The 72,089-nt window shown below is 41.8% G+C and overlaps 6 long non-coding RNA genes across 6 annotated transcripts in view; all 6 read left to right on the forward strand.

Annotated features, from left to right (window-relative positions):
- Window positions 1–6,689: 6,689 nt before the first annotated feature.
- Window positions 6,690–9,219, forward strand: LOC133136466 (uncharacterized). Its single transcript, XR_009709532.1, has 3 exons — window positions 6,690–6,940; window positions 8,828–8,911; window positions 9,068–9,219. It is a non-coding gene; the product is annotated as an uncharacterized LOC133136466 (long non-coding RNA).
- A 2,277-nt stretch (window positions 9,220–11,496) lies between these two features.
- On the forward strand, window positions 11,497–17,102 carry LOC133137352 (uncharacterized). The gene is made up of 5 exons (XR_009709596.1): window positions 11,497–11,821; window positions 12,524–12,625; window positions 14,397–14,480; window positions 14,633–15,535; window positions 16,591–17,102. It is a non-coding gene; the product is annotated as an uncharacterized LOC133137352 (long non-coding RNA).
- Window positions 17,103–17,584: 482 nt separating this feature from the next.
- Window positions 17,585–21,504, forward strand: LOC133137353 (uncharacterized). Its single transcript, XR_009709597.1, has 3 exons — window positions 17,585–17,688; window positions 19,560–19,643; window positions 19,796–21,504. It is a non-coding gene; the product is annotated as an uncharacterized LOC133137353 (long non-coding RNA).
- A 15,876-nt stretch (window positions 21,505–37,380) lies between these two features.
- On the forward strand, window positions 37,381–37,812 carry LOC133136533 (uncharacterized). Its single transcript, XR_009709538.1, has 2 exons — window positions 37,381–37,460; window positions 37,547–37,812. It is a non-coding gene; the product is annotated as an uncharacterized LOC133136533 (long non-coding RNA).
- Window positions 37,813–64,345: 26,533 nt separating this feature from the next.
- Window positions 64,346–69,349, forward strand: LOC133137805 (uncharacterized). The gene is made up of 4 exons (XR_009709627.1): window positions 64,346–64,647; window positions 65,365–65,466; window positions 67,059–67,142; window positions 67,294–69,349. It is a non-coding gene; the product is annotated as an uncharacterized LOC133137805 (long non-coding RNA).
- An 833-nt stretch (window positions 69,350–70,182) lies between these two features.
- Window positions 70,183–72,089, forward strand: part of LOC133136520 (uncharacterized) — a 2,787-nt gene continuing 880 nt past the window's right edge. The window contains exons 1-2 of the long non-coding RNA XR_009709537.1: window positions 70,183–70,428; window positions 71,132–71,233. This is a non-coding gene — a long non-coding RNA (uncharacterized LOC133136520). The remainder of the gene's footprint in view (window positions 70,429–71,131; window positions 71,234–72,089) is intronic.

A 72,089-nucleotide genomic window follows, 5' to 3' on the forward strand; every position in this document is an offset into this window, starting at 1 on the left:
TGTAGGAAAAACAAAGGAACGGACCTTGCTGTTCCAATACTTTTGGAGGGGTCCGTATTTCAAACGAATTTACTTAATTGAACTGCAGTGCTTGATAAAAGAACATCAATGAGCGATAAGAACGCAATACCGCCATCTAGTGGTGGGGCTGGGCCCCACCGACCCCTAATGTGGAGACGTCACTGGTTCAGCATCTTTAAGAGAAAAGCTGCCATAACAGCAAACTAAGGTAAACGGTATGTATTATCCACAGTACGCTTAAACTGACACTTCCTCCTTCCTCGTTAGGTTCTGAGAGCACTGTTTTCTGTTTTGATTTCACCGCTACCGGTACTTTAACGAATCATCTTTTTATCTAAACAAACTTCAACCACTACATTTCAAATTTGACAGGCGACTTACAGGAAGCTTGAAATCGTAATCACGATCATTATTCGATTCCAAAAATAGCTTGAACGCACAATTGACTAAAAAATAAGAACATAAATGATCATCCATAGCCTTGACCAAGCTGCTTGTACATTAACAGGATCCTGGTATTCTTTGTTTCAGCATCGACTGCAACCCATGGTCTACTAAACACGCAGAAGAATTAAAAACAACTTGGAATCCAAGCAGAAAACACACACTGGAACCACGCTCTGTTATCACCTGCCGTTTGGAGAATGATGTGGTGATTTCATGTGAACAGCAGAGGGCGCCAACACTTTTTCAGAGCAGTAACATTGCAATCTATGGCACCGAATGTGTATGGCTCTTCGTCTCACTTCATCGCCACTGAACTATCAGATACAGTGAGCTCTAAAAATAGATAAAAGTTTTAAGGCTGCATATTATAAACAACACAGAGAATAATCTATATGTTATGTTCAAACATATGGGAAAATTATATACTTTTATTTCAATAGATTTACTCTCAAAACATGGAAATGTTTTTTTACATAAAGTTATCTTTTTCATCTTCAAAAAACCGTAGGTGTCAAAATTATTGGCACCCCTACAAATTATTGTAAATAAAATCAAACGAAGTGAAATTGGTAATACAATTGCCTTCATTTTGTTAATCATCGTCTAAAGCAGGGGTCACCAACACGGTGCCTGCGGGCACCAGGTCGCCCCCAAGGACCACATGAGTCGCCCGCAGGCCTGTTCTAAAAATAGCACAACTCACTAGTGAGCTGCATCTAAAATTTTATGTTATTCTGTTGCTATTTTTTATTAATCACGCTTGCATTTATCTAGATTTAAAAATTTCTTAAAAATATGTTTATTATACATGAAGTTTAGATAAGTTAAGGTGATCTACTCTAGTTCAAAGGTCAGTATTGTGCGCGTGACAAAACAAACTGGTAGCCCTTAGTATGACTCAGTACCCATGAAGTAGCTCTCAGTTTCAAAAAGGTTGGTGACCCCTGGTCTAAAGGAACTATATTGTGTCATTCCATTACTGTTTCACTGTAAGTATAAAAATGACAACGACATGAGAGAGGTTTACTACCCATCATCAGCAGGAAAAAAGTGCTGTCGAAGTCAGCTAATGGGTACGAAAGAATACATGAACGGTTAAATATACCACTTAGCACTGTCGGCGGCAATAATATAAAATGTAAAACGTATGGAATGGTTGCAAACTTGCCAGGGAGAGGACTCATTGTCAATGTACGTTGTCCAAAAGGATGGTGAGGCAGACAGTGAGGAAGGCCACGAAGCACCCAAGGAATGGCAGAGATTGGTTGCATCTTGGGTTCACCACGTCTAAAAAAGAACCGCAAAATGCCACCTCCATACCGGCAAACTCTTTGGAACGGAGGCACGAAGACAGCCCTTACTCAGCACAATAAACAATGCCAAGTTTGCCAAACCTCTTTGGAATTAAGACTGGAAAAGAGTACTATGGTCCGATTAAGACAACGGATGGATGGATGGCACAGTGAAGTGAAATTCTATTTCTCGTTGACAGTTTTTTAGACGGTATGTGTTTTTTTTTTTTCTTCCATGCATGGTCTAGAGACCTGATCCATTTTACATCGGGCTTCACTTGAAAAAAAAACCCAAACATTGAGATGACTGCCAGTTCATGGAGCGAAGGGTAAGTTGGAATGAAAAACCAACAGAAGGTACGCAGCAAGAATCCACATGGTCTAATGCCAACAATCAAACACTTTTGAATATTGCCTACATCACAGGTGTCAAACATCCAGTCCTGGAGGGCAGCAGTGTTCTCTGGCTTTTGGGGAGTTCTCAGCACTCAGCATGTTGCATGTACAGCGTTAATTGGCGAATTAACCCACACCTTGCACCTCAAAGCCTTAATTATAGGAGGATTGAAAGGAAGCCACAGACCATTACAGATACTGTTGCCCCATGGGAATGTAGCTGCACACTCCCACTTCACTTGACTCTAGACCAGACAGAATTCATCAACATCCATACCCAGTGGCCATTTCAAGGGCTACGCTCGTAACGCTTTACAGGTAGTGAGCGTGGTATTGAGAGCAACAGGCACCTGGCAGTGCCCAAGCATACCTCTAAGGTAGGGGTGTCAAACTCCAGTCCTGGGGTGCTGCAGCACGAGAGATGCAAATCTTTAGTCTTTCATTGGCTAAAGAGTCCACACACCTTGTTCTCAAGGCCTTAATTGGCTGCTGATTGAAAGGAAATCACAAATACCAGCAGACACTATGGCCCTCCAGTTGGACTGGAGTTTGACACCCCTGCTCTTAGGCCTTGTGAATATGGAACCAAACACAGAAGTATTTACATATAGTATCTGTGATGTTGTAGAATGTTTGGATGCTGAAAGCAGAGTAAAACACTGAAGTGGATTCACCCTAAACAACTCGCCGAGTCACTGAATGGGTAGCCAACCATTTCATCCAAACAGACCAGGATAGGAAAAGAATTGGACACTGATAGTGAGGTCATTCTCATAATTAAGGTTGATTATACACAAAGTCATATTTCTTACATTGCATGTGTTTATCCTACACCTGTCACTTATACACATTACTCTGAAGTTATGTGTACAAAATTACATTACATTATTGGCATTTGGCAGACGCTCTTATCAAGAGCGACGTACAGTTGATTAGACTAAGCAGGAGACAATCCTCCCCTGGAGCAGTGCAGGGTTAAGGGCCTTGCTCAAGGGCCCAATGGCTGTGCGGCTGTGCGGATCTTATTGTGGCTACACCGGGATAAGAACCACCGACCTTGCGTGTCCCAGTCATTTACCTTAACCACTACGCTACAGGCCACCCCTTAAATAAAGTGTTACTCTGGAGTTAAGTGTTTCATTTAACACTGACATTGATGAAGCGATATTTCATAAACTGATGAGTGTTGGTGGGTTTTGTGCAACTGCAGTCTGCAAGAGAGTTTAGATTGCATCATGCTTCACCAGAGGATTTGTACAAATTGTGACTCCAACATTGAAGACAAACGGGCAAGCAGAGCTAAAGCATGTCCACCCTCAAAAAGCTGTAATGAAGTTACTGTCCCAAATCTCCTGTCCCAGCTCATCAGCGACTTCCACTACCCCTTCCACTAATTGGGTGTTTCTTTCGTTTTCCTAAAGCCACGTATCAACTGCGCTGTTTGCAACAACCAACGGATCGGCCTCTTCATCCACTGCGCTCCGCAACAGAAAGTAAAGCAGAATTTCGGAAAAATGAGTGCATTGGACACAAAGTACTAGCTGCTGAACCGACAGCACCCAGACCAGAAATTTCAGTTCTTCCACCAGAAATAACCCCTCAAGGACCACCCACAGGACCTCCAGGACCTCCTGAACCTCTAGAACCATGATGGTTCTGTGGTGGTTTAATGTCATATGAAATACTGTGCTACCTTCCCTTTGCCTGAATGTACTCTACTAGGGCTGCTTGTTTTCAGTCATTAAATGCTTTTCACAATGATTGGTGGAAGCTGGTCAAACCAGCAAAAAGTTTCGGATACACCTTAAACCAGCTTGACCGGCATAGGCTGGTTTAAGCTAGAATACAATTAGCTTAACCCAGCATACAACTTGCTTAGAAATACACTCACTGAGCACTTTATTAGGAACACCTGCACAGAGACATATTCATGTGCTTCTCTAATCAGCCAATCGTGTGGCAGCGGTGCAATGCATAAAATCATGCAGATATGGGTCAGGAGCTTCAGCTAATGTTCACATCAATCATAAAAACGGGGGAAGAATGTGACCTAAGAGACTTTGATTGTGGAATGATTGTTGGTGCCAGACAGGGTGGTTTGAGTATCTCAGAAACTGCTGATCTCCTGGAATTTTCATGCACGGCAGTCTGTATAGTTTGCCGGGGAATGGTGCAAACATCCAGTGAGCAGCAGTTCTGTGGGCAGAAACACACTTAATGTTGTTAATAAGAGAGGTCCGAGGAGAATGGCCAGACAGGAAGGTGACAGTACCAGAAATAACCACAAATTACAACAGTGTTATGCAGAAGAGCATCTCTGAACACACAACATGTCGACCACTAGGTGGACAGGCTACAGGAGCAGAAGACTTAAGTCTAAAAAATAAGCCTAATAAATACATAAAGTGCTTACTGAGTGGAAATAAAAACAAGAAAATATGGCACACTAGCATAGCCTTACATCAACAAAAATGTTCATACCTTGACCAGGAACAGAAAGCTGATCACACAACCAGGTTGTAAATTCACACAATCAATATACTATTGATGTATCTTAGAAAAAAAGGGCTATTTGGCTGTTAGAACTTCTTCATGGAGCCCTCTATCAAGGGTATGAAGTGTGAAAACAACCAGACAAAGAACAATTTTACCTGCTAAAGAACCCTTCAACTAGATAGGAGATAGGGTTCTTGTATGAAACACCAGACAGATTCGGACCCCTCATGGTACAGGCAACTCTGAGAGACACCACAGTCAGTGTCAGGAGGTGGATTAATGTTTACCCTTTAGGAAAGATACTGCAGGGCCCCACACCAGAGTGACTAGTCCAACATTGAGAGGAAGATGTGTCGCTCATTGCTCTTCCTGCTGCTCATCGCTGGAGCTCTGCTGATCTCTACTGAGGGTCAGCAGGATTATCACACGCTCACTGGTATATACAAGGACGCTGTTGACAAGGCAATTCAATATTGCAATGAAAGATCCTCAAAGCATCTCAATTTCCTTGGCTTCCTTCGTAATACCGAGGTATGGACAGAATAAGCTTTGCGTGTTAATCTTTCTACTAAAGTGCTGTAACTACCTTGCCAATTCCAAGAGTAGGTTTAGTCCAGACTTCTATTTTGGTATTTTTCAAATATTGTTTTCCTTTAATGTCCTGTTCATTTATATGACCGTTATTCAGGTCCTGATTGACAATAACGTCAGCCAATAGGTCAGAGTTCACTTGTGTTTTGAAAAAGAAAGGGAGTTAAACTGTCAAACCAAGTCAAGCCTTCATGCACTGCTAAATGTATAGAATACTTCTGCAGAAATGTAAAGGAAGACTGGTTATTCAGAGTGAACAGTACAAATTCTTTTTTTCAGCTTCTTAAAAGGTAATAGGTAAGATTTGTCTCAACTTCCTATTGTTGAAAAAGGCTCACTCACATGTTGACTCACCATCAGCCTGTGTTTAGTCCTTTAATTTGGGTTTCAAAATATACAATTGATGGCCTGACACTCCGTACCAAAACATTGTATAACTGTACTATAATTGAAGCTCATTGGTTGAAAATTGGTTCTAATTGTCACAGGCAACATCAGCACCTTTGCAGAGAAGGGAGAGGGATAAACAGTGATGTGGTTTGAAGGGGTTTGTTGCTGCTATTCCTCTCTTGACCATTAGAAGTCCGAAATTACCTATTGTACCTTTAATCTGAAAGATTCTTCTAAAACAATTGAGACGGGTGTGTGGGGGTAGGACCCAAAATGCACGATTCAGACACAGATGTGATGAAGTCCCGTCAGGACTTTATTAAGGGATTGTCCAATGAGCGTAGTCGAAAACAAGCAAAGTTCATACAGAAAATCCAGCCAGTACAGTACCATGGCAGAAGGCAGTCTCGAAATCGTTACACCATGCAAAAAGTCCAGTCACCAGGAAAGCTGTCAGCGGGGTACTAGTGCAGACGGACAGTAGGCAGGCTCGGGGTCGAAGGCGGTGCAAGAGTTAAGACCGAAGTCCGCTCCGCGGGGAAAAAGCACAAAGACAGCAGGCAAGAGTTTGTGGTACAGGCAGGCAATGGTCAACAAAACAGAAATCAATTACTTCGGTCAGTAAACAGGCTTGGATCGTAACAGGTAATCAATGGCTTGGAAACCCACTCACCAGTGCACTGGCGAACAGGAGGCAACAATTTTGCAAAGACATGACATGAACACTGAGCTTATATGCAAGTGTAGACAGGTGCAGACAATTAGCGTGAGAGTAGCAGGTGAGGAGGATGGAACAGGATAATTAGTAATCGTTAGTAATAAACCTATCCTATCCTGTGTTAGTAAATTAGTCAATGACATGCACAAGAAACATAAGGGAAACATGAACACATGGTTAGAATGTTAGTATTACCCAATCCTGATCTAACGTTAGTAGATTAATAAGTAGACACAGTAAACAATTAGGGAAGCAAGGGAGAGAGAGAAAGCATGAACGCAAGGTTTACGGAAAGACTATAAGTAATAAGGGATTTGTCCGAAATGAGACTGGGGGCGCCCCAGGAACTATTTGCAAATCAGTAGCCCTGCTGGCACAGTAAAGTGACATTCTATTTCTTGTGTACAGATTTTTGCCAACTGCTGACACAATGTAACTGTCTCATCTTTTTGTAAACCTTGTTATGTGTTCTTTATTCATGGTCTAGAGATCTGATCCATTTTACATTGAGCTTCACTTGAAAGTCACCACCTGCACAAAAACAGAAAAGACCACACAACGAGATGACTGCCCATTTATGGACCGAAGGGTAAATTGTACTGGATTGGGCTCAAACGGCATGGCTCAGGCAGTAAGAGCAGTCGTCTGGCAGCCGGAGGGTTGCCGGTTCGATCCCCCGCCCGGGCTGTGTCGAAGTGTCCCTGAGCAAGACACCTAACCCCTAAATGCTCCTGATGAGCTGGTTGGTGCCTTGCATCGCAGCCAATCGCTGTCGGTGTGTGAGTGTTTGTATGAATGGCTGAATGAGAAGCATCAATTGTACAGCGCTTTGGATAAAGGCGCGATATAAATGCCAACCATCAAACCACCAGAAGCCACACAGCAAGAATTCAAATGTCCAAGAATAACAATCAAAGAGTGATAGGGTTCACTTTTGAGTATTGCCTAATATTGTATCACAATTCCTCTTAACCATACAAACGCGTCTTAAAGTATATACATTCAGTTACCATGTTATTAGGTAGACCTGTACGCCAGCCTGTTAGTTTAATCAGCCAATCATGTGGCAACAACTAAATGCATAAAATCATGCAGACGTGGTCAAGAGGTTCAGCTGTTTTTCAGACCAAATGTCAGAATTTGAAGTGATTGAAGTGACTTTGACGGTGGAATGATTGCTGGTGCCAGACAGGGTGGTTTGAGTATCTTAGAAATGGCTGATCTCCTGGAGTTTTCACTGAGAAAATTGACAGAGCAATATTTCGTAACCTGGTAACTCCAGCATTGACTCCAGCATCTATAAGCATGTGCAGATTGTACACTCACTGAGCGCTTTATAAGGCATTTATTAGACTTATTTATTGGTCTTCTGCTGCTGTAGCCAATCCACTTAGAGGTGTGATGCGTTGTGTGTTCAAAGATGCTCTTCTGCATACCACTGCTGTAATGTGTGCTACTGTGTTACTGTCACCTTCCTGTCAGCTTTGACCAGTCTGGCCCTTCTTCATTGACCTCTCTCATTAACAAGGCATTTCTGCCCACAGAACTGCTGCTCACTGGATGTTTTGTTTTTAGCACCATTCTCTGCAAACTCTAGAGACTGTTGTGCTTGATCCCAGGAGATCAGCACTTTCTGGCACCAACAATCATTCCACGGTCAAAGTCACTTAGATCACAGGGTTGTCGCCACTCCCTGTTTTGGCAGGCTTACAACAGGGAGTGATGAGAGACAGAGCTGACGGAAACATTTGCATTCAATATCAATACATATACAGTACTGTGCAGAAGTCTTAGGCACCCTAGACTTTATTATATATATGCTAATTGTTTTTGTGTATGTTAGGATAAAATAACACATTTGAGATTTCCAAATATTCATTTCCCGAGAGATGTAATTTTACAGAGACATTTTTGTATTTAATTTAAAAGCTTTAAGCAATTGACTACTTTTTACATAAAAACTTGATCAAGGCTGTCTGAGATCAGAAGCAAGGAGCCAACCAAAGTCTGCAGAAGAACTGTGGCAAGTTCTCCAACATGCTTGGAACAACCTCCCTGCTGATTGTCTTATGGAACTGCAGGACAGCGTTGGCTATCTCAGAGAAGTGATGCAGATTTAATGCCAAAGGGTGATCACAAAAAATATTGATTTGATTCAGTTTTTAACTATTCTGCCAAATTGCTCAAATGTAATGTAAAATGTATAGTACTTTATTTAGGACCTTACATTGAATTATTTTTGAAAGAATCTCATCTGTACAGAATGTTATACAAGTGCCTAAAACTTTTGCACAGTACTGTTGCTTAATTCATTGTGAGTTGTCTGAAATAAATCACATCCACATACAGTTCAGGAGGCTGTGCCATTTAATTAATAATAACTGTTGCTGTCCCAAATCTCCTGTCCCAGCTCATCAGCAACTTACAGGCCTTCCACTACCCTTAAATGTATTGCTTGTCTTTCTTTCTCTTAAAGCCACTTATCAACTGCGCTGTTTGCAATAAAGGGACTGAGTCCGGCCTCTACGTTCACTGCGCTCCGCAACTGCAAGTAAATCAGGTACATCAGCTCTCCTGGCACACTACACAGTCTCATACGCAGACCATCAACAGTAGAAACATCTGAAACTGTATTCCTTGTGAATATTTAATCATCATATACAGAACAGGCATTGTTGTTCTTTAAAATACTTTTTTATTTTTTATATCATTTCAGAGAGATCGGAAAAAGAACTGCCCAAGCTACTTCCCTGGAAGTGTATTACTTTTGGGCGCCCCCCCTAAACCTCTGGCTCCGTGATGGCTCTGTGATGGTTCAATGCTGTCTGAAATAATACGCATTCCCTTTTCTGCTTTGAATGAATGTACTCTCGGCTTATACACAATGATTAAACACTGTTCCTCTTTTGTGAGAGCTTCAAACAATGATTGGTGAAGCATGTCTGTTCTGTACAGGAAAATTGGTTTGACTGTGTTGGAACTTCAAATTTGCACAAATTAGCATTCCTCCATCAATACTCCAGAGTCCCAAATCATGCTCATTTTCTTAGGGAAGAGAAACACTATCCAAATGCAAGAGTTTCTTACATGGCCACTCACTGAGGTAAATGTCCTGCTGAATAATAGTGTCATTCTATCACTTTCTATTCCACTAGAATATAAAAATCAGGTAAAAATAATGCACAATCCCTTTGTCATCTATCAGCATGGGAAAAGCCATAGAATTGTCAATTCAGTCGAAACAGATGGAAGTGGACTGTCACAAGTTTGCCAATGGGTACAAAAAACATTATTAACTGATCACAGGTTTGCTATTTTTGTATTTGATCCTTAGATGGCTTTCAGCTTAATAGTAAGATCTAGTTATTGTTAACAAGCAAACATCAACAAGAAATAAAAATAAGTAGTAAGTGTATGCAAAACCCAGAACATCCACAGAGAATCAGAAAAACCGAGAGAGGTACTTATGTGAAGAATAAGAAAAGGAGAAGAGTTATAGCAAAAGAATAAAAGGGAGAGAGTAAAGTGTAAACTGACAGAAAGCATGTATAGAAAGAGGATAAAGAAAATACAGAGAAAAGGAAAATAATATATGTATATTATTTGAATTGATGGAGGAACATGATTGGTGGTTACATGATTGGTTTGGTAAGAGATATGAATATTTTAATAGATATTTGAAAGTATGTATGGATTTAGATGTATGGATGGATACTGATGGATAACAGGAGGAAGTCCCAGATGGAAGTCCCTGATTGAAGAATGAAGAATTTATTGCCATAATTGTTATTTTGCTGGGTTATGGATAATATGCAATAGTTTTCAAAATTAAGGGAGTTTGTGTTCTGCAGTACTATACAATGATGTGCCTGTGGTGTTGTGGTGTGTATTTTATGGAAAAATAATGTGATCCAGAGTATCATTTGTAGTTTAAGGTCGAACTGATAGGCAGTAAGCAACAGAAGAAAGAATGAATGAGTTTAGCAAGGTATATGAGGCTGAAAGTAAAAGATAAGGCCACATTTTCTTGAAAATAATGTTTGATCAAGTTATTTTGTCAGCTTCTTAATATGTGGTTTAAAAGTTTAAAAGCAGAGTAAGGCCTAGATATTTGTACTGATGAGTAACTGCAAGGGCTTCATTTGCTATGGTGATGAGATCAGGATCAGAGAACTGCTGGTGTGGAGAGTGCAAAAATATGCATTTTGTTTTATTCACCTTTAAATTCAGATGAATATGTTTGAGCCAGGAGTGGAGGGTGTTCATGTCACTGTTTTGTAGTGATTTGTGTTGGGGTCTCATCAGATGTGTGTATAGATGTATTATCAGCATAAAGAAGGCAGTGTGAGTGTGGGTAAGCATCTGGGAGATGATTAATATATCAAAGAAAAAGCAAGGGCCCTAATATAGACCCTTGTGGGACTATGCAGAGGGATGCATTTGAGTGAGTTTTGTATATGTTTACAGACTGTGATCTATTTTGAAGGTATGATTAAATGAAAGTGGTAGCAGCAGATGATGTTAAAATGTTGTAGTTTTGACAGAAGGAGTGTGTGATTCACAGTGTCCAAAGCTTTCCTGAAGTCTATGAATATGGCTCTGGTCATTTGACCATTGTTAAGAGCTGTACAGATGTGTTCAGTGAAGATAAATGTGGCCGATAAAATGAAGTGTTTCGGTCAGGAATCCAAATTGGAAATTGTTTAGAAGATGTTTACTTTCAAGGTAGTAGTTGTGTTGTACGGTAACAATAAATCCAGCACCCTTGAAAGAACATGCAAAGCGCTGATGGGTCTGTAATTAGACACTAACTGTACATCACTGGATTTAAAAACTGGAGAAATTACACAAGTAGCACAGTTAGTTTATGAAAGTACAGATTATCAGCATTGAAATGAAGTGTCACACACTGCAATCTGAAAGTATTGAACGTATATGAAGTTGAATGTTGGTACATCTAACACTTTCCTGAGAAAACAGCTCTCAAACATTTGCAAAGATTCACGTCTCAGGCTGGCAAACCTAAAGGGCGTGAAGAGTCGCTGGTTAACCCGACCCCTAACCACTCCCCCACTAGAGCATCTGTAACTGGCTGTAAGCATTAATAATCAACAAGGGGTATTGATCCAGGACCCATATCCTACATTCACTTTAGTGAAAGCACAATTTTGTATGGACCTTGAACAAAATTACCACAATCTAAACACTGGACATCCGAGAGACGGACACACTTGAAAGAGACATTTGAGACACAAAGCAGAGTGACCAGTCCAACACTGAGAGGAAGATGTGTCGCTCATTGCTCTTCCTGCTGCTCATCGCTGGAGCTCTGCTGATCTCTACTGAGGGTCAGCAGGATTATCACACGCTCACTGGAATACACAAGGACGCTGTTAACAAGGCAATTCAACACTGCAATGAAAAATCCTCAAAGCATGTGAATTTCCTTGGCTTCCTTCCTGATTCAGAGGTATGGATTTCTGGTCTTAATCTCTCTGTTAAAGTCAGCTTTGTGGTGCTGATCTCTGTTAAAGTAAGTGCCTTGTTAATCTGAAGGCGATTAAGATTTTATATTGAACGTTTAGAGTGTAAATATTTTGTGTTTTCCTTTTAAAGTCCTGCTATTTATCATACTTTATTTACAGTATATGTCAAGGGCAATCTGATCCTAACTGGTAATAAACAGATCAAATCCATTTTGAAAAGTTGTTTTGCTCACTGTTAAAAACATTCATATACAGCCACATTATTTCCATATTCAGATTGCACTTTCAACCAATCATCTGTCCAAAATATATTTAAATTGCATAATTTGAGCAGAGATTTGGAAATGGTTAGGTTCTTGACAGTGAGCTGTAAAAATGTAAAAATGATTTTCTGGGCTCCATACTGTAACTTTGAAAGAATTATGCACAGTGAATAGAAAACCCCCCCCAGAAAAACATGTATCGGCTCTGTCATGGCTTTGTGCAAGTTGAACTCTAACATTGCTTTTGACTGTCATGGATTCAGAGAAACGCAAACATTTTGTAGACCATTTGCAAATCAGTAACCTTCCTGGCACTGAAAAGGGAAGGTCATCGTTCACAGATTTTTTTCAACTGCAAACTAAATGTAATTTTGTGTTCTCGTTTTGTCAACCTTGTTATGTATGTATTTTACTATGGCCTAGAAATCTGATCCATTTTACATTGAGCTTCACTTGAAAGTCACCACCTGCACAAAAACAGAAAAGACCACACATCGAGATGACTGCCCATTTATGAACCGAAGGGTAAGTTGTACTGGACGGGGGTCAAAACAACAGAAGCCACAGAGCAAGAATTTAAGGGTTCAAATGTTTGCAATCAAAGAATAATAGGGTCCAAGAGTGAGTGCCAGGAATGAGGGCCACTGTGCTACAGGAATAACCCCACAACAGCGTTGCTATAAAAAAATTAGCACTTTACACGTACCAAGTGTGGTACTGGAGCCACAGGGCATTGTAGTACACCTGTCAGTGCCAAGGTATACCTCTGACCCTTCGGTACATATATGGAACCAAATACAGAAGGATTTACATAACTGTGATATGGAATGTTTGTGTGCCGAAGGCATAAGTGACACCCTCAATTCACCCAACCCTGTTCCTGGAGATCTACCCTCCTATATGTTTTCACTCCAACCCTAACAAAGCACACCTCATTGAACAGCTAGAGGTCTTATTGAGCTGCCAATTAGTACAATCAGGTATGCCAAAATTGGGTTAAACTCAAAATCTGCAGGACAGTAGAACTCCAGGAACAGTGTTGGGCAGTCCTGGCCTAGCAGATGAAAAGGCTTTACCTGTCATTTTATCTAAACAGGCCACTAACTTTGGAAAAAACCGTACACAGATCATGTGCTCTGTAGATTTTAAGTGCTAAGTATCTGGAACAGCAAATTACACAGATGTAGGGGTCATTCACATAATAAAGGCTGACTTAACATTTATAACTTCTTTCATTTACATGGTCACGTTACTCTGAGGTTATGTGTACAAAACAAAGTGTTTACTTAAATTGATGGGGCAATTGTATGTCCTGGTGATTTTTCAAAGGGATGCATGGATTTCTTTAACAGTAGTATGTAATGAAGTGCAGACTGCAAAAAGCTAAATCACTGGGCTTGTACAATTTGTGACTTAAAGGTACAATAAGTCATTTTGGACTTCTAACGGTCAATAGAATAGCAGCAACAAACACGCTCAAACCACAACATTGTTTATCCCGCCCCCTTCTCTGTAAATGCGCTGAAGTTGAAACGCCATTGGCTGTGGCAATTAGAAGCAATTTCCAACCAATGAGTTTGAATTATTTTACAGTTATACAATGTTTTGGTACAGAGCATCGGGCCATCAACAGTAGTGACAATGATAGGAAGAGATTCACAATGGGTTTGTAACAATGTTTTAACACAAAAATCTTACCTATTGTACCTTTAAACTGAAATAAATAAAGTCCAAATGCAAAAGGCTGTTCAATTTGGTTAGTAAAGAAGTTGCAGCTCCAGCTGCAGCTCATTGGCCACTTGCAGTATAATTGTCGAGTTTTGATGAATGCGTCAGTTCAATAATCTACATTACATTACATTAATGGCATTTGGCAGACGCTCTTATCCAGAGCGACGTACAACAAAGTGCAAAGTGCATACCCATAACCAGGGATAAGTGCACTGAAAGACCCAAGAGGGAAGTACAATTTCAACTGCTACCTCCACAACAAAGATAAGGACTATTTGATCAATTTATTAAAAACAATATTTTTAAATCATAGAACCGCAACACGCAAATGTATGAACAATGTATGAACCGTTTACCTAGCCAAACAATGCTTACCTAGCCAAATAAAACATCGTAATACACAAGTAAATATCACAGGTAAAGACAACAATTAAGTTGTACAGGGAGGTAGGGAGGGACAGGGAAATGTGTAGCTTGAAGAGGTGCGAATACACCTTTTAATTCATTCAGACTTTCTACTGCACGACCTCTTCAACTAATTGGTTGTTTATCCTTTTTCCTAAAGCCAATAATCAACTGTGCTATTTGCAATAAAGGGACTGGGTCTGGCCTCGACATTCATTGCGCTACGCAACTGCAACTAAATCAGGTACAGCAGCTCTCCTGGCACACTACTCACAGTGGTTTTGCAGACTATCACCAACAGAAATATCCAAAACTGTGTTCCTTGTGAATGTTTATTCTTCAGGTACAGAACAGGCTTTGTTGTTCTTTAACAGATCTATTTTTTCCTCATTTCAGTCCATGGAAGAGCGGAAGAAAGTGTGCCCAATTGACGTCTTAGATGTAATCAGTGTAAACACACTGAAAAAACTGGAAAAACCACCTGCTGAGTGTCTTGGGTGCTTCTGAATGTCCCGGCGAGTTTGGGCTGTCCGATCCCCAAATTCAGTGCAATGAAGGCTCTGTGACAGTTTCATGTCTGAAATACTGTGCTGTATTCTATTCCCTCCTTTGGCAGAATGTACTCAAATTGCTTTATTTGTATAGCACCTTTCATACAGAATGCTGCTGAAAGTGCTTAGCAGGACTAATGAAACCAAGGAAGACAGAGAATAACACAATGATAATAGTCGATTATACAAATTAAAATAATAAAACTAAATTAAGAGGGAATCAAATAAAATCTTTTCAAAAGACCTGCTTGCATGCAGTGATTACACATCTATTCCATGTAGAAAATTTGACTCTTGGAACTTGGAACTTGGACTGTTGAAGGTTTGACTGTTGGAACTTTAAATAGGTACAGATTACAGTGTTTACCACAGTAAATTAATCTTCGGATTTGGGGGGGCAAGCAAACACATTTTGTTTTTCCGAAGGAGGGAAACAAATTTTTACTTGCTCAAGTCATTCATGAATTTTTGATACTCTGTGCAATATGTGATGCCCACTAAAATGTGATCACATTAGTGATGTTATTTTTGCGAGTTTATAATTTTATTTTCCAGGTAAAATCTGTCTATTTGTTTCACGATAATGATTTTACCTAAATTGCCTGTAATAGGAATTGCACGACACCAGATGGCCCTGTGACATGGTTGAGTCTCGGTATTGGACTTGGCGAGGGCTCTCCATAACTTTGAGAGACTTCGTGAAAACGGGTCACGTCTAACTGACTTCATTTTTGTGACTGTTTTCCAGGTTAGTAAAGTGTCACAAGCACCATGTATTGTGTAATTCAGTTTTATAAAATCAGTATAGAGTTTGATTTACGTTTGTCAGATTGGTGAATGTCCAGTTTGTCTAGTTTGGTGTAAATTAGCTAATGTAGGCTAACTAAGATGTGAGAAGTTAGCTAACGTTAGCCAGTAATGTTATGAATGCTCCGAACGCTAGCTAACTCTATAACTTATTTGAATTAATTTTACCGTTACTAAGCAAAGTTAACGTTAGCCCTACGTTAGTGTCCTGTGGAATTTGGAAAGTTAGCGAACATTGCTTGTTTTCCTGTTTGAGGCGAAATTCGGTAATGTTAGCTACCAAGGGCATATGCTCATATTCGTTTGGATATCAATTCAGTTACTGATGTAAAGTTAGCCCAGATTGGCACTGCCGCTATTCTAGCTAACATTAACGTACTCTGTTCTCCAATTAACGTTATGTGCCGTTGTTGTAGAGACAACGGGATTCAGCACTCGGCGCTGTGATAGCTTTGTATCCTGTCCTGTAAATGGCTCCACGTATCCCATTCCTTTTAATTTTATATTTTTGGCTGGCTCAATAGTTTCATGTTTAATGAAACGGTTCAATTGTTTAAACTATAGAATAATATGCAAGTTAATTATTCATCACTGTGATGCATGTCCGAGGATACTGAGAAGTATGTAAAGTGCATTGAGGATGCTGATGCAGAATATAAACACATGTTTAGGAATGACCATTTATTTTGAGTGTCTATAAACAAGTTCTAAATGTCTAGTGAATAGAGATATGGAAAGTGTATGGGGAAGATATTGTTTTTGATAGTGACCATTGTATTTTGAGTGTTCTATGAACAAGATATAAATGTCAAGAGACAGACAATGGTTATATCTGTACAGCAGTACAAGTAACTCTATTAAAGGGACAGTGCAGGCAGGGGTGATAATTTTAATACTTGTGATAATTGTAATAATTGTAAATAAAGATAACTTTGAGAGACTTCGTGAAAACAGGTCACATCTAACTGACTCTTCATTTTTGTGACTGTTTTCCAGATATTTAAAAATATCACTGTCTATGCGTACCACGCCCGGTACGTGTAACAAATACAGAACATTTGAGACACAGCAGAGTGACCAGTCCAACACTGACAGGAATATGTGTCGCTCACTGCTCATCCTGCTGCTCATCGCTGGAGTTCTGCTGATCTCTACTGAGGGTCAGCAGGATTATCACACACTCACTGGTATATACAAGGATGCTGTTGACAAGGCAATTCAACACTGCAATGAAAAATCCTCAAAGCATGTTAATTTCCTTGGCTTCCTTCCTGATTCAGAGGTATGGATTTCTGGTCTTAATCTCTCTGTTAAAGTCAGCTTTGTGGTGCTGATCTCTGTTAAAGTAAGTGCCTTGTTAATCTGAAGGCGATTAAGATTTTATATTGAGTGTTTAGAGTGTAAATATTTTGTGTTTCCCTTTTAAAGTCCTGGTGTTTATCATACTTTATTGACAGTATATGTCAAGGGCAATCTGATCCTGACTGGTAATAAACAGATCAAATCAATTTTGAAAAGTTGTTTTGCTAACTGTTACACCACGTTAAAAACATTCATATACAGCCACATTATTTCCATATTCAGATTGCACTTTCAACCAATCATCTGTCCAAAATATATTTAAATTGCACAATTTGAGCAGAGATTTGGAAATGGTTAGGTTCTTGAAAGTGAGCTGTAAAAATGTAAAAATGATTTTCTGGGCTCCATACTATAACTTTGAAAGAATTATGCATAGTGAACAGAAAACCCCCCAGAAAAACATGTATCAGATCTGTCATGGCTTTGTGCAAGTAGAATTCTAACATTGCTTTTGACTGTCATGGATTCAGAGAAACGCAAAAATTTTGTAGACCATTTTCAAATCAGTAACCTTCCTGGCACTGCAAAGGGAAGGTCATCGTTCACAAATTTTTTGCAACTGCAAACTAAATGTAATTTTGTGTTATCGTTTTGTCAACTTTGTTATATATGTATTTTACTATGGCCTAGCAATCTGGTCCATTTTACATTGAGCTTCACTTGAAAGTCACCACCTGCACAAAAACAGAAAAGACCACACATCGAGATGACTGCCCATTTATGGACCGAAGGGTAAGTTGTACTGGACGGGGGTCAAAACAACAGAAGCCATGCAGCAAGAATTTAAGGATTCAAATGTTAGCAATGAAAGAATAATAGGGTCCAAGAGTGAGTGCCAGGAATGAGGACCACTGTGCTACAGGAATAACAATAAACAATAAAACAATATATGATAATTTAAAAAAGAGAGAAAATAAAAGGGCTAAAAGCAATTAAAAACAATAAACAGTAAAACAACAGAAGCCAGGGACCGAACGAGGACAAAGTAGTAAAGAAGGATGGCTACGTAACACAACAGCGTTGCTATAAAAAAACACTTTACAGGTACCAAGTGTGGTACTGAAGCCACAGGGCATTGTAGTACACCTGGCAGTGCCAAGGTATACCTCTGACCCTTCGGTACAGAGATGGAACCAAATACAGAAGGATTTACATAACTGTGATAAGGAATGTTTGTGTGCCGAAGGCTCAAGTGATACCCTTAATTCAACCAACCCTGTTTCTGGAGATCTACCCTCCTGTATGTTTTCACTCCAACCATTACAAAACACACCTCATTCAACAGCTAGAGATCTTATTGAGCTGCCAATTAGTAGAATCAGGTATGCCAAAATTGGGTTAAACTCAAAATCTGCAGGACAGTAGAACTTCAGGAACAGTGTTGGGCAGTACCTGCTATTTCATCTAAACAGGCCACTAACTTTGGAAAAACCTTACACAGATTATGTTCTCTGTTGATTTTAAGTGCTAAGTATCCGGAACAGCAAATGACACTGATGTAGGGGTCATTCACATAATAAAGGCTGACTTAACATTTATAACTTCTTTCATTTATACGGTCACATTACTCTGAGGTTATGTGTACAAAACAAAGTGTTTACTTAAATTGATGGGGCGATTTTATGTCCTGGTGATGCATGGATTTCTTGAACAGTAGTATGTAATCAAGTGCAGACTGCATAATGCTAAATCACTGGGCTTGTACAATTTGTGACTGAAAGGTACAATAGGTCATTTTGGACTTTTGGACTAACGGTCAATAGAATAGCAGCAACAAACACGCTCAAACCACAACACTGTTCATCCCTCGCCCTTCTCTGTAAATGAGCTGAAGTTGAAACGGCATTGGCTGTGGCAATTAGAAGCAATTTCCAACCAATGAGTTTGAATTATTGTACAGTTATACAATGTTTTGGTACAGAGTGTTGGGCCGTCAACAGTAGTGACAATGATAGGAAGAGATTCACAATGGGCTTGTAACAATGTTTTAACACAAAAATCCTACCTATTGTACCTTTAAACTTAAATAAATAAAGTCGAAATGCAAAAGGCTGTGCAATTTGGTTAGTAAAGAAGTTGCAGCTCCAGCTGCAGCTCATTGGCCACTTGCAGTATAATTGTCGAGTTTTGATGAATGCGTCAGTTCAATAATCTACATTACATTACATTAATGGCATTTGGCAGACGCTCTTATCCAGAGCGACGTACAACAAAGTGCATACCCATCCCCAAGGATAAGTGCACTGAAAGACCCTAGAGGGGAGTGCAATTTCAACTGCTACCTGCACAACAAAGATAAGGACCAGGGCCTATTTGATCAATTAATTATTTTTTTAATTTTTAAATCATAGTACCGCAACACGCAAATGTATGAACAATGTATGAACCGTTTACCTATCCAAACAATGCTTACCTAGCCAAATAAAACATCGTAATACACAAGTAAATATCGCAGGTAAAGACAACAATTAAGCTTTACAGGGAGGTAGGGAGGGACGGGGAAATGCGTAGCTTGAAGAGGTGCGAATACACCTTTTAATTCATTCAGACTTTCTACTGCACGACCTCTTCAACTAATTGGTTGTTTATCCCTTTTCCTAAAGCCAAAAATCAACTGTGCTGTTTGCAATAAAGGGATTGAGTCCGGCCTCGACATTCACTGCGTTACGCAACTGCAAGTAAATCAGGTACACCAGCTCTCCTGGCACACTACTCTCAGTGGTTTTGCAGACGATCACCAACAGAAATATCCCAAACTGGGTTCCTTGTGAATGTTTATTCTTCAGGTACAGAACAGGCTTTGTTGTTCTTTAACAGATCTATTTTTTCCTCATTTCAGTTCATGGAAGAGCGGAGGAAAGTGTGCCCAATTTACGTCTTAGGGGGAGGCAGTGTAAACTCACTGAAGAAACTGGAAAAACCACCTGCTGAGTGTCTTGGGTGCTTCTGAATGTCCCGGCGAGTTTGGGCTGTCCGATCCCCAAATTCAGTGCAATGAAGGCTCTGTGACAGTTTCATGTCTGAAATACTGTGCTGTATTCTATTCCCTCCTTTGGCAGAATGTACTCAAATTGCTTTATTTGTATAGCACCTTTCATACAGAATGCTGCTGAAAGTGCTTAGCAGGACTAATGAAACCAAGGAAGACATAAAATAACACAATGATAATAGTCGAATATACAAATTAAAATAATAAAACTAAATTAAAAGGGAATCAAATAAAATCTTTTCAAAATACCTGCTTGCATGCAGTGATTACACATCTATTCCATGTAGAAACTCTGTTTCACAGATACTCTGTGCAATATGTGATGCCCACTAAAATGTGATCACATTAGTGATGTTATTTTTGCGAGCTTATAATTTTATTTTACAGGTAAAATCTGTCTATTTGTTTCACGATAATGATTTTACCTAAATTGCCTGTAATAGGAATTGCACGACACCAGATGACATGGTTGAGTCTCGGTATTGGACTTGGCGAGGGCTCGCCATAACTTTGAGAGACTTCGTGAATACAGGTCATGTCTAACTGACTCTTCATTTTTGTGACTGTTTTCCAGGTTAGTAAAGTGTCACAAGCACCATGTATTGTGTAATTCAGTTTTATAAAATCAGTATAGAGTTTGATTTACGTTTGTCAGATTGGTGAATGTCCAGTTTGTCTAGTTTGGTGTAAATTAGCTAATGTAGGCTAACTAAGATGCGAGAAGTTAGCTAACGTTAGCCAGTAATGTTATGAATGCTCCGAACGCTAGCTAACTATATAACTTATTTGAATTAATTTTACCGTTACTAAGCAAAGTTAACGTTAGCCCTACGTTCGTTTCCTGTGAAATTTGGAAAGTTAGCGAACATTGCTTGTTTTCGGTAATGTTAGCTACCAAGGGCATATGCTCATATTCGTTTGGATATCAATTCAGTTACTGATGTAAAGTTAGCCCAGATTGGCACTGCCGCTATTCTAGCTAACATTAACGTACTCTGTTATCCAATTAACGTTATGTGCCGGGATTCAGCACTCGGTGCTGATAGCTTTGTATCCTGTCCTGTAAATGGCTCCACGTATCCCATTCCTTTTAATTTTATATTTTTGGCTGGCTCAATAGTTTCACGTTTAATGAAATGGTTCAATTGTTTAAACTGTACAATAATATGCAAGTTAATTATTCATCACTGTGATGCATGTCCGAGGATACTGGGAAGTATGTAAAGTGCATTGAGGATGCTGATGCAGAATATAAACACATGTTTAGGAATGACCATTTATTTTGAGTGTCTATAAACAAGATATAAATGTCTAGTGAATAGAGATATGGAAAGTGTATGGGGAAGATACTGTTTTTGATAGTGACCATTGTATTTTGAGTGTTCTATGAACAAGATATAAATGTCAAAGAGACAGACAATGGTTATATCTGTACAGCAGTACAAGTAACTATTAAAGGGACAGTGCAGGCAGGGGTGCTCATTTTAATACTTGTGATAATTGTAATAATTGTGATAATTGTAAATAAAGATAACTTTGAGAGACTTCGTGAAAACAGGTCACATCTAACTGACATTTTTGTGACTGTTTTCCAGATATTTAAAAATATCACTGTCTATGCGTACCACGCCCGGTACGTGTAACAAATACAGAACATAAACATGCACACAAAATAAATAAATAGAAAATTGATGACCGCTGTCCATGCATAACTGATTTCAGACAGAACAACTGCATGATTGCTGGAACTCGTGGGCGAGTCCAATGCATCACGCCTGTAATTAGTACAGGGGACCTGTACGAATGGACTTATATTTCAGATGGGCCATGTTTAACCCTCTGCTTGTACGTCCTGCATATTCTGCAAAACATCCCTAAGAATAACACAATCACTTAACATTTGCCCCTGCCCGGTGGAGATTGTTTCTGATGTCACAGACGGATTAAGAGCGGTACAGATGTGTTCAGTGAAGAGAAATGTGGCAGATAAAATCAAGTGTTTCTGTGAGGAATCCAAATTGGAAATTGTTTAGAAGATGTTTCCTTTCAAAGTAGTAGTTTTGTTGTATGGTAACAATAAATCCAGCACCTTTGAAAGAACATGCAAAATGCTGATGGGTCTGTAATTATTGACACTAACTGGACATCACTGGATTTAAAAACTGGAGAAATTTCACAAGTAGCACAGTTAGTTTATGAAAGTACAGATTCTCAGCATTCAAAATGATGTGTCACTGCAATCTGAAAGTATATGAAGTTGATTGTTGGTACATCTAACACTTTTCTGAGAAAACAGCTCTCAAACATTTGCAAAGATTCACGTCTCGGGCTGGCGAACCTAAAGGGCGTGAAGAGTCTCTGGTTAACCCAACCCCTAACCACTCCCTCAATAGAGTATCTGTCAACAAGGACCCATGTCCTACATTCCTTTTAGTGAAAACACAATTTTGTATGGACCTTGAACAGAATTACCACAATCTAAACACTAGACATCCGAGAGACGGACGCACTTGAAAGAGACATTTGAGACACAAAGCAGAGTGACCAGTCCAACACTGAGAGGAAGATGTGTCGCTCATTGCTCTTCCTGCTGCTCATCGCTGGAGCTCTGCTGATCTCTACTGAGGGTCAGCAGGATTATCACAAACTCACTGGTATATACAAGGCTGCTGTTGACAAGGCAATTCAACACTGCAATGAAAAATCCTCAAAGCATGTTAATTTCCTTGGCTTCCTTCCTGATTCAGAGGTATGGATTTCTGGTCTTAATCTCTCTGTTAAAGTCAGTTTTGTGGTGCTGATCTCTGTTAAAGTAAGTGCCTTGTTAATCTGAAGGCGATTAAGATTTTATATTGAGTGTTTAGAGTGTAAATATTTGTGTTTCCCTTTTAAAGTCCTGCTGTTTATCATACTTTATTTACAGTATATGTCAAGGGCAATCTGATCCTGACTGGTAATAAACAGATCAAATCAATTTTGAAAAGTTGTTTTGCTAACTGTTACACCACGTGAAAAACATTCATATACAGCTACATTATTTCCATTTTCAGATTGCACTTTCAACTAATCATCTGTCCAAAATATATTTAAATTGCATAATAAGTTCTTGACAGTGAGCTGTAAAAATGTAAAAATACTGTAACTTTGAAGGAATTATGCAGAGTGAACAGAACCCCCCCCCCCCCCAGAAATACATGCTCTGTCATGGCTTTGTGCAAGTAGTATTCTAACATTGCTTTTGACTTTCATGGATTCAGAAAAAATCTGGTCCATTTTACATTGAGCTTCACTTGAAAGTCACCACCTGCCCAAAAACAGAAAAGACCACGCACCGAGATGACTGCCCATTTATGGACCGAAGGGTAAGTTGTACTGGACGGGGGTCAAAACAACAGAAGCCATGCAGCAAGAATTTAAGGATTCAAAGGTTAGCAATCAAAGAATAATAGGGTCCAAGAGTGAGAGCCAGGAATGAGGACCACTGTGCTACAGGAATAACCCCACAACAACGTTGCTATAAAATATTAGCACTTTACATGTACCAAGTGTGGTACTGAAGCCACAGGGCATTGTAGTACACCTGGCAGTGCCATGGTATACCTCTGACCCTTCGGAACATATATGGAACCAAATACAGAAGGATTTACATAACTGTGATAAGGAATGTTTGTGTGCCGAAGGCTTAAGTGACACCCTTAATTCACCCAAACCTGTTTCTGGAGATCTACCCTCCTATATGTTTTCACTCCAACCCTAACAAAGCACACCTCATTGAACAGCTAGAGATCTTATTGAGCTGCCAATTAGTAGAATCAGGTATGCCAAAATTGGGTTAAACTCAAAATCTGCAGGACAGTAGAACAGTGTTGGGCAGTACCTGCTATTTCATCTAAACAGGCCACTAACTTTGGAAAAACCTTACACAGATTATGTTCTCTGTAGATTTTAAGTGCTAAGTATCCGGAACAGCAAATGACAGTGATGTAGGGGTCATTCACATAATAAAGGCTGACTTAACATTCATAACTTCTTTCATTTATACGGTCACATTACTCTGAGGTTATGTGTACAAAACAAAGTGTTTACTTAAATTGATGGGGCAATTTTATGTCCTGGTGATGCATGGAATTCTTGAACAGTAGTATGTAATCGAGTGCAGACTGCATAATGCTAAATCACTGGGTTTGTACAATTTGTGACTTAAAGGTACAATAGGTCATTTTGGACTTCTAACGGTCAATAGAATAGCAGCAACAAACACGCTCAAACCACAACACTGTTTATCCCTCGCCCTTCTCTGCAAATGCGCTGAAGTTGAAACGCCATTGGCTGTGGCAATTGGAAGCAATTTCCAACCAAAGACCTTGAATTATTGTACAGTTATACAATGTTTTGGTACAGAGTGTCGGGCCGTCAACAGTAGTGACAATGATAGGAAGAGATTCACAATGGGCTTGTAACAATGTTTTAACACAAAAATCTTACCTATTGTACCTTTAAACTGAAATAAAGTCGAAATGCAAAAGGCTGTGCAATTTGGTTAGTAGAGAAGTTGCAGCTCCAGCTGCAGCTCATTGGCCACTTGCAGTATAATTGTCTAGTTTTGATGAATGCGTCAGTTCAATAATCTACATTACATTACATTAATGGCATTTGGCAGACGCTCTTATCCAGAGCAACGTACAACAAAGTGCAAAGTGCATACCCATCCCCAAGGATAAGTGCACTGAAAGACCCTAGAGGGAAGTGCAATTTCAACTGCTACCTGCACAACAAAGATAAGGACCAGGGTCTATTTGATCAATTAATTAATTTTTTTATTTTTAAATCATAGTACCGCAACACGCAAATGTATGAACAATGTATGAACCGTTTACCTATCCAAACAATGCTTACCTAGCCAAATAAAACATCGTAATACACAAGTAAATATCGCAGGTAAAGACAACAATTAAGCTTTACAGGGAGGTAGGGAGGGACGGGGAAATGCGTAGCTTGAAGAGGTGCGAATACACCTTTTAATTCATTCAGACTTTCTACTGCACGACCTCTTCAACTAATTGGTTGTTTATCCCTTTTCCTAAAGCCAAAAATCAACTGTGCTGTTTGCAATAAAGGGATTGAGTCCGGCCTCGACATTCACTGCGTTACGCAACTGCAAGTAAATCAGGTACACCAGCTCTCCTGGCACACTACTCTCAGTGGTTTTGCAGACGATCACCAACAGAAATATCCCAAACTGGGTTCCTTGTGAATGTTTATTCTTCAGGTACAGAACAGGCTTTGTTGTTCTTTAACAGATCTATTTTTTCCTCATTTCAGTTCATGGAAGAGCGGAGGAAAGTGTGCCCAATTTACGTCTTAGGGGGAGGCAGTGTAAACTCACTGAAGAAACTGGAAAAACCACCTGCTGAGTGTCTTGGGTGCTTCTGAATGTCCCGGCGAGTTTGGGCTGTCCGATCCCCAAATTCAGTGCAATGAAGGCTCTGTGACAGTTTCATGTCTGAAATACTGTGCTGTATTCTATTCCCTCCTTTGGCAGAATGTAGATTTTTACAGGTAAAATCTGTCTATTTGTTTCACGATAATGATTTTACCTAAATTGCCTGTAATAGGAATTGCACGACACCAGATGACATGGTTGAGTCTCGGTATTGGACTTGGCGAGGGCTCGCCATAACTTTGAGAGACTTCGTGAAAACAGGTCATGTCTAACTGACTCTTCATTTTTGTGACTGTTTTCCAGGTTAGTAAAGTGTCACAAGCACCATGTATTGTGTAATTCAGTTTTATAAAATCAGTATAGAGTTTGATTTACGTTTGTCAGATTGGTGAATGTCCAGTTTGTCTAGTTTGGTGTAAATTAGCTAATGTAGGCTAACTAAGATGCGAGAAGTTAGCTAACGTTAGCCAGTAATGTTATGAATGCTCCGAACGCTAGCTAACTATATAACTTATTTGAATGAATTTTACCGTTACTAAGCAAAGTTAACGTTAGCCCTACGTTAGTTTCCTGTGAAATTTGGAAAGTTAGCGAACATTGCTTGTTTTCGGTAATGTTAGCTACCAAGGGCCTATGCTCATATTCGTTTGGATATCAATTCAGTTACTGATGTAAAGTTAGCCCAGATTAGTACTGCCGCTTTTCTAGCTAACATTAACGTACTCTGTTCTCCAATTAACGTTATGTGCCGTTGTTGTAGAGACAACGGGATTCAGCACTCGGCGCTGTGATAGCTTTGTATCCTGTCCTGTAAATGGCTCTACGTATCCCATTCCTTTTAATTTTATATTTTTGGCTGGCTCAATAGTTTCAAGTTTAATGAAACGGTTCAATTGTTTAAACTATAGAATAATATGCAAGTTAATTCATAACTGTGATGCATGTCCGAGGATACTGGGAAGTATGTAAAGTGCATTGAGGATGCTGATGCAGAATATAAACACATGTTTAGGAATGACCATTTATTTTGAGTGTCTATAAACAAGATATAAATGTCTAGTGAATAGAGATATGGAAAGTGTATGGGGAAGATATTGTTTTTGATAGTGACCATTGTATTTTGAGTGTTCTATGAACAAGATATAAATGTCTAGAGACAGAGACAATGGTTATATCTGTACAGCAGTACAAGTGACTCTATTAAAGGGACAGTGCAGGCAGGGGTGATAATTGTAATACTTGTGATAATTGTAATAATTGTAATAATTGTGATAATTGTAAATAAAGATAACTTTGAGAGACTTCGTGAAAACAGGTCACATCTAACTGACTTCATTTTTGTGACTGTTTTCCAGATATTTAAAAATATCACTGTCTATGCGTACCACGCCCGGTACGTGTAACAAATACAGAACATAAACATGCACACAAAATAAGTAAACAGAAAATTGATGACCGCTGTCCACGCATAACTGATTTCCGACAGAACAACTGCATGATTGCTGGAACTCGTGGGCGAGTCCAATGCATCATGCCTGTAATTAGTACAGGGGACCTGTATGAATGGCCCTATATTTCAGATGGGCCATGTTTAACCCTCTGCTTGTACGTCCTGCATATTCTGCAAAACATCCCTAAGAATAACACAATCACTTAACATTTGCCCCTGCCCAGTGGAGATTGTTTGTGTTGTCACAGACTGATGTTTTGGGGGTTTTCTTCACAGCTCCCACAATGTTTCTGTCATCAACTGCTGTTGTTTTCCTTGGTCGACCTGTTCGATGTCTGTTGCTCAATATGCCGGCGGTTTCATTTTTTCAGGACAGTCCAAGTTGTTGTACGAGCTATCCCCAATGCTTGTGCAATGGCTCTAATCAATTTTCCCCTCTTTTCTAAGATAAAAAAACAGCTCTCTGGTCTTCATGTTGGTTTATCTTTTCTAACACAAATCGTTGTAGGCAAAACCCAAGACTAAAATCAAGAGTAGATATTTAGAATTGTTTGTTGTTTAACCAAGCAATCTAACAGGACACATCTGGGAAACAAGAAACACCTGCCAGTCACATGTTCCAATACTTTTGCTTACCTAAAATATGGTTTAAATTGTTGAACAAATCAAGATAAAAATACCAGGAAATAAAAGCTGAAATTCAAATCGGTCATCTCATGTATACATTTTGACCTCAAACTCAGTTGTCTTCAGTGTGTAGGAAAAACAAAGGAACTGACCTTGCTGTTCCAATACTTTTGGAGGGGTCCGTATTTCAAACGAATTTGCTTAATTGAACTGCAGTGCTTGATAAAAGAACATCAATGAGCGATAAGAACGCAATACCGCCATCTAGTGGTGGGGCTGGGCCCCACCGACCCCTAATGTGGAGACGTCACTGGTTTCTTTAAGAGAAAAGCTGCCATAACAACAAACTAAGGTAAACGGTATGTATTATCCACAGTACGCTTAAACTGACACTTCCTCCTTCCTCGTTAGGTTCTGAGAGCACTGTTTTCTGTTTTGATTTCACCGCTACCGGTACTTTAACGAATCATCTTTTTATCTAAACAAACTTCAACCACTACATTTCAAATTTGACAGGCGACTTACAGGAAGCTTGAAATCGTAATCACGATCATTATTCGATTCCAAAAATAGCTTGAACGCACAATTGACTAAAAAATAAGAACATAAATGATCATTCATAGCCTTGACCAAGCTGCTCACGGAAGCTGCTTGTACATTTACAGGATCCTGGTATTCTTTGTTTCTGCAAAAACTCGTTTTTCAGCATCGACTGCAACCCATGGTCTACTAAACACGCAGAAGAATTTAAAACAACTTGGAATCCAAGCAGAAAACACACACTGGAACCACGCTCTGTTATCACCTGCCGTTTGGAGAATGATGTGGTGATTTCATGTGAACAGCAGAGGGCGCCAACACTTTTTCAGAGCAGTAACATTGCAATCTATGGCACCGAATGTGTATGGCTCTTCGTCTCACTTCATCGCCACTGAACTATCATATACAGTGAGCTCTAAAAATAGATAAAAGTTTTAAGGCTGCATATTATAAACAACACAAAGAATAATCTATATGTTATGTTCAAACATATGGGAAAATTATATACTTTTATTTCAATAGATTTACTCTCAAAACATGGAAATGTTTTTTTTACATAAAGTTATCTTTTTCATCTTCAAAAAACCGTAGCTGTCAAAATTATTGGCACCCCTACAAACTATTGTAAATAAAATCAAACGAAGTGAAATTGGTAATACAATTGCCTTCATTTTGTTAATCATCGTCTAAAGCAGGGGTTACCAACACGGTGCCTGCAGGCACCAGGTCGCCCCCAAGGACCACATGAGTCGCCCGCAGGCCTGTTCTAAAAATAGCACAACTCACTAGTGAGCTGCATCTAAAATTTAATGTTATTCTGTTGCTATTTTTTTTTAAATCACGCTTGCATTTATCTAGATTTAAAAATGACAATATCTTAAAAATATGTTTATTATACATGAAGTTTAGATAAGTTAAGGTGATCTACTCTAGTTCAAAGGTCAGTATTGTGCGCGTGACAAAACAAACTGGTAGCCCTTAGTATGACTCAGTACCCATGAAGTAGCTCTCAGTTTCAAAAAGGTTGGTGACCCCTGGTCTAAAGGAACTATATTGTGTCATTCCATTACTGTTTCACTGTAAGTATAAAAATGACAACGACATGAGAGAGGTTTACTACCCATCATCAGCAGGAAAAAAGTGCTGTCGAAGTCAGCTAATGGGTACGAAAGAATACATGAATGGTTAAATATACCACTTAGCACTGTAGGCGGCAATAATATAAAATGTAAAACGTATGGAATGGTTGCAAACTTGCCAGGGAGAGGACTCATTGTCAATGTACATTGTCCAAAAGGATGGTGAGGCAGACAGTGAGGAAGGCCACGAAGCACCCAAGGAATGGCAGAGATTGGTTCCATCTTCGGTTCACCACGTCTAAAAAAGAACCGCAAAATGCCACCTCCATACCGGCAAACTCTTTGGAACGGAGGCACGAAGACAGCCCTTACTCAGCACAATAAACAATGCCAAGTTTGCCAAACCTCTTTGGAATTAAGACTGGAAAAGAGTACTATGGTCCGATTAAGACAACGGATGGATGGATGGCACAGTGAAGTGAAATTCTATTTCTCGTTGACAGTTTTTTGTCAGCTGCTGACACAATATAATTGATCCTTTTCTAAACCTTAGACGGTATGTGTTTTTTTTTTTTTCATGCATGGTCTAGAGACCTGATCCATTTTACATCGGGCTTCACTTGAAAAAAACCCCAAACATCGAGATGACTGCCAGTTCATGGAGCGAAGGGTAAGTTGGAATGAAAAACCAACAGAAGGTACGCAGCAAGAATCCACATGGTCTAATGCCAACAATCAAACACTTTTGAATATTGCCCACATCACAGGTGTCAAACATCCAGTCCTGGAGGGCAGCAGTGTTCTCTGGCTTTTGGGGAGTTCTCAGCACTCAGCATGTTGCATGTACAGCGTTAATTGGTGAATTAACCCACACCTTGCACCTCAAAGCCTTAATTATAGGAGGATTGAAAGGAAGCCACAGACCCTTACAGATATTGTTGCCCCATGGGAATGTAGCTGCACACTCCCACTTCACTTGACTCTAGACCAGACAGAATTCATCAACATCCATACCCAGTGGCCATTTCAAGGGCTACGCTCGTAACGCTTTACAGGTAGTGAGTGTGGTATTGAGAGCAACAGGCACCTGGCAGTGCCCAAGCATACCTCTAAGGTAGGGGTGTCAAACTCCAGTCCTGGGGTGCTGCAGCACGAGAGATGCAAATTTTTAGTCTTTCATTGGCTAAAGAGTCCACACACCTTGTTCTCAAGGCCTTAATTGGCTGCTGATTGAAAGGAAACCACAAATACCAGCAGACAATATGGCCCTCCTTTTGGACTGGAGTTTGACACCCCTGCTTTAAGGCCTTGTGAATATGGAACCAAACACAGAAGTATTTACATACAGTATCTGTGATGTTGTAGAATGTTTGGATGCTGAAAGCAGAGTAAAACACTGAAGTGGATTCACCCTAAACAACTCGCCGAGTCACTGAATGGGTAGCCAACCATTTCATCCAAACAGACAAGGATAGGAAAAGAATTGGACACTGATAGTGAGGTCATTCTCATAATTAAGGTTGATTATACACAAAGTCATATTTCTTACATTGCATGTGTTTATCGTACACCTGTCACTTATATACATTACTCTGAAGTTATGTGTACAAAATTACATTACATTATTGGCATTTGGCAGACGCTCTTGTAGGGACTACAACTTCCACATTCCCACAGGAAAATTCTGCGACGTCCACCACGAATGACGTCTAACTTGGTTCAGCCAATCCCGTAATGGCGGGAGCAATAAACGGTCCCGTATAAGAGCAAGACACGTTCTTGGGATCTCTCTTCTGGCTCTTCTGCTTTTTCTGCCTCTTCTGCTTCTTCTCTTCGACGCACCCCTTTTGGCCAGTCGCTTCAGCTCATCTGCTCCGAGACTCGGACAGAGGCTGAATGCTGCACAGCGCACTACCAGGCCTACGGACACACCCAGTTACCTTGCGGTAACTACGTGGCCTATAGTGAGTGGAAATTGTTGTACGCGGAACGCTACATCAGTTTACCCCAATAAAGCCCAACAACGAAACAGCAACGAACTTTTACACCTGGAAAAGGACCAGCGGATCAGACGACAACGCGCTGCTAAGACGGGAACACCCCAGCCTGCGCATCTCTCCCGGACACCATTCACAGCACCATCGCCGCTTCTACAAGGACAGCATGTCTTTTGGATCCAGCAATGCGTATGGACTCAGTAAGAAAACAAACATTCAGGCATAGCCAGTGTTTAGTTTAGTCTTAACTGTTTTTGTGAATCTGTGTTTCAATATTTACCATCCAACCATTGTAATGTGTTTGGTTAGCTACATATATATGTACGTGAATTGATTCGCCGTCTTTTGCGCATATATAGAGTAAAACTACGCAAGTAGTCCCTTCTCACAGCTAACTCTAACTCATTACCACACCCAGAACTCTAGCGACACGCGCGCTTGCGCGCGCCACACACACGCACACACACATACCAAACTAAATTTCCTTACTAACTTCCCGTTAGTTTATCTGTTATGTGTTTGTATGTTTGTTTAATAAATATATTTTAGTAAACCCCGGTGTCCGTTTTGGAATCGCATAGACATGAGAGCCGAGTTAAAGCAGTCTTTCGAAGAACTTCCAACCTTCAGGTTATCGGTATGTTCAATCATTAATATTGGTTATTTTAATTAATTGAAATACTATATTTGTGGTTGGATATTTCTGATAACAGTAATTTTATGAGACTGATTACTTTTCGCAGTTATACTGCAACACAACGTTTAACTGGCGCCCCGGTTTCGTAGAGAGTAAAATCCCTGCGTTATTTGGCGGCCCGTGCAAGGACCCTACATAATTTGGAGTCCCGTGCGAGGACCCCTACATATTTTGGTGCCCCGTGTGAGGACCCTACATAATTTGGAGTCCCGTGCGAGGACCACTACATATTTTGGCGCCCCGTGTGAGGAAGACTAGCTTTGGCTCAAATTTCATGTCTTGTGACTTCATAACGAATTCCCCATCCTAATTTGGAGCTCTGCGTGAGAAAGACGAGCTTTGGCTCATGTCACGTGCCTCCAGAACGAATTCTCGGCATTCTTTCTCAGCTAAATTGCCACCAGTGCAATTTTTTGAAAATACCGCTAGATGTCACCCTTGTACCATTTTTGAAAGCCTGCATGAGCCGCTTTCTCAATATACTGCCCCCTCGTGTAACATTGTGGCATTACATTCGTAATCTTACACGGTAGTTTGTTGATTGGCATTTACCTTCCGGTATAATACGTATTATCAATAATAGTATTATTAGCCGCACTGTATTATTAATTATAATTACTTGGTCAAAGTAATTTTAATAATTAATTGAATTTTACATTTAAATCCAAATTTAATTGTAATTTCAACCAATCACATTCTGGTATTTAGGATTAATGTGATCAGCATCACAGTTCCTATTTTACGGTCTGAATATCCGCCATATGTTCGGTCATTTTGCTGTTGTTGCATTGCAGTACCGCTAGTGCAACTCGAGTCCCTGTGTGATGCTATAGCTACCTTGTACTATAGTTAGAGAATATTCAAAGAGCGTTTTAAATTCTTTATCCTTCATCACAACTTGTATGTTGGATTGTGATTTTGGTGAACAATTCATTGCCAACTTTTAGGAGCTCAAGGCCCTTGTGAAATAGTTAACTTCAAGAGTACCCTCTTAAGTTACTGATTCAGCTTTTAGCTTTATTTGGCGTGAGATATGGAACCCATATCTATTGATGAGTACCTTTCCTTTTTAGCCCAAGGTTTAGCACCTGGCTACGTAGCTTTCCTGAATCAGATGAACCTCACTGATTGTAGGAAAGAAATGTTCTCCTTAATCAACGAGAAAGGTCACTCCCCCACCCAGTCAAAAGACCCAATTCTAAGTTGTCTGGTCTTGAATTTTGCCAGACAGATTAGTCTTGCTCTTCAGAGCAACAAAAACTTAGAATCAGAGATGGCATACCTCAAAGGACAACACACCAGTGTTTTACTTGAGCTTCAAACTGTTGGCAAGAAAGCAGTACAATACTTGCGTGATCTGCATTCAGCCGAATCAGATCTTTGTTCCTACAGAGAGGAATTATTTCAGTTGAAGAGTGGATGCCACAAGCTACCACATCCACTCTCTTCTGTAAGCCTGCTTTCTCAGGCTTGCCCATCTCCTGCTTCCTCCTTACACCACAAGGCAGGGGAAGGGGGGTCACAAATTGATTCGGGTTTGTCAGATCCCGGTTCCACAACTTGCTCTGATGGACACTCGTCAGTCTCCTCAGATTGCAGTGCTGTTGACCACCCATGCAATGGTTTGCCCACCTCTTCCCTGGAGAGGGAAAGGGGGGACTCCATCCCAACGGTGGTCCATCTCCGCAAGGGAGAAACAGTCAGGCAAGTACAGGACTGCACCTTCCATGCCCACCCCTCTCGTGAGGAGGTCAGGGAACCCTCCCGTGGACACGGTAGAGGAGATCTAACGTTATTAATTGGGCACACAAAAAGCAACGCTAATCCCGCTAGCTTTCCCTTTATAACTGAGAGGATAGGTGACAGCTCTGTACAGTACACTGACAGCGACAATTCATCTTCTGCCAACCATTGTGAGAATGACAGTTTTGTAGCTCCACCCTCTAAACCAAACCGAGGACGTCGAGCTCCGCATGAAACGCATTCACATTCAAATGTGATTTCAGGCTCTCCTTCTCCAAACAGGCAGACTAGTGCAACTTCACATGGTCTTCGCTTTGAGGAGCTAGAGGCCATGGCGAAGTATGTCCACACATTTGACCCCAAGGACTCTGAATTTAACATTCAGAGTTACTTGAGAGAAGTTGACTACTGTCTCTCGGATCTGCCCAGGGCAACCGATCGAGAAAAGGTACGTCTTGTATGGAAAACCTCTACCAGAGAGATCCATACATTTATGGAACAACTTCCACCACAGGTTCGTTCCAGCTATCCCAAGGTTTGTGAAGCGTTGGTAGCTGAGTACCTGCCACGGTTTGATCAGGCCACAGCCATGATCAAATCTGTGGAGGTTAAACATAGCCGTACAGAACGACCAAAAGACTTTTACCAACGACTTAAACATGCATTTTTCCAGGGCAGAAACGGACCAGGCTTAGATGAAGATCAAGCCTTCAAATCCCTTTTTGTGCACAACCTGCACCCCTGCGTCCGAACTCATGTTTCACTGTTTTCAAGGGGCCAACACTCAGCCCTTGAATTAAGAAATGAAGCCCAAATGGTCTGGGACACTTTCAGGATTGTGCCCAGGAACGAGGTATTGGAAACAGCTAAGCACGTTGTTCCAACCAAGCCCGCCGGCACTTCCCAAGTGGCCCCATTAAAGTCTAATGGCTCAAAACAACGGCATGTGAGTAAGTTCCCGGTTAAGAGCCACCGTGGTCGCTTCTCACACTCTGATTCCAGCCGGAATTGGAGAGAAGACCGACCCGGTAGGCCCAAGCCTCAGAGTCACCAGCATGACTCTGATAGGGAAGATACCTTGTCTGAAGAGAGCTTCTTCAGTTCCTCTGAGGACAACTAAAGCCTCTAACCTTTGTTCAGTAGTGTGTATGCCTTGAGTAACCACTCCAAAGAGCTATCTGGTCTTGTTCAACCTCCATCAAAAGACTGAATAAGACTGATCTATAGCCGTGGTCTCCTCACAGGCAGACTCCCAGCTGAAGCTTTGACCACTTTCTTTTGCACACCTTTCCTACCAAAGGGGGGTGGCAAAATAAACAGGTAGTTTATAGCAGCCACTTAGATTTGCATGTAGCAGCAGCAAACGCAGATCGCAAGTAGGTGCTGTAGAATCAAATCCGACACCTGTTATAACTCATAAACGTTCATTGCTTCTTTCTATACCTACTGAACCATCGTAAAGTATTGCATGTAGAAACTACAGTGTAATCTTTACAAGTATATTGCCACACCCCAGTGTGCCTTACTCCACCTCTTCCCCAAGCAAGACAAGACCACTTGTGAGCTTACCACATCATTTAGAAATGAGACCACCTCTCCATTTCCTTCCTGATGACACAGCCATAAGGTTAAGCTTGGATACAGAAAGCTGCCCTAATTTGAAAATGCCCCCACATATTTCAGATGACAACCCTCATCAGCAACCTGACTGTAGGGACTAGAACAATTGGTCAGTCTGAACAAGACTTCCAAAAAGGCTACAGCCTCTCCATCCTAGACCCCTACATCATCTGAACATTTTCATGGCTGGGTCATTCCTGTTGGTGCTCCACCTTCTGGACACCATCCAATAACTAACCAAACACCTGAACTAACAAAACGACTAACCCTTTCACCAAGGTTTCTCATGTTTTGTGACAATGTATTCACTGTTCGACCTTAGTGTTTCACATTGTTTGTATCATGTGTTTTAGACCAGTTTAGTTAATTGTTGATAAATGCCTGGATGTTTGTCAGTCAATTGTGAACTGTGTTACCGACCCAATGTACTTGACCTGTGGACTGTGAACTGACTTTTGTGCTCTCGAGGAACACTGGCTTCAGCCGCATCCTGAGACCACAGGGGGGATGTAGGGACTACAACTTCCACATTCCCACAGGAAAATTCTGCGACGTCCACCACGAATGACGTCTAACTTGGTTCAGCCAATCCCGTAATGGCGGGAGCAATAAACGGTCCCGTATAAGAGCAAGACACGTTCTTGGGATCTCTCTTCTGGCTCTTCTGCTTTTTCTGCCTCTTCTGCTTCTTCTCTTCGACGCACCCCTTTTGGCCAGTCGCTTCAGCTCATCTGCTCCGAGACTCGGACAGAGGCTGAATGCTGCACAGCGCACTACCAGGCCTACGGACACACCCAGTTACCTTGCGGTAACTACGTGGCCTATAGTGAGTGGAAATTGTTGTACGCGGAACGCTACATCAGTTTACCCCAATAAAGCCCAACAACGAAACAGCAACGAACTTTTACACCTGGAAAAGGACCAGCGGATCAGACGACAACGCGCTGCTAAGACGGGAACACCCCAGCCTGCGCATCTCTCCCGGACACCATTCACAGCACCATCGCCGCTTCTACAAGGACAGCATGTCTTTTGGATCCAGCAATGCGTATGGACTCAGTAAGAAAACAAACATTCAGGCATAGCCAGTGTTTAGTTTAGTCTTAACTGTTTTTGTGAATCTGTGTTTCAATATTTACCATCCAACCATTGTAATGTGTTTGGTTAGCTACATATATATGTACGTGAATTGATTCGCCGTCTTTTGCGCATATATAGAGTAAAACTACGCAAGTAGTCCCTTCTCACAGCTAACTCTAACTCATTACCACACCCAGAACTCTAGCGACACGCGCGCTTGCGCGCGCCACACACACGCACACACACATACCAAACTAAATTTCCTTACTAACTTCCCGTTAGTTTATCTGTTATGTGTTTGTATGTTTGTTTAATAAATATATTTTAGTAAACCCCGGTGTCCGTTTTGGAATCGCATAGACATGAGAGCCGAGTTAAAGCAGTCTTTCGAAGAACTTCCAACCTTCAGGTTATCGGTATGTTCAATCATTAATATTGGTTATTTTAATTAATTGAAATACTATATTTGTGGTTGGATATTTCTGATAACAGTAATTTTATGAGACTGATTACTTTTCGCAGTTATACTGCAACACAACGTTTAACTGGCGCCCCGGTTTCGTAGAGAGTAAAATCCCTGCGTTATTTGGCGGCCCGTGCAAGGACCCTACATAATTTGGAGTCCCGTGCGAGGACCCCTACACTCTTATCAAGAGCGACATACAGTTGATTAGACTAAGCAGGAGACAATCCTCCCCTGGAGCAGTGCAGGGTTAAGGGCCTTGCTCAAGGGCCCAACGGCTGTGCGGCTGTGCGGATCTTATTGTGGCTACACCGGGATAAGAACCACCGACCTTGCGTGTCCCAGTCATTTACCTTAACCACTACGCTACAGGCCGCCCTTTAAGAAAGTGTTACTCTGGAGTTAAGTGTTTCATTTAACACTGACATTGATGAAGCGATATTTCATAAACTGATGAGTGTTGGTGGGTTTTTTGCAACTGCAGTCTGCAAGAGAGTTTAGATTGCATCATGCTTCACCAGAGGATTTGTACAAATTGTGACTCCAACATTGAAGACAAACGGGCAAGCAGAGCTAAAGCATGTCCACCCTCAAAAAGCTGTAATGAAGTTACTGTCCCAAATCTCCTGTCCCAGCTCATCAGCGACTTCCACTACCCCTTCCACTAATTGGGTGTTTCTTTCGTTTTCCTAAAGCCACGTATCAACTGCGCTGTTTGCAACAACCAACGGATCGGCCTCTTCATCCACTGCGCTCCGCAACAGAAAGTAAAGCAGGTACACCAGCTCTCCTGGCACACTATTCGGTCTCATCAGGCCCTGTAGTTCTATAGCTAACCTTTTTTATTTTTATTTTTTTTCAGTTTGAAGAATTTCAGAAAAATGAGTGCATTGGACACAAAGTACTAGCTGCTGAACCGACAGCACCCAGACCAGAAATTTCAGCACCGCCACCAGAAATAACCCCTCAAGGACCACCCACAGGACCTCCAGGACCTCCTGAACCTCTAGAAGCATGATGGCTCTGTGGTGGTTTAATGTCATCTGAAATACTGTGCTACCTTCCCTTTGCCTGAATGTACTCTACTAGGGCTGCTTATTTTCAGTGATTAAATGCTTTTCACAATGATTGGTGGAAGCTGGTCAAACCAGCAAAAAGTTTCGGATACACATCTTAAACCAGCTTGACCGGCATAGGCTGGTTTAAGCTAGAATACAATTAGCTTAAACCAGCAGACAATTTGCTTAGAAATACGCTCACTGAGCACTTTATTAGGAACACCTGCACAGAGACTTATTCAGGTGCTTCTCTAATCAGCCAATCGTGTGGCAGCGGTGCAATGCATAAAATCATGCAGATATGGGTCAGGAGCTTCAGCTAATGTTCACATCAACCATAAAAACGGGGGAAGAATGTGATCTAAGAGACTTTGATTGTGGAATGATTGTTGGTGCCAGACAGGGTGGTTTGAGTATCTCAGAAACTGCTGATCTCCTGGAATTTTCATGCACGGCAGTCTGTATAGTTTGCCGGGGAATGGTGCAAACATCCAGTGAGCAGCAGTTCTGTGGGCAGAAACACACTCTTGTTAATAAGAGAGGTCCGAGGAGAATGGCCAGACAGGAAGGTGACAGTACCAGAAATAACCACAAATTACAACAGTGTTATGCAGAAGAGCATCTCTGAACACACAACATGTCGACCACTAGGTGGACAGGCTACAGGAGCAGAAGACTTAAGTCTAAAAAATAAGCCTAATAAATACATAAAGTGCTTACTGAGTGGAAATAAAAACAAGAAAATATGGCACACTAGCATAGCCTTACATCAACAAAAATGTTCATACCTTGACCAGGAACAGAAAGCTGATCACACAACCAGGTTGTAAATTCACACAATCAATATACTATTGATGTATCTTAGAAAAAAAGGGCTATTTGGCTGTTAGAACTTCTTCATGGAGCCCTCTATCAAGGGTATGAAGTGTGAAAACAACCAGACAAAGAACAATTTTACCTGCTAAAGAACCCTTCAACTAGATAGGAGATAGGGTTCTTGTATGAAACACCAGACAGATTCGGACCCCTCATGGTACAGGCAACTCTGAGAGACACCACAGTCAGTGTCAGGAGGTGGATTAATGTTTACCCTTTAGGAAAGATACTGCAGGGCCCCACACCAGAGTGACTAGTCCAACACTGAGAGGAAGATGTGTCGCTCATTGCTCTTCCTGCTGCTCATCGCTGGAGCTCTGCTGATCTCTACTGAGGGTCAGCAGGATTATCACACGCTCACTGGTATATACAAGGACGCTGTTGACAAGGCAATTCAATACTGCAATGAAAGATCCTCAAAGCATCTCAATTTCCTTGGCTTCCTTCGTAATACCGAGGTATGGACAGAATAAGCTTTGCGTGTTAATCTTTCTACTAAAGTGCTGTAACTACCTTGCCAATTCCAAGAGTAGGTTTAGTGCAGACTTCTATTTTGGTATTTTTCAAATATTGTTTTCCTTTAATGTCCTGTTCATTTATATGACTGTTATTCAGGGCCTGATTGACAATAACGTCAGCCAATAGGTCAGAGTTCACTTGTGTTTTGAAAAGGAAAGGGAGTTAAACTGTCAAACCAAGTCAAGCCTTCATGCACTGCTAAATGTATAGAATACTTCTGCAGAAATGTAAAGGAAGACTGGTTATTCAGAGTGAACAGTACAAATTCTTTTTTTCAGCTTCTTAAAAGGTAATAGGTAAGATTTGTCTCAACTTCCTATTGTTGAAAAAGGCTCACTCACATGTTGACTCACCATCAGCCTGTGTTTAGTCCTTTAATTTGGGTTTCAAAATATACAATTGATGGCCTGACACTCCGTACCAAAACATTGTATAACTGTACAATAATTCAAGCTCATTGGTTGAAAATTGGTTTGAATTGTCACAGGCAACATCAGCACCTTTGCAGAGAAGGGAGAGGGATAAACAGTGATGTGGTTTGAAGGGGTTTGTTGCTGCTATTCCTCTCTTGACCATTAGAAGTCCAAAATTACCTATTGTACCTTTAATCTGAAAGATTCTTCTAAAACAATTGAGACGGGTGTGTGGGAGTAGGACCCAAAATGCACGATTCAGACACAGATGTGATGAAGTCCCGTCAGGACTTTATTAAGGGATTGTCCAATGAGCGTAGTCGAAAATAAGCAAAGTTCATACAGAAAATCCAGCCAAAATCAAAGTACAGTACCATGGGAGAAGGCAGTCTCGAAATCGGTACACCATGCAAAAAGTCCAGTCACCAGGAAAGCTGTCAGCGGGGGAGTAGTGCAGACGGACAGTAGGCAGGCTCGGGGTCGAAGGCGGTGCAAGAGTTAAGACCGAAGTCCGCTCCGCGGGGAAAAAGCACAAAGACAGCAGGCAAGAGTTTGTGGTACAGGCAGGCAATGGTCAACAAAACAGAAATCAATGACTTCGGTCAGTAAACAGGCTTGGATCGTAACAGGTAATCAATGGCTTGGAAACCCACTCAACAGTGCACTGACAAACAGGAGGCAACAATTCTGCAAAGACATGACATGAACACTGAGCTTATATGCAGGTGTAGACAGGTGCAGACAATTAGCTTGAGAGTAGCAGGTGTGGAGGATCGAACAGGATAATTAGTAATCGTTAGTAATAAACCTATCCTGCCCTAGTGTTAGGAAATTAGTCAATGACATGCACAAGAAACATAAGGGAAACATGAACACATGGTTAGAATGTTAGTATTACCCAATCCTGATCTAACGTTAGTAGATTAATAAGTAGACACGGGAAAATTAAACAATTAGGGAAGCAAGGGAGAGAGAGAAAGCATGAACGCAAGGTTTACGGAAAGACTATAAGTAATAAGGGATTTGTCCAAAATGAGACTGGGGGCGCCCCAGGAACTATTTGCAAATCAGTAGCCCTGCTGGCACAGTAAAGTGACATTCTATTTCTTGTGTACAGATTTTTGCCAACTGCTGACACAATGTAACTGTCTCATCTTTTTGTAAACCTTGTTATGTGTTCTTTATTCATGGTCTAGAGATCTGATCCATTTTACATTGAGCTTCACTTGAAAGTCACCACCTGCACAAAAACAGGAAAGACCACACATCGAGATGACTGCCCATTTATGAACCGAAGGGTAAGTTGTACTGGACAGGTGGTCAAAACAACAGAAGCCACACAGCAAGAATGTAAGGGTTCAAATGTTAGCAATCAAAGAATAATAGGGTCCAAGAGTGAGAGCCACGAATGAGGACCACTGTGCTACAGGAATAACCCCACAACAGCGTTGCTATAAAAACATTAGCACTTTACAGGTACCAAGTGTGGTACTGGAGCCACAGGGCATTGTAGTACACCTGTCAGTGCCAAAGTATACCTCTGACCCTTCGGTACAGAGATGGAACCAAATACAGAAGGATTTACATAACTGTGATATGGAATGTTTGTGTGCCGAAGGCTTAAGTAACACCCTTAATTCACCCAACCCTGTTCCTGGAGATCTACCCTCCTGTATGTTTTCACTCCAACCCTAACAAAGCACACCTCATTGAACAGCTAGAGATCTTATTGAGGTGCCAATTAGTTGAATCAGGTATGCCAAAATTGGGTTAAACTCAAAATCTGCAGGACAGTAGAACTCCAGGAACAGTGTTGGGCAGTCCTGGCCTAGCAGATGAAAAGGCTTTACCTGCCATTTCATCTAAACAGGCCACTAACTTTGGAAAAAACCTGACACAGATTATGTTCTCTGTAGATTTTAAGTGCTAAGTATCCGGAACAGCAAATGACACTGATGTAGGGGTCATTCACATCATAAAGGCTGACTTAACATTCATAACTTCTTTCATTTATATGGTCACATTACTCTGAGGTTATGTGTACAAAACAAAGTGTTTACTTAAATTGATGGGGCAATTTTATGTCCTGGTGATTTTTCAAAGGGATGCATGGATTTCTTTTCTGTAAATGCGCTGAAGTTGAAACGTCATTGGCTGTGGCAATTAGAAGCAATTTCCAACCAATGAGCTTGAATTATTGTACAGTTATACAATGTTTTGGTACAGAGTGTTGGGCCATCAACAGTAGTGACAATGATAGGAAGAGATTCACAATGGGCTTGTAACAATGTTTTAACACAAAAATCTTACTTATTGTACCTTTAAACTTAAATAAATAAAGTCCAAATGCAAAAGGCTGTGCAATTTGGTTAGTAAAGAAGTTGCAGCTCCAGCTGCAGCTCATTGGCCACTTGCAGTATAATTGTCGAGTTTTGATGAATGCGTCAGATGAATAATCTGCATTATATTACATTAATGGCATTTGGCAGACGATCTTATCCAGAGCGACATACAACAAAAGTGCAAAGTGCATACCCATACCCAAGGATAAGTGCGCTGAAAGACCCTAGAGGGAAGTACAATTTCAACTGCTACCTGCACAACAAAGATAAGGACCAGGGCCTATTTGATCAATTCATTAATTTTTTTATTTTTAAATCATAGTACCGCAACACGCAAATGTATGAACAATGTATGAACCGTTTACCTAGCCAAACAATGCTTACCTAGCCAAATAAAACATCGTAATACACAAGTAAATATCACAGGTAAAGACAACAATTAAGGTTTACAGGGAGGTAGGGAGGGACAGGGAAATGTGTAGCTTGAAGAGGTGCGAATACACCTTTTAATTCATTCAGACTTTCTATTGCACTACCCCTTGTACTAATTGGTTGTTTATCCCTTTTCCTAAAGCCAAAAATCAACTGTGCTGTTTGCAATAACGGGATTAAGTCCGGCCCCGGCATTCACTGCGTTACGCAACTGCAACTAAATCAGGTACACCAGCTCTCCTGGCACACTCTCAGTGGTTTTGCAGACGATCACCAAAACTGTGTTCCTTGTGAATGTTTATTCTTCAGGTACAGAACAGGCTTTGTTGTTCTTTAACAGATCTATTTTTTCCTCATTTCAGTTCATGGAAGAGCGGAAGAAAGTGTGCCCAATTTACCTCTTAGGGGGAGGCAGTGTAAACACACTGAAGAAACAGGAAAAACCACCTGCTGAGTGTCTAGGGTGCTTCTGAATGTCCCGGCGAGTTTGGGCAGTCCGATCCCCAAATTCAGTGCAATGAAGGCTCTGTGACAGTTTCATGTCTGAAATACTGTGCTGTATTCTATTCCCTCCTTTGGCAGAATGTACTCAAATTGCTTTATTTTTATAGCACCTTTCATACAGAATGCTGCTGAAAGTGCTTAGCAGGACTAATGAAACCAAGGAAGACAGAGAATAACACAATGATAATAGTCGATTATACAAATTAAAATAATAAAACTAGATTAAAATAAATTAAATAAAATCTTTTCAAAAGACCTGCTTGCATGCAGTGATTACACATCTATTCCATGTAGAAAATTTGACTGTTGGAACTTGGACTGTTGAAGGTTTGACTGTTGGAACTTCAAATATGTACAGATTACAGTGTTTACCACAGGAAGTAAATCTTCTGATTTGGGGGGGCAAGCAAACACATTTTTGTTTTTCTGAAGGAGGGAAACAAATTTTTACTTGCTCAAGTCATTCATGAATTTTTGTTACTCTGTGCAATATGTGATGCCCACTAAAATGTGATCACATTAGTGATGTTATTTTTGCTAGCTTATAATTTTATTTTACAGGTAAAATCTGTCTATTTGTTTCACGATAATGATTTTACCTCAATTGCCTGTAATAGCAATTGCACGACACCAGATGACATGGTTGAGTCTAGGTATTGGACTTGGCGAGGGCTCACCATAACTTTGAGAGACTTCGTGAAAACAGGTCACGTCTAACTGACTCTTCATTTTTGTGACTGTTTTCCAGGTTAGTAAAGTGTCACAAGCACCATGTATTGTGTAATTCAGTTTTATAAAATCAGTATAGAGTTTGATTTACGTTTGTCAGATTGGTGAATGTCCAGTTTGTCTAGTTTGGTGTGAATTAGCTAATGTAGGCTAACTAAGATGTGAGAAGTTAGCTAACGTTAGCCAGTAATGTTATGAATGCTCCGAACGCTAGCTAACTATATGACTTATTTGAATTAATTTTACTGTTACTAAGCAAAGTTAACGTTAGCCCTACGTTAGTTTCCTGTGAAAGTTAGCGAACATTGCTTGTTTTCGGTAATGTTAGCTACCAAGGGCATATGCTCATATTCGTTTGGATATCAATTCAGTTACTGATGTAAAGTTAGCCCAGATTGGCACTGCCGCTTTTCGAGCTAACATTAACGTACTCTTCTCCAATTAACGTTATGTGCCGGGATTCAGCACTCGGTGCTGATAGCTTTGTATCCTGTCCTGTAAATGGCTCCACGTATCCCATTCCTTTTAATTTTATATTTTTGGCTGGCTCAATAGTTTCAAGTTTAATGAAACGGTTCAATTGTTTAAACTATAGAATAATATGCAAGTTAATTATTCATAACTGTGATGCATATCCGAGGATACTGGGAAGTATGTAAAGTGCATTGAGGATGCTGATGCAGAATATAAACATGTTTAGGAATGACCATTTATTTTGAGTGTCTATAAACAAGATATAAATGTCTAGTGAATAGAGATATGGAAAGTGTATGGGGAAGATATTGTTTTTGATAGTGACCATTGTATTTTGAGTGTTCTATGAACAAGATATAAATGTCTAGAGACAGAGACAATGGTTATATCTGTACAGCAGTACAAGTGACTCTATTAAAGGGACAGTGCAGGCAGGGGTGATAATTGTAATACTTGTGATAATTGTAATAATTGTGATAATTGTAAATAAAGATAACTTTGAGAGACTTCGTGAAAACAGGTCACATCTAACTGACTTCATTTTTGTGACTGTTTTCCAGATATTTAAAAATATCACTGTCTATGCGTACCACGCCCGGTACGTGTAACAAATACAGAACATATACATTGTGGTGCCTCGGGGTGGATCCTGAGGTGCAGTGGGCGGGCGCAGCTGGAAACCAGACACAGGAGATAGCAGATATCAGAAAAAATTATTATTTTTATTTTTTCTGTGTTTTTTTTTTTTGGGTATTGGTGATAGCGCCCCCCTCAGGGCAAGGGTAGGGGAAAACTGGAGAAATAAAAGGGGCCATTCAGGCAAAAATAAACTAAGGTTCTTCCCAGACTGGGGTATGCTCCAGGGCCTCCTCCCTCCTTCCCTCTTCAGCCACGTCCGGGCTGGGTGGGGGAAACACAAAGATATAGGGTAAGTAGGACGGGTTTTTGTTTGGCTCACGTGTCCGGCGTCCGTTCCGGGTCTTTGGGGTTGCCGTTCGTAAAGGTGGGGTCTCCTTCAGGGTCAGTACAGCAGGGCATAGAAGGTCCTTCCTCTCTCTGCCTTTCTCCCTCTCACACGCTCAGGAAGGGTGCCGACTGAACCTGTTTGCAGCCTCGACCGCGCCTTAAATACCATTCCCTGCTCGTTAGGAAACAGGCTGCAGCTGAGTCAGTACCTTTCCATTCTGCTCACTCATGTGCGCTGTCCGGGGTCCTGGACTGCAGGTAGAGGGATCTCTCTCCAAGGTGCTGATCTTCCCATCACCTCTCTAGGAAGATATACTCCTTCCCAGACCTCTCCTAATGCGTGACGTCCGCGCGGTTGCTCTGCGTGGGTCCCTCCAGGGTTCTCCACCCACGTGGCACAACATGCAGGAGCAGGGGTGCCACATACTCCCCCCCTCAGCTCCACGCCCCAGGCGGGAGCGTCTGCCCCTAGGCCATCCTCTCTCCTGGATAGCGCATCAGCATTCTGGTGCAGCTTCCCAGCGCGATGTTCCACCTTGAACCGGTACGGCTGCAACTCTAAAAACCAGCGGGTCACTCTGGCGTTGCTGTCCCGGTTAAGGTACATCCATTTTAGGGGAGCATGATCGGTCACCAACAAGAACTCACGGTCGAGTAGGTAGTATCGTAATTTACCTACCGCCCATTTGATGGCGAGGCATTCCTTCTCGACCGTGGCGTAATTCCTTTCATGGCTGAGGAGTTTTCTGCTGATGTATGTCACTGGATGCTCCACCCCATCCTGGATCTGTGACAGGACCGCTCCCAGGCCCACTTCCGATGCGTCGGTCTGCAGCACGAAGGGTTTCTGAAAGTCGGGAGAGATTAGTACAGGTTCCTCACCCAGGGCGGCCCGTAAGTCCTGGAAGGCTGCAGTGGCGAGGGGGTTCCACTGGACCCGGTTGGGCTGCTCCTTTTTGGTGAGGTCATGTAGCGGGGCTGCTCGGGCTGCAAACTCCGGAATGAACTGCCGATAGTAACCCACCAGCCCCAGGAACATTCTCACCTGTTTCTTTGTGGCCGGTTGGGGCCAGGTGCCAATGCTGTCGACCTTGTTCGACTGGGGCTTCACCCGCCCCCTCCCGACAGTGTGGCCAAGATAGGCTGCTTCCTCCAATCCAAGCCGGCACTTCGTAGGGTTAGCCGTCAGCCCGGCCTCCCTCAGGGACATCAGCACAGCTTCGACTTTGTCGACATGGCTGTCCCAGTCGGTGCTGTGGATGACGATGTCATCCAGGTAGGCTGCTGCATACTTCTGGTGGGGCCGCAACACCTGGTCCATCAACCTCTGGAACGTGGCTGGGGCTCCATGCACGCCAAAGGGGAGTACTGTGTACTGGTAGAGGCCTGTGGGGGTCGCAAAGGCAGTCTTCTCCCTGGCACGGGGTGTTAGGGGAACTTGCCAATACCCTCGCGTCAGGTCCAGGGTGCTGATGAATCGGGCCGGTCCCAGCCGCTCAATGAGCTCGTCCACTCTCGGCATGGGGTACGCATCACACAGGGAGACATCGTTCAGCCGGCGGAAGTCATTACAGAACCGCCAGCTCCCATCCGGCTTGGGGACCAGCACCACAGGACTGGACCAGGCACTGCGGTCCCCGAGGTCGAGCATTTTCTTCACCTCCTCCTGTATGGCGTGTCGGCAAGCTTCTGGGATTCGGTAGGGTTGTAGCCTCACCGTCTTCCCGGGTTCAGTGCTGATGTCGTGGGCGATTAGGTGGGTGCGGCCGGGCATAGTCGAGAAGATGTCCCGGTTCCGGTCCACCAGCTCACGTAGTGCTTGCTTCTGGCGGGAGCTCAGCTGCTCTCCAATACTCACGTCAGGGGTTGTTGGGGCCCCACACTGGGCGGAGAGGACTGGGGTCGGAGCCGGGGGTGGCTCATGCCACCTCTTCATGAGGTTGACGTGGTAGATCTGGAGGCGGTGTCGTCGTCCCGGCTGTCTCACCCGGTAGTTCACAGGTCCCGTGCGTTCCACGACCTCGTACGGTCCATGCCATCGGGCCAGAAATTTACATTCACTGGTGGGGACTAGTATCATCACCTTGTCTCCTGGGGCGAATTCTCTCACCTGTGCTCCCCGGTTATACAGCCTGGCTTGCTCCCGTTGTACCCGTTCCATGTGGGCCCTCATCATGGGCCAGATCTGGGCCATCCGCCGGTCCATCTGCTCCACATGCTCGATCAGGCTGTGGGTTCGGGACGGTTGCTGTTCCCAGGCCTCCTTCGCCAGGTCTAGTAACCCCCGGGGTCGTCTTCCATATAGCAGTTCAAAAGGGGCGAAGCCGGTCGTGCTCTGGGGCACCTCTCGGACTGAAAAGAGGAGATAGGGTAAGAGCTGGTCCCAGTCCTTACCATCAGTTTCAATCATCTTCCTCAGCATGGATTTGAGGGTTTGATTGAATCTCTCCACTAGCCCGTCGGTTTGGGGGTGGTAGACGGAGGTTCGTAGCTGGGTCACCTGTAGCAGCCGGCACATCTCTTTTAGGACCCCTGACATGAAGCACAATCCTTGGTCTGTCAGGAGTTCCTCCGCTATCCCGACCCTGCTAAAAAGAAGGAACAACTCCCTGGCGACCGCTTTTCCTGTCGCGGTCCGGAGCGGGACAGCTTCCGGGTAGCGGGTTGCGTAATCCAGGATCACAAGGATGTATCGATGTCCCCGGCTGGACTTCGGCAAGGGCCCCAGGATGTCCATCGCAATCCTCCTGAAGGGTACGTCAATGACCGGCAGGGGGATTAGTGGGTTTCGAAGAGTTACCTTAGGGCTGTGGAGTTGGCACACGGCGCAGTGTCGGCAGTAGTCCTCCACAGCCTTTTTCACCCCGGGCCAATAGAACCTCGCCAGGATCCTCTCGTAGGTCTTCTCCATCCCCAGATGGGCTCCCAGCAGGTGAGTGTGGCCTAAGTAGAGGACTCGGGGCACAAACGGTTGTGGGATGAGCAGCTGTTCGACTTCCTCCCCCTGTGGGTTACAGACTCGATAGAGCAGGTCATGTTTTACCCTGAAGAAGGGATAAGCTGGCGTACTCACCGCCCCTTGTGGTGCCCCGTTAATGTCTCGTGCCTCTCTCCAGGCTTGAGCAAACTTTGGCTCGTTTAGTTGGGCAGTGCCAAAGCGAGTGGGTGCTTCGGTCTCCTCACTCATGTCTCGGGGGCCCTCCGAGAAGGCCAGACGGACTTCTCTGTCCAGGGGCGGGGCCTCCCCGAGCTCCTTTTCGGACGCGGTGACGGTTCCACTGGTGGCCGGGGCGCTTGGTTGGCGTTCCCTCTCTGGTGGCGGGGCCTCTCCTTCACTGTCCCCGGACGTCACTGCCCAGACTGGTTGGGGGGTACGGTGGGCAGCCCGTCGGGGTTGCCGTGGCCTCGTCTTGTTCGGAGACCGGGGCCCCTCCTCCCAATAGATCTGGAACAACGGACAGTCTCTTCCCATCAACACAGGTACAGGTAAATTCGGTACTACCCCTGCTCTTACCGAGTACGTCCCCCGTGGGGTGATTAGGTCCACCCACACCGTAGGGTATTTCCTGGTGTCCCCATGGATACACTCCACCGCCACCTCTTCACGCCTCTTTTCTCCAGCAAAGTCTGGTCGCAGCAGGGTGATGGCGCTGCCCGAGTCGAGCACTGCTTCAGTGTCCTGGCCCCCCACTCGTATCGGGAATCTTGGGGCCTCCGTACTCTGGTGCGCCCAGCAGGTGGTCAGGTACAGGCAGGGGTGCGGTGGGCTGCTCCCCCCACTGGCGGTGGGCATGGACACCTCCTTCCTAGGGCAGCTCCTGGCCAGATGCCCCTCCTCTCCGCAGTTGTAACATCTCCACTCGGGCCGTGGTCTCCCTGCGTCGGGTCTGCCCCGGCGATTTGGGTCAGGGCGGGCCGGTGGGTGCTTCACAGGCTGTGGGCCCCTGGTTGTGCGGCTCTGGGTTTCAGTACGGTCTGATTGGAGCATCTTCTGGGTTACCTGATGGTTTTCGAGGAGGCCTACTAGTAGTTCTACAGAGGTGGGGCCCATCTGTGCCACATACCGTTTGGCTTCCTTCGGTAGGGCGCGGGTGCATCGGTCCAACACCACCCTCTCCAACAGGGGTGGCCCATCTTCCTCAGCCAGCCAGCTCCTAGTCAGGCGGGTCAGGGCGGCGATTTGGGACCGGGCAGGCTGGGAGGCGTCATAGGACCAGTCGTGGTATCGTTGGGCTCGTGCGGGTAGGCTGAACCCATATCGGGCCAGGATGGCTTTCCTCAACTTGAGGTAGTCGATGGCATCAGCCATGGCCATATCCCGGTAGGCCTGTTGGGCCTCCCCCGTCAGGAAGGGGGCTAGTATGGCCGCCCAGTCTGCCTGTGGCCATTCTTCGCGTTGAGCTGCGCGCTCAAACACATGGAGATATGCTTCAACATCATCGTCGCCCGTCATTTTCATCAACACATCTCGGGGGGTTCGTCTTGATCTGTCACGAGGAGATAGGCGACAGAGTTCGACCACCGCTTCCTGCAGGGCTCGCTGGGACCTGGCCAGCTCGTTGATGACCGCTTCCATCATCATCCCTCTGGACCCCTCCTCTGCTTCTACACCTTGCATCTCGGCTAGTGTAGGGGCAGCCAGTCGTCTCTTTCTTCGCTGTTCCCCAGGGGGTGTGGCTTCCATTCACTCGTGTCGGTTCTTCTGCCCAGACCAACTTCCACAGCGTGGCATCGACTATGCCCGCATTCTCCACCATATGTGGTGCCTCGGGGTGGATCCTGAGGTGCAGTGGGCGGGCGCAGCTGGAAACCAGACACAGGAGATAGCAGATATCAGAAAAAATTTTTATTTTTATTTTTTCTGTGTTTTTTTTTTTTTGGGTATTGGTGATAGCGCCCCCCCGAGGGCAAGGGTAGGGGAAAACTGGAGAAATAAAAGGGGCCGTTCAGGCAAAAATAAACTAAGGTTCTTCCCAGACTGGGGTATGCTCCAGGGCCTCCTCCCTCCTTCCCTCTTCAGCCACGTCCGGGCTGGGTGGGGGAAACACAAAGATATAGGGTAAGTAGGACGGGTTTTTGTTTGGCTCACGTGTCCGGCGTCCGTTCCGGGTCTTTGGGGTTGCCGTTCGTAAAGGTGGGGTCTCCTTCAGGGTCAGTACAGCAGGGCATAGAAGGTCCTTCCTCTCTCTGCCTTTCTCCCTCTCACACGCTCAGGAAGGGTGCCGACTGAACCTGTTTGCAGCCTCGACCGCGCCTTAAATACCATTCCCTGCTCGTTAGGAAACAGGCTGCAGCTGAGTCAGTACCTTTCCATTCTGCTCACTCATGTGCGCTGTCCGGGGTCCTGGACTGCAGGTAGAGGGATCTCTCTCCAAGGTGCTGATCTTCCCATCACCTCTCTAGGAAGATATACTCCTTCCCAGACCTCTCCTAATGCGTGACGTCCGCGCGGTTGCTCTGCGTGGGTCCCTCCAGGGTTCTCCACCCACGTGGCACAACATGCAGGAGCAGGGGTGCCACAACATGCACACAAAATAAGTAAACAGAAAATTGATGACCGCTGTCCACGCATAACTGATTTCCGACAGAACAACTGCATGATTGCTGGAACTCGTGGGCGAGTCCAATGCATCACGCCTGTAATTAGTACAGGGGACCTGTATGAATGGCCTTATATTTCAGATGGGCCATGTTTAACCCTCTGCTTGTACGTCCTGCATATTCTGCAAAACATCCCTAAGAATAACACAATCACTTAACATTTGCCCCTGCCCAGTGGAGATTGTTTGTGTTGTCACAGACTGATGTTTTGGGGGTTTTCTTCACAGCTCCCACAATGTTTCTGTCATCAACTGCTGTTGTTTTCCTTGGTCGACCTGTTCGATGTCTGTTGCTCAATATGCCGGCGGTTTCATTTTTTCAGGACAGTCCAAGTTGTTGTACGAGCTATCCCCAATGCTTGTGCAATGGCTCTAATCAATTTTCCCCTCTTTTCTAAGATAAAAAAACAGCTCATGTTCATGTTGGTTTATCTTTTCTAACACAAATCGTTGTAGGCAAAACCCAAGACTAAAATCAAGAGTAGATATTTAGAATTGTTTGTTGTTTAACCAAGCAATCTAACAGGACACATCTGGGAAACAAGAAACACCTGCCAGTCACATGTTCCAATACTTTTGCTTACCTAAAATATGGTTTAAATTGTTGAACAAATCAAGATAAAAATACCAGGAAATAAAAGCTGAAATTCAAATCGGTCATCTCATGTATACATTTTGACCTCAAACTCAGTTGTCTTCAGTGTGTAGGAAAAACAAAGGAACTGACCTTGCTGTTCCAATACTTTTGGAGGGGTCCGTATTTCAAACGAATTTGCTTAATTGAACTGCAGTGCTTGATAAAAGAACATCAATGAGCGATAAGAACGCAATACCGCCATCTAGTGGTGGGGCTGGGCCCCACCGACCCCTAATGTGGAGACGTCACTGGTTCAGCATCTTTAAGAGAAAAGCTGCCATAACAACAAACTAAGGTAAACGGTATGTATTATCCACAGTACGCTTAAACTGACACTTCCTCCTTCCTCGTTAGGTTCTGAGAGCACTGTTTTCTGTTTTGATTTCACCGCTACCGGTACTTTAACGAATCATCTTTTTATCTAAACAAAGTTCAACCACTACATTTCAAATTTGACAGGCGACTTACAGGAAGCTTGAAATCGTAATCACGATCATTATTCGATTCCAAAAATAGCTTGAACGCACAATTGACTAAAAAATAAGAACATAAATGATCATTCATAGCCTTGACCAAGCTGCTTGTACATTTACAGGATCCTGGTATTCTTTGTTTCAGCATCGACTGCAACCCATGGTCTACTAAACACGCAGAAGAATTAAAAACAACTTGGAATCCAAGCAGAAAACACACACTGGAACCACGCTCTGTTATCACCTGCCGTTTGGAGAATGATGTGGTGATTTCATGTGAACAGCAGAGGGCGCCAACACTTTTTCAGAGCAGTAACATTGCAATCTATGGCACCGAATGTGTATGGCTCTTCGTCTCACTTCATCGCCACTGAACTATCAGATACAGTGAGCTCTAAAAATAGATAAAAGTTTTAAGGCTGCATATTATAAACAACACAGAGAATAATCTATATGTTATGTTCAAACATATGGGAAAATTATATACTTTTATTTCAATAGATTTACTCTCAAAACATGTAAATGTTTTTTTACATAAAGTTATCTTTTTCATCTTCAAAAAACCGTAGGTGTCAAAATTATTTGCACCCCTACAAATTATTGTAAATAAAATCAAACGAAGTGAAATTGGTAATACAATTGCCTTCATTTTGTTAATCATTGTCTAAAGCAGGGGTCACCTGCAGGCACCAGGTCGCCCCCAAGGACCACATGAGTCGCCCGCAGGCCTGTTCTAAAAATAGCACAACTCACTAGTGAGCTGCATCTAAAATTTAATGTTATTCTGTTGCTATTTTTTTTTAAATCACGCTTGCATTTATCTAGATTTAAAAATGACAATATCTTAAAAATATGTTTATTATACATGAAGTTTAGATAAGTTAAGGTGATCTACTCTAGTTCAAAGGTCAGTATTGTGCGCGTGACAAAACAAACTGGTAGCCCTTAGTATGACTCAGTACCCATGAAGTAGCTCTCAGTTTCAAAAAGGTTGGTGACCCCTGGTCTAAAGGAACTATATTGTGTCATTCCATTACTGTTTCACTGTAAGTATAAAAATGACAACGACATGAGAGAGGTTTACTACCCATCATCAGCAGGAAAAAAGTGCTGTCGAAGTCAGCTAATGGGTACGAAAGAATACATGAACGGTTAAATATACCACTTAGCACTGTAGGCGGCAATAATATAAAATGTAAAACGTATGGAATGGTTGCAAACTTGCCAGGGAGAGGACTCATTGTCAATGTACGTTGTCCAAAAGGATGGTGAGGCAGACAGTGAGGAAGGCCACGAAGCACCCAAGGAATGGCAGAGATTGGTTGTATCTTGGGTTCACCACGTCTAAAAAAGAACCGCAAAATGCCACCTCCATACCGGCAAACTCTTTGGAACGGAGGCACGAAGACAGCCCTTACTCAGCACAATAAACAATGCCAAGTTTGCCAAACCTCTTTGGAATTAAGACTGGAAAAGAGTACTATGGTCCGATTAAGACAACGGATGGATGGATGGCACAGTGAAGTGAAATTCTATTTCTCGTTGACAGTTTTTTAGACGGTATGTGTTTTTTTTTTTTCTTCCATGCATGGTCTAGAGACCTGATCCATTTTACATCGGGCTTCACTTGAAAAAAACCCCAAACATTGAGATGACTGCCAGTTCATGGAGCGAAGGGTAAGTTGGAATGAAAAACCAACAGAAGGTACGCAGCAAGAATCCACATGGTCTAATGCCAACAATCAAACACTTTTGAATATTGCCTACATCACAGGTGTCAAACATCCAGTCCTGGAGGGCAGCAGTGTTCTCTGGCTTTTGGGGAGTTCTCAGCACTCAGCATGTTGCATGTACAGCGTTAATTGGTGAATTAACCCACACCTTGCACCTCAAAGCCTTAATTATAGGAGGATTGAAAGGAAGCCACAGACCCTTACAGATATTGTTGCCCCATGGGAATGTAGCTGCACACTCCCACTTCACTTGACTCTAGACCAGACAGAATTCATCAACATCCATACCCAGTGGCCATTTCAAGGGCTACGCTCGTAACGCTTTACAGGTAGTGAGTGTGGTATTGAGAGCAACAGGCACCTGGCAGTGCCCAAGCATACCTCTAAGGTAGGGGTGTCAAACTCCAGTCCTGGGGTGCTGCAGCACGAGAGATGCAAATTTTTAGTCTTTCATTGGCTAAAGAGTCCACACACCTTGTTCTCAAGGCCTTAATTGGCTGCTGATTGAAAGGAAACCACAAATACCAGCAGACAATATGGCCCTCCTTTTGGACTGGAGTTTGACACCCCTGCTTTAAGGCCTTGTGAATATGGAACCAAACACAGAAGTATTTACATACAGTATCTGTGATGTTGTAGAATGTTTGGATGCTGAAAGCAGAGTAAAACACTGAAGTGGATTCACCCTAAACAACTCGCCGAGTCACTGAATGGGTAGCCAACCATTTCATCCAAACAGACCAGGATAGGAAAAGAATTGGACACTGATAGTGAGGTCATTCTCATAATTAAGGTTGATTATACACAAAGTCATATTTCTTACATTGCATGTGTTTATCCTACACCTGTCACTTATCCACATTACTCTGAAGTTATGTGTACAAAATTACATTACATTATTGGCATTTGGCAGACGCTCTTATCAAGAGCGACATACAGTTGATTAGACTAAGCAGGAGACAATCCTCCCCTGGAGCAGTGCAGGATTAAGGGCCTTGCTCAAGGGCCCAACGGCTGTGCGGCTGTGCGGATCTTATTGTGGCTACACCGGGATAAGAACCACCGACCTTGCATGTCCCAGTCATTTACCTTAACCACTACGCTACAGGCCGCCCTTTAAGAAAGTGTTACTCTGGAGTTAAGTGTTTCATTTAACACTGACATTGATGAAGCGATATTTCATAACCTGATGAGTGTTGGTGGGTTTTGTGCAACTGCAGTCTGCAAGAGAGTTTAGATTGCATCATGCTTCACCAGAGGATTTGTACAAATTGTCCACCCTCAAAAAGCTGTAATGAAGTTACTGTCCCAAATCTCCTGTCCCAGCTCATCAGCGACTTCCACTACCCCTTCCACTAATTGGGTGTTTCTTTCGTTTTCCTAAAGCCACGTATCAACTGCGCTGTTTGCAACAACCAACGGATCGGCCTCTTCATCAACTGCGCTCCGCAACAGAAAGTAAAGCAGGTACACCAGCTCTCCTGGCACACTATTCGGTCTCATCAGGCCCTGTAGTTCTATAGCTAACCTTTTTTTTTTTTTTTTTTTTTCAGTTTGAAGAATTTCAGAAAAATGAGTGCATTGGACACAAAGTACTAGCTGCTGAACCGACAGCACCCAGACCAGAAATTTCAGCACCGCCACCAGAAATAACCCCTCAAGGACCACCCACAGGACCTCCAGGACCTCCTGAACCTCTAGAAGCATGATGGCTCTGTGGTGGTTTAATGTCATCTGAAATACTGTGCTACCTTCCCTTTGCCTGAATGTACTCTACTAGGGCTGCTTATTTTCAGTGATTAAATGCTTTTCACAATGATTGGTGGAAGCTGGTCAAACCAGCAAAAAGTTTCGGATACACATCTTAAACCAGCTTGACCGGCATAGGCTGGTTTAAGCTAGAATACAATTAGCTTAACCCAGCATACAATTTGCTTAGAAATACGTTCACTGAGCACTTTATTAGGAACACCTGCACAGAGACTTATTCCTGTGCTTATCTAATCAGCCAATCGTGTGGCAGCGGTGCAATGCATAAAATCATGCAGATATGGGTCAGGAGCTTCAGCTAATGTTCACATCAATCATAAAAACGGGGGAAGAATGTGATCTAAGAGACTTTGATTGTGGAATGATTGTTGGTGCCAGACAGGGTGGTTTGAGTATCTCAGAAACTGCTGATCTCCTGGAATTTTCATGCACGGCAGTCTGTATAGTTTGCCGGGGAATGGTGCAAACATCCAGTGAGCAGCAGTTCTGTGGGCAGAAACACACTCTTGTTAATAAGAGAGGTCCGAGGAGAATGGCCAGACAGGAAGGTGACAGTACCAGAAATAACCACAAATTACAACAGTGTTATGCAGAAGAGCATCTCTGAACACACAACATGTCGACCACTAGGTGGACAGGCTACAGGAGCAGAAGACTTAAGTCTAAAAAATAAGCCTAATAAATACATAAAGTGCTTACTGAGTGGAAATAAAAACAAGAAAATATGGCACACTAGCATAGCCTTACATCAACAAAAATGTTCATACCTTGACCAGGAACAGAAAGCTGATCACACAACCAGGTTGTAAATTCACACAATCAATATACTATTGATGTATCTTAGAAAAAAAGGGCTATTTGGCTGTTAGAACTTCTTCATGGAGCCCTCTATCAAGGGTATGAAGTGTGAAAACAACCAGACAAAGAACAATTTTACCTGCTAAAGAACCCTTCAACTAGATAGGGTTCTTGTATGAAACACCAGACAGATTCGGACCCCTCATGGTACAGGCAACTCTGAGAGACACCACAGTCAGTGTCAGGAGGTGGATTAATGTTTACCCTTTAGGAAAGATACTGCAGGGCCCCACACCAGAGTGACTAGTCCAACACTGAGAGGAAGATGTGTCGCTCATTGCTCTTCCTGCTGCTCATCGCTGGAGCTCTGCTGATCTCTACTGAGGGTCAGCAGGATTATCACACGCTCACTGGTATATACAAGGACGCTGTTGACAAGGCAATTCAATACTGCAATGAAAGATCCTCAAAGCATCTCAATTTCCTTGGCTTCCTTCGTAATACCGAGGTATGGACAGAATAAGCTTTGCGTGTTAATCTTTCTACTAAAGTGCTGTAACTACCTTGCCAATTCCAAGAGTAGGTTTAGTGCAGACTTCTATTTTGGTATTTTTCAAATATTGTTTTCCTTTAATGTCCTGTTCATTTATATGACCGTTATTCAGATTGGCAATTGACAATAACTTGTGTTTTGAAAAAGAAAGGGAGTTAAACTGTCAAACCAAGTCAAGCCTTCATGCACTGCTAAATGTATAGAATACTTCTGCAGAAATGTAAAGGAAGACTGGTTATTCAGAGTGAACAGTACAAATTCTTTTTTTCAGCTTCTTAAAAGGTAATAGGTAAGATTTGTCTCAACTTCCTATTGTTGAAAAAGGCTCACTCACATGTTGACTCACCATCAGCCTGTGTTTAGTCCTTTAATTTGGGTTTCAAAATATACAATTGATGGCCTGACACTCCGTACCAAAACATTGTATAACTGTACAATAATTCAAGCTCATTGGTTGAAAATTGGTTCTAATTGTCACAGGCAACATCAGCACCTTTGCAGAGAAGGGAGAGGGATAAACAGTGATGTGGTTTGAAGGGGTTTGTTGCTGCTATTCCTCTCTTGACCATTAGAAGTCCGAAATTACCTATTGTACCTTTAATCTGAAAGATTCTTCTAAAACAATTGAGACGGGTGTGTGGGGGTAGGACCCAAAATGCACGATTCAGACACAGATGTGATGAAGTCCCGTCAGGACTTTATTAAGGGATTGTCCAATGAGCGTAGTCGAAAACAAGCAAAGTTCATACAGAAAATCCAGCCAAAATCAAAGTACAGTACCATGGGAGAAGGCAGTCTCGAAATCGGTACACCATGCAAAAAGTCCAGTCACCAGGAAAGCTGTCAGCGGGGCAGTAGTGCAGACGGACAGTAGGCAGGCTCGGGGTCGAAGGCGGTGCAAGAGTTAAGACCGAAGTCCGCTCCGCGGGGAAAAAGCACAAAGACAGCAGGCAAGAGTTTGTGGTACAGGCAGGCAATGGTCAACAAAACAGAAATCAATGACTTCGGTCAGTAAACAGGCTTGGATCGTAACAGGTAATCAATGGCTTGGAAACCCACTCAACAGTGCACTGACAAACAGGAGGCAACAATTCTGCAAAGACATGACATGAACACTGAGCTTATATGCAGGTGTAGACAGGTGCAGACAATTAGCTTGAGAGTAGCAGGTGTGGAGGATCGAACAGGATAATTAGTAATCGTTAGTAATAAACCTATCCTGCCCTAGTGTTAGGAAATTAGTCAATGACATGCACAAGAAACATAAGGGAAACATGAACACATGGTTAGAATGTTAGTATTACCCAATCCTGATCTAACGTTAGTAGATTAATAAGTAGATTAATAAGTAGACACATTAAACAATTAGGGAAGCAAGGGAGAGAGAGAAAGCATGAACGCAAGGTTTACGGAAAGACTATAAGTAATAAGGGATTTCTCCAAAATGAGACTGGGGGCGCCCCAGGAACTATTTGCAAATCAGTAGCCCTGCTGGCACAGTAAAGTGACATTCTATTTCTTGTGTACAGATTTTTGCCAACTGCTGACACAATGTAACTGTCTCATCTTTTTGTAAACCTTGTTATGTGTTCTTTATTCATGGTCTAGAGATCTGATCCATTTTACATTGAGCTTCACTTGAAAGTCACCACCTGCACAAAAACAGAAAAGACCACACAACGAGATGACTGCCCATTTATGGACCGAAGGGTAAGTTGTACTGGATTGGGCTCAAACGGCATGGCTCAGGCAGTAAGAGCAGTCGTCTGGCAGCCGGAGGGTAGCCGGTTCGATCCCCCACCCGGGCTTTGTCGAAGTGTTCCTGAGCAAGACACCTAACCCCTAAATGCTCCTGATGAGCTGGTTGGTGCCTTGCATGGCAGCCAATCGCCGTCGGTGCGTGAGTGTTTGTATGAATGGCTGAATGAGAAGCATCAATTGTACAGCGCTTTGGATAAAGGCGCAATATAAATGCCAACCATCAAACCACCAGAAGCCACACAGCAAGAATTCAAATGTCCAAGAATAACAATCAAAGAGTGATAGGGTTCACTTTTGAGTATTGCATCACAATTCCTCATAACCATACAAACGCGTCTTAAAGTATATACATTCAGTTACCATGTTATTAGGTAGACCTGTACGCCAGCCTGTTAGTTTAATCAGCCAATCATGTGGCAACAACTAAATGCATAAAATCATGCAGACGTGGTCAAGAGGTTCAGCTGTTTTTCAGACCAAATGTCAGAATTTGAAGTGATTGAAGTGACTTTGACGGTGGAATGATTGCTGGTGCCAGACAGGGTGGTTTGGGTATCTCAGAAATGGCTGATCTCTTGGAGTTTTCACTGAGAAAATTGACGGAGCAATATTTCGTAACCTGGTAACTCCAGCATTGACTCCAGCATCTATAAGCATGTGCAGATTGTACACTCACTGAGCGCTTTATAAGGCATTTATTAGACTTATTTATTGGTCTTCTGCTGCTGTAGCCAATCCACTTAGAGGTGGGATGCGTTGTGTGTTCAAAGATGCTCTTCTGCATACCACTGCTGTAATGTGTGCTACTGTGTTACTGTCACCTTCCTGTCAGCTTTGACCAGTCTGGCCCTTCTTCATTGACCTCTCTCATTAACAAGGCATTTCTGCCCACAGAACTGCTGCTCACTGGATGTTTTGTTTTTAGCACCATTCTCTGCAAACTCTAGAGACTGTTGTGCTTGATCCCAGGAGATCAGCACTTTCTGGCACCAACAATCATTCCACGGTCAAAGTCACTTAGATCACATTTCTTCCCCATTCCGACATTTGGTCTGAAAAACAGCTGAACCTCTTGATCATGTCTGCATGCTTTCATGCATTTAGTTGCTGCCACATGATTGGCTGATTAAATATTTGCATTAACAAGCCGGTGTACAGGTCTACCTAATAAAGAGCTCACTGTGTGTATAATGCTGCACCAAGGGGTTTGTACAATTTGTGACTCCACCCCCACCCCAGCATCCACTGGTGAGCTCTGCTTCTCAAGGTCCCCATGAGGGGGGGGGGGTTGTCACCACTCCCTGTTTTGGCAGGCTTACAACAGGGAGTGATGAGAGACAGAGCTGACGGAAACATTTCATTTGCATTCAATATCAAAACATATACAGTACTGTGCAGAAATCTTAGGCACCCTAGACTTTATTATATATATGTTAATTTTTTTGTGTGTGTTAGGATAAAAGAACACATTTGAGATTTCCAAATATTAATTTCCCAAAAGATAAAATTTTACAGAGACATTTTTGTCTTTAATTTTTAAAAGGAACATTACTGTAAGCAATTGACTACTTTTTACATAAAAACGTGATCAAGGCTGCCTGAGATCAAAAGCAAGGAGCCAACCAAGTCTGCAGAAGAACTGTGGCAAGTTCTCCAACATGCTTGGAACAACCTCCCTGCTGATTGTCTAATGGAACTGCAGGACAGTGTTGGCTATCTCAGAGAAGTGATGCAGATTTAATGCCAAAGGGTGGTCACAAAAAATATTGCTTTGATTCAGTTTTTAACTATTCTGCCAAATTGCTCAAATGTAATGTAAAATTTATAGTACGTTTATTTAGGACCTTACATTGAATTATTTTTGAAATTATTTTATCTGTACAGAATGTTATACAAGTGCTTAAAATTTTTGCACAGTACTGTAGCTTAATTCATTGTGAGTTGTCTGAAATACAGTTGTGTTCAAAATAATAGCAGTCCAACATGACTTACCAGATCAATCACTGTTTTGTAGTAGAGTCATAGAAAACCAACAGACCCAACATTCATGATACACATGCTCCTGAGTCTGTGTAATTGAATAATTAATTGAAAGAGGCGTGTTCAAAATAATAGCAGTGTGGAGTTCAATTAGTGAGGTAATTCATTCTGTGAAAATACAGGTGTGAATCAGGTGGCCCTTGTTTAAGGATGAAGCCAGCACATGTTTGCATGCATTTCTCTCTGAAAACCTGAGAAAAATGGGTCGTTCCAGACATTGTTCAAAAGAACAGTGTACTTTGATTAAAACGTTGATTGGAGAGGGAAAAACATATAAAGAAGTGTAGAAAATAATAGGCTGCTCGGATAAAATGATCTCCAATGCTTTAAAATGGAAAGCAAAACCAGAGAGACATGGAAGAAAACGAAAGACTACCATTCAAATGGATCGAAGAATAGCCAGAATGGCAAAGACTCAGCCAATGATCAGCTCCAGGGTGATCAAAGACAGTCTGAAGTTACCGGTGAGTACTGTGACAATTAGAAGACGCCTGTGTGAAGCTAATCTATCGGCAAGAAGCCCCCGCAAAGTCCCACTGTTAAAAAAAAGACACGTGCTGAAGAGGATACAATTTACAAAAGGACACATCAACTGGCCTAAAGAGAAATGGAGAAACATTTTGTGGACTGATGAAAGTAAGATTGTTCTTTTTGGGTCCAAGGGACGCAGGCAGTTTGTCAGACGACCACCAAACACTGAATTCAAGCCACAGTACACTCTGAAGACAGAGAAGCATGGTGGTGCAAGCATCATGATATGGGCAGTTCTCAGAAACCGTGGTTATACAACTAAATATTAGTTTAGTGATTCACAGGAATGCTAAATCCTGAAGATTTTTCAGTTTATACAGTAAATATTTGAGTTTGTCAAGAAAAATGCAGACACTGCTATTTTTTTGAACAGCCCAATATACATTTTTCTTCATTTTCTGTAAAGTAATAAAAAAATTGACATATTTTCTGTTTTGATTTAGGATATAATGTGCAGTGTCCCCAATGCATCAAAAAAAAAACTATTATAAGGATTTTGAGCTTTAATCAGGTTTTTAAACATACTGCTATTATTTTGAACACAACTGTGAATCACATCCACATACAGTTCTGTTGCTGTCCCAAATCTCCTGTCCCAGCTCATCAGCAACTTACAGGCCTTCCACTACCCTTAAATGTATTGCTTGTCTTTCTTTCTCTTAAAGCCACTTATCAACTGTGCTGTTTGCAATAAAGGGACTGAGTCCAGCCTCTACGTTCACTGCGTTCCGCACCTGCAACTAAATCAGGTACACCAGCTCTCCTGGCACACTACACAGTCTCATATGCAGACCATCAACAGTAGAAACATCTGAAACTGTATTCCTTGTGAATATTTAATCATCATATACAGAACAGGCATTGTTGTTCTTTAAAATACTTTTTTATTTTTTATATCATTTCAGAATGATGAAGATCGGAAAAATAACTGCCCAAGCTACTACCCCGGAAGTATATTAGTTTTGGGCGCCCCCCCTGAACCTCTGGCTCCGTGATGGTTCAATGCTGTCTGAAATAATACGCATTCCCTTTTTTGCCTTTAATGAATGTACTCTCGGCTTATACACAATGATTAAACGCTGTTCCTCTTTTGTGAGAGCTTCAAACAATGATTGGTGAAGCATGTCTGTTCTGTACAGGAAAATTGGTTTGACTGTGTTGGAGCCTCAAATTTGCACAAATTAGCATTCCTCCATCAATACTCCCAAATCATGCTCATTTTCTTATGGAAGAGAAACACTATCCAAATGCAAGGGTTTCTTACATGACCACTCACTGAGGTAAATGTCCTGCTGAAAAATAGTGTCACTTTCTATTTCACTAGAATATAAAAATCAGGTAAAAATAATGCACAATCCCTTTGTCATCTATCAGCATGGGAAAAGCCATAGAATTGTCAATTCAGTCGAAACAGATGCAAGTGGACTGTCACAAGTTTGGCAATGGGTACAAAAAACATTATTAACTGATCGCAGGTTTGCTATTTTTGTATTTGATCCTTAGATGGCTTTCAGCTTAATAGTAAGATCTAGTTATTGTTAACAAGCAAACATCAACAAGAAATAAAAATAAGTAGTAAGTGTATGCAAAACCCAGAACATCCACAGAGAATCAGAAAAACAGAGAGAGGTACTTGGCATGGTTATCCAATGCACTTTCCTCAATGCTTGGAAAGAACAAACATAGCCTTAGGCCCAACTCAGACAATCTGTTTTTCAGTGGATTCTGGCCTGCAGACTGAAGAAAAGGAAAATGTGAAGAATAAGAAAAGGAGAAGAGTTATAGCAAAAGAATAAAAGGGAGAGAGTAAAGTGTAAACTGACAGGAAGTATGTATAGAAAGAGGATGAAGAAAATACAGAGAAAAGGAAAATAATATATGTATATTATGTGAATTGATGGAGGGACATGATTGGTGGTTACATGATTGGTTTGGTAAGAGATGTGAATATTTTAACATTTGAAAGTATGTATGGATTTAGATGTATGGATGGATCCTGATGGATAACAGGAGGAAGTCCCAGATGGAAGTCCCTGATTGAAGAATGAAGAATTTATTGCCATAATTGTTATTTTGCTGGGTTATGGATAATATGCAATAGTTCTCAAAATTAAGGGAGTTTGTGTTCTGCAGTACTATACAATGATGTGCCTGTGGTGTTGCAGATGTGTGTATTTTATGGACAAATAATGTGATCCAGAGTATCATTTGTAGTTTAAGGTCAAACTGATGGGCAGTAAGCAACAGAAGAAAGAATTAATGAGTTTAGCAAGGTATATGAGGCTCAAAGTAAAAGATGGAAATTGTCTTGAAAATAATGTTTGATCAAGTTATTTTGTCAGCTTCTTAATATGTGGTGTAAAAGTTTAAAAGCAGAATAAGGCCTAGATATTTGTACTGCTGAGTAACTGCAAGGGCTTCATTTGCTATGGTGATGAGATCAGGATCAGAGAACTGCTGGTGTGGTGTGCTAGTGCAAAAATATGCATTTTGTTTTATTCACCTTTAAATTCAGATGATTATGTTTGAGCCAGGAGTGGAGGGTGTTCATGTCACTGTTTTGTAGTGATTTGTGTTGGGGTCTCATCAGATGTGTGTATAGATGTATTATCAGCATACAGAAGGCAGTGTGAGTGTGGGCAAGCCTCTGGGAGATGATTAATATATGAAAGAAAAAGCAAGGGCCCTAATATAGACCCTTGTGGGACTATGCAGAGGGATGCATTTGAGTGAGTTTTGTATATGTTTACAGACTGGGATCTATTTTGAAGGTATGATTAAATGAAAGTGGTAGCAGCAGATGATATGTTAAAATGTTGTAGTTTTGACAGAAGGAGTGTGTGATTCACAGTGTCCAAAGCTTTCCTGAAGTCTATGAATATGGCTCTGGTCATTTGACCATTGTTAGGAGCTGTACAGATGTGTTCAGTGAAGAGAAATGTGGCAGATAAAATGAAGTGTTTCTGTCAGGAATCCAAATTGGAAATTGTTTAGAAGATGTTTACTTTCAAGGTAGTAGTTTTGTTGTATGGTAACAATAAATCCAGCACCTTTGAAAGAACATGCAAAGTGCTGATGGGTCTGTAATTAGACACTAATGGACATCACTGGATTTAAAAACTGGAGAAATTTCACAAGTAGCACAGTTAGTTTATGAAAGTACAGATTCTCAGCATTCAAATGAGGTGTCATACACTGCAATCTGAAAGTATTGAAAGTATATGAAGTTGAATGTTGGTACATGTAACACTTTCCTGAGAAAACAGCTCTCAAACATTTGCAAAGATTCACGTCTCAGGCTGGCAAACCTAAAGGGCGTGAAGAGTTGGTGGTTAACCCGACCCCTAACCACTCCCCCTCGACAGTATCTGTCACTGGCTGTAAGCATTAATAATCAACAAGGGGTATTGATCCAGGACCCATGTCCTACATTCTTTTGAGTGAAAACACAATTTTGTATGGACCTTGAACAAAATTTCCACAATCTAAACACTGGACATCCGAGAGACAGACGCACTTGAAAGAGACATTTGAGACAAAGCAGAGTGACCATTCCAACACTGACAGGAAGATGTGTCGCTCACTGCTCTTCCTGCTGCTCATCGCTGGAGCTCTGCTGATCTCTACTGAGGGTCAGCAGGATTATCACACGCTCACTGATGTACACAAGGATGCTGTTGACAAGGCAATTCAACACTGCAATGAAAAATCCTCAAAGCATGTTAATTTCCTTGGCTTCCTTCCTGATTCAGAGGTATGGATTTCTGGTCTTAATCTCTCTGTTAAAGTCAACTTTGTGGTGCTGATCTCTGTTAAAGTAAGTGCATTGTTAATCTGAAGGCGATTAAGATTTTATATTGAATGTTTAGAGTGTAAATATTTTGTGTTTTCCTTTTAAAGTCCTGGGGTTTATCATACTTTATTTACAGTATATGTCAAGGGCAATCTGATCCTGACTAGTAATAAACATATCAAATCAATTTTGAAAAGTTGTTTTGCTAACTGTTACACCACGTTAAAAACATTCATATACAGCCACATTATTTCCATATTCAGATTGCACTTTCAACCAATCGTCTGTCCAAAATATATTTAAATTGCATAATTTGAGCAGAGATTTGGTTAGGAAATGGTTAGGTTCTTGACAGTGAGCTGTAAGAATGTAAAAATGATTGTCCGGGCTCCTTACTGTAACTTTGAAAGAATTATGCATAGTGAACAGAAAAAAAACCCCAGAAAAACATGTATCAGCTCTGTCATGGCTTTGTGCAAGTTGAACTCTAACATTAATTTTGACTGTCATGGATTCAGAGAAACGCAAACATTTTGTAGACCATTTGCAAATCAGTAACCTTCCTGTCACTGCAAAGGGAAGGTCATCGTTCACAGATTTTTTTCAACTGCAAACTAAATGTAATTTTGTGTTCTCGTTTTGTCAACCTTGTTATGTATGTATTTTACTATGGCCTAGAAATCTGATCCATTTTACATTGAGCTTCACTTGAAAGTCACCACCTGCACAAAAACAGGAAAGACCACACATCGAGATGACTGCCCATTTATGAACCGAAGGGTAAGTTGTACTGGACAGGTGGTCAAAACAACAGAAGCCACACAGCAAGAATGTAAGGGTTCAAATGTTAGCAATCAAAGAATAATAGGGTCCAAGAGTGAGAGCCACGAATGAGGACCACTGTGCTACAGGAATAACCCCACAACAGCGTTGCTATAAAAACATTAGCACTTTACAGGTACCAAGTGTGGTACTGGAGCCACAGGGCATTGTAGTACACCTGTCAGTGCCAAGGTATACCTCTGACCCTTCGGTACAGAGATGGAACCAAATACAGAAGGATTTACATAACTGTGATATGGAATGTTTGTGTGCCGAAGGCTTAAGTGACACCCTTAATTCACCCAACCCTGTTCCTGGAGATCTACCCTCCTGTATGTTTTCACTCCAACCCTAACAAAGCACACCTCATTGAACAGCTAGAGATCTTATTGAGCTGCCAATTAGTTGAATCAGGTATGCCAAAATTGGGTTAAACTCAAAATCTGCAGGACAGTAGAACTCCAGGAACAGTGTTGGGCAGTCCTGGCCTAGCAGATGAAAAGGCTTTACCTGCCATTTCATCTAAACAGGCCACTAACTTTGGAAAAAACCTGACACAGATTATGTTCTCTGTAGATTTTAAGTGCTAAGTATCCGGAACAGCAAATGACACTGATGTAGGGGTCATTCACATAATAAAGGCTGACTTAACATTCATAACTTCTTTCATTTATATGGTCACATTACTCTGAGGTTATGTGTACAAAACAAAGTGTTTACTTAAATTGATGGGGCAATTTTATGTCCTGGTGATTTTTCAAAGGGATGCATGGATTTCTTCTCTGTAAATGCGCTGAAGTTGAAACGCCATTGGCTGTGGCAATTAGAAGCAATTTCCAACCAATGAGCTTGAATTATTGTACTGTTAAACAATGTTTTGGTACAGAGTGTTGGGCCGTCAACAGTAGTGACAATGATAGGAAGAGATTCACAATGGGCTAGTAACAATGTTTTAACACAAAAATCTTACCTATTGTACCTTTAAACTGAAATAAATAAAGTCCAAATGCAAAAGGCTGTGCAATTTGGTTAGTAAAGAAGTTGCAGCTCCAGCTGCAGCTCATTGGCCACTTGCAGTATAATTGTCGAGTTTTGATGAATGCGTCAGATCAATAATCTGCATTACATTACATTAATGGCATTTGGCAACAAAAGTGCAAAGTGCATACCCATACCCAAGGATAAGTGCGCTGAAAGACCCTAGAGGGAAGTACAATTTCAACTGCTACCCGCACAACAAAGATAAGGACCAGGGTCTATTTGATCAATTCATTAATTTTTTTATTTTTAAATCATAGTACCGCAACACGCAAATGTATGAACAATGTATGAACCGTTTACCTAGCCAAACAATGCTTACCTAGCCAAATAAAACATCGTAATACACAAGTAAATATCACAGGTAAAGACAACAATTAAGGTTTACAGGGAGGTAGGGAGGGACAGGGAAATGTATAGCTTGAAGAGGTGCGAATACACCTTTTAATTCATTCAGACTTTCTATTGCACTACCCCTTGTACTAATTGGTTGTTTATCCCTTTTCCTAAAGCCAAAAATCAACTGTGCTGTTTGCAATAACGGGATTAAGTCCGGCCCCGGCATTCACTGCGTTACGCAACTGCAACTAAATCAGGTACACCAGCTCTCCTGGCACACTACTCACAGTGGTTTTGCAGACGATCACCAACAGAAATATCCAAAACTGGGTTCCTTGTGAATGTTTATTCTTCAGGTACAGAACAGGCTTTGTTGTCCTTTAACAGATCTATTTTTCCTCATTTCAGTCCATGGAAGAGCGGAAGAAAGTGTGCCCAATTCACGTCTTCGGGGCAGGCAGTGTAAACACACTGAAGAAACAGGAAAAACCACCTGCTGAGTGTCTAGGGTGCTTCTGAATGTCCCGGCGAGTTTGGGCTGTCCGATCCCCAAATTCAGTGCAATGAAGGCTCTGTGACAGTTTCATGTCCGAAATACTGTGCTGTATTCTATTCCCTCCTTTGGCAGAATGTACTCAAATTGCTTTATTTGTATAGCACCTTTCATACAGAATGCTGCTGAAAGTGCTTAGCAGGACTAATGAAACCAAGGAAGACAGAGAATAACACAATGATAATAGTCGATTATACAAATTAAAATAATAAAACTAAATAAAGAGGGAATCAAATAAAATCTTTTCAAAAGACCTGCTTGCATGCAGTGATTACACATCTATTCCATGTAGAAACTTTGACTGTTGGAACTTGGAACTTGGACTGTTGAAGGTTTGACTGTTGGAACTTCAAATATGTACAGATTACAGTGTTTACCACAGGAAGTTAATCTTCGGATTTGGGGGGGCAAGCAAACACATTTTTGTTTTTCCGAAGGAGGGAAACAAATTTTTACTTGCTCAAGTCATTCATGAATTTTTGATACTCTGTGCAATATGTGATGCCCACTAAAATGTGATCACATTAGTGATGTTATTTTTGCGAGCTTATAATTTTATTTTCCAGGTAAAATCTGTCTATTTGTTTCACGATAATGATTTTACCTAAATTGCCTGTAATAGCAATTGCACGACACCAGATGACATGGTTGAGTCTAGGTATTGGACTTGCGAGGGCTCGCCATAACTTTGAGAGACTTCGTGAATACAGTTCACGTCTAACGGACTCTTCATTTTTGTGACTGTTTTCCAGGTTAGTAAAGTGTCACAAGCACCATGTATTGTGTAATTCAGTTTTATAAAATCAGTATAGAGTTTGATTTACGTTTGTCAGATTGGTGAATGTCCAGTTTGTCTAGTTTGGTGTAAATTAGCTAATGTAGGCTAACTAAGACGTGAGAAGTTAGCTAACGTTAGGCAGTAATGTTATGAATGCTCCGAACGCTAGCTAACTATATAACTTATTTGAATTAATTTTACCGTTACTAAGCAAAGTTAACGTTAGCCCTACGTTAGTTTCCTGTGAAATTTGGAAAGTTAGCGAACATTGCTTGTTTTCCTGTTTGGGGCGAAATTCGGTAATGTTAGCTACCAAGGGCATATGCTCATATTCGTTTGGATATCAATTCAGTTACTGATGTAAAGTTAGCCCAGATTGGCACTGCCGCTATTCTAGCTAACATTAACGTACTCTGTTCTCCAATTAACGCTATGTGCCGTTGTTGTAGAGACAACGGGATTCAGCACTCGGCGCTTTGATAGCTTTGTATCCTGTCCTGTAAATGGCTCCACGTATCCCATTCCTTTTAATTTTATATTTTTGGCTGGCTCAATAGTTTCAAGTTTAATGAAACGGTTCAATTGTTTAAACTATAGAATAATATGCAAGTTAATTATTCATCACTGTGATGCATGTCCGAGGATACTGGGAAGTATGTAAAGTGCATTGAGGATGCTGATGCAGAATATAAACATGTTTAGGAATGACCATTTATTTTGAGTGTCTATAAACAAGTTCTAAATGTCTAGTGAATAGAGATATGGAAAGTGTATGGGGAAGATACTGTTTTTGATAGTGACCATTGTATTTTGAGTGTTCTATGAACAAGATATAAATGTCAAAGAGACAGACAATGGTTATATCTGTACAGCAGTACAAGTGACTCTATTAAAGGGACAGTGCAGGCAGGGGTGATAATTCTAATACTTGTGATAATTGTAATAATTGTGAGAATTGTAAATAAAGATAACTTTGAGAGACTTCGTGAAAACAGGTCACATCTAACTGACTTCATTTTTGTGACTGTTTTCCAGATATTTAAAAATATCACTGTCTATGCGTACCAAGCCCGGTACGTGTATCAAATACAGAACATAAACATGCACACAAAATAAATAAATAGAAAATTGATGACCGCTGTCCACGCATAACTGATTTCAGACAGAACAACTGCATGATTCCTGGAACTCGTGGGCGAGTCCAATGCATCACGCCTGTAATTAGTACAGGGGACCTGTATGAATGGCCTTATATTTCAGATGGGCCATCTTTAACCCTCTGCTTGTGCGTCCTGCATATTCTGCAAAACATCCCTAAGAATAACACAATCACTTAACATTTGCCCCTGCCCGGTGGAGATTGTTTCTGATGTCACAGACTGATTAAGAGCTGTACAGATGTGTTCAATGAAGAGAAATGTGGCAGATAAAATGAAGTGTTTTTGTGAGGAATCCAAATTGGAAATTGTTTAGAAGATGTTTACTTTCAAAGTAGTAGTTTTGTTGTATGGTAACAATAAATCCAGCACCTTTGAAAGAACATGCAAAATGCTGATGGGTCTGTAATTAGACACTAACTGGACATCACTGGATTTAAAAACTGGAGAAATTCACAAGTAGCACAGTTAGTTTATGAAAGTACAGATTCTCAGCATTCAAATGATGTGTCATACACTGCAATCTGAAAGTATATGAAGTTGAATGTTGGTTCATATAACACTTTCCTGAGAAAACAGCTCTCAAACATTTGCAAAGATTCACGTATCGGGCTGGCAAACCTAAAGGGCGTGAAGAGTCTCTGGTTAACCCGACCCCTAACCACTCCCCCAATGGAGTATCTGTCACTGGCTTTAAGCATCAATAATCAACAAGGACCCATGTCCTACATTCCTTTTAGTGAAAACACAATTTTGTATGGACCTTGAACAAAATTACCACAATCTAAACACTGGACATCCGAGAGACGGACGCACTTGAAAGAGACATTTGAGACACAAAGCAGAGTGACCAGTCCAACACTGACAGGAAGATGTGTCGCTCACTGCTCATCCTGCTGCTCATCGCTGGAGCTCTGCTGATCTCTACTGAGGGTCAGCAGGATTATCACAAGCTCACTGGTATATACAAGGATGCTGTTGACAAGGCAATTCAACACTGCAATGAAAAATCCTCAAAGCATGTTAATTTCCTTGGCTTCCTTCCTGATTCAGAGGTATGGATTTCTGGTCTTAATCTCTCTGTTAAAGTCAGCTTTGTGGTCCTGATCTCTGTTAAAGTAAGTGCCTTGTTAATCTGAAGGCGATTAAGATTTTATATTGAGTGTTTAGAGTGTAAATATTTAGTGTTTCCCTTTTAAAGTCCTGGTGTTTATCATACTTTATTGACAGTATATGTCAAGGGCAATCTGATCCTGACTGGTAATAAACGGATCAAATCAATTTTGAAAAGTTGTTTTGCTAACTGTTACACCACGTTAAAAACATTCATATACAGCCACATTATTTCCATTTTCAGATTGCACTTTCAACCAATCATCTGTCCAAAATATATTTAAATTGCATAATTTGAGCAGAGATTTGGAAATGGTTAGGTTCTTGAAAGTGAGCTGTAAAAATGATTTTCTGGGCTCCATATTATAACTTTGAAAGAATTATGCATAGTGAACAGAAAACCCCCCCAGAAAAACATGTATCAGCTCTGTCGTGGCTTTGTGCAAGTAGAATTCTAACATTGCTTTTGACTGTCATGGATTCAGAGAAACGCAAACATTTTGTAGACCATTTGGAAATCGGTAACCTTCCTGGCACTGCAAAGGGAAGGTCATCGTTCACAAATTTTTTTCAACTGGAAACTAAATGTAATTTTGTGTTATCATTTTGTCAACCTTGTTATATATGTATTTTACTATGGCCTAGAAATCTGATCCATTTTACATTGAGCTTCACTTGAAAGTCACCACCTGCACAAAAACAGAAAAGACCACACATCGAGATGACTGCCCATTTATGGACCGAAGGGTAAGTTGTACTGGACGGGGGTCAAAACAACAGAATCCAGAACAGCAAGAATTTAAGGGTTCAAATGTTAGCAATCAAAGAATAATAGGGTCCAAGAGTGAGTGCCAGGAATGAGGACCACTGTGCTACAGGAATAACCCCACAACAGCGTTGCTATAAAAAAACACTTTACAGGTACCAAGTGTGGTACTGGAGCCACAGGGCATTGTAGTACACCTGGCAGTGCCAAGGTATACCTCTGACCCTTCGGTACATAGATGGAACCAAATATAGAAGGATTTACATAACTGTGATATGGAATGTTTGTGTGCCGAAGGCTTAAGTGACACCCTTAATTCACCCAACCCTGTTCCTGGAGATCTACCCTCCTGTATGTTTTCACTCCAACCCTAACAAAACACACCTCATTCAACAGCTAGAGATCTTATTGAGCTGCCAATTAGTAGAATCAGGTATGCCAAAATTGGGTTAAACTCAAAATCTGCAGGACAGTAGAACTTCAGGAACAGTGTTGGGCAGTACCTGCTATTTCATCTAAACAGGCCACTAACTTTGGAAAAACCTTACACAGATTATCTTCTCTGTAGATTTTAAGTGCCGGAACAGCAAATGACACTGATGTAGGGGTCATTCACATAATAAAGGCTGACTTAACATTCATAACTTCTTTCATTTATACGGTCACATTACTCTGAGGTTATGTGTACAAAACAAGGTGTTTACTTAAATTGATGGGGCAATTTTATGTCCTGGTGATGCATGGATTTCTTGAACAGTAGTATGTAATCAAGTGCAGACTGCATAATGCTAAAACACTGGGCTTGTACAATTTGTGACTTAAAGGTCATTTTGGACT

Source organism: Conger conger, chromosome 9 (assembly GCF_963514075.1).
Source record: "Conger conger chromosome 9, fConCon1.1, whole genome shotgun sequence".
NCBI lineage: Eukaryota > Metazoa > Chordata > Actinopteri > Anguilliformes > Congridae > Conger > Conger conger.